This window comes from Cetorhinus maximus, chromosome 2, assembly GCF_964194155.1.
Source record: "Cetorhinus maximus chromosome 2, sCetMax3.hap1.1, whole genome shotgun sequence".
Taxonomy (NCBI): domain Eukaryota; kingdom Metazoa; phylum Chordata; class Chondrichthyes; order Lamniformes; family Cetorhinidae; genus Cetorhinus; species Cetorhinus maximus.
The window spans coordinates 126,355,884-126,427,972 of NC_135880.1; the positions used below are offsets into that span (position 1 = coordinate 126,355,884).

Sequence of the window (72,089 nt, forward strand, 5' to 3'; positions counted from 1 at the left end):
GCAAGCCTCCACCCACAAGTGCATCCAGGAGGTCGTGGATATCATCTTTGCGAAGGCACAGACCTTTGCGCATTTTGATCAGATCAGGAAAGCCAGGAAGCAAGAGTGCTGGGATTTGCACAGATCTCAGGTTTCCCATAGGTGCAGGATGCCATCGACTGCACTTAAATCTCTGTGGCAACAAGCAGTCAACTACATCAACTGCAAGGGCTTCCACTCACTGAAAGTTCAGCTGGTCTGGAACCACCGAAAATACATCCCACTGGTCTGCACATGAATCCTACATCCTTAGCAGGTCTCAGATCCCTGACATCTTCCAGAGTCCAGAGAGTCTGCAGGGTTGGCTCCTCGGGGACAGAGGACGTGGCTGATGATGCCTGTGCGGAGGCCTCAGACTGCAGCAGAGAGACAGTCCAACGAAGTTCAAGCCACAACCCGGACTTTGGTGGAGCAAACGATAGGCATACTGAAAATGAGGTTCTGGTGCCTCAACAGGTCCAATGGAGCACTGTAATACAATCCCCAGAGGGTGTTGCTTATCATTGTTGCTTGCTGTGTGCTACACAACCTGGTGCTGCAACGGTGGGAGGACCTGGCTGAGGAGGAGATGGAAGAGCTTCATGTCTCCTCCAATGAGGAGGATATCAAAGTGGATGAGGATAATGAAGTCCTCGAAGGTGAGGATGCCAGCAATGAGGCCAGCGCACTGGTCAGGTGAGGTAGGCGCGCTCGTAAGGCCCTAATAGCCTCAAGATTCATGGAGGATGACGATGAGATGCAGTGAGGACTGTTCACACATTTGACTCTTGTGTGGCTGATGGCAGCCCCGTATCCTCAGTGCTCAGGTTTATGTCATGGAGATGCAGCGGAGGCCCTAATAGTTGCAAAATTCCAGGAGGATGATGACAACATGCAGTGAGGTCACTTCATAGATCTTCACATTGTCTCTGTGAATGTCTGACTCCTGTCTGGCTGAGGGCAACTTGCTTGCGCTTTGTGATCAGGGTCATATCATGGAGACGCAGCTGTGAAACTTTAAGTGCACCTGATCCTTTGGCAGCCTTCAGCGCCTGGCTCCTTCAGGATCACACCGTCACCAGACACAGATGCTGACAAAATGGGGGGCCAGCTTCATCTTAAATGTGCTGAGCACACACAGAGAGAATGACGGAACTCTGTGACACCTGCCCACGACATTCTGGCAGCAATGACAAGCGCCATCGAGGTGCAGACATCACTGATGTGTCCAGTGAGTGTGAAGCCGGACCATCACTTTGGTCTGAAGGTTACACACTGCACAGGGAAGAGAACCTAGACTGAGACACCTGCCTTTAGCTTGTGCAGGAACTAAGGTTTCACATCTGAATGACATGATCACTGCTCATCACAACAAGGAGCCATAGGCAAGGAGACATTCTTGAAAGTTTATTTACAATAGTGAACATTATGTACAAGTCATTAACACCTGTGCCCATGCGGTGCAACTACACCTTCTTAACCTTCTTAACGCTACCGCTATGTCTTGGCGTTCCCCCTACATCCACAGTGGAGGCGGAGGAAGCCTGCAGAGCTCCATTGCAAACCTTCTTCCAGTCCAAAAGACATCCACTAACCACTACTCTGTTTCCTGTCATTCAGCCAATTTCATATCCATGTTGCTACTGTCCCTTTTATTCCATGAGCTATGACTTTGCTCACAAGTCTGATGTGCAGCCTTTTGGAAGTTCTTGTACAACACATAAACAGTATTATCCCATCAGCCCTCTCTGTTACCTCTTCAAAAAGAGGTGTATACTATGAGAAACCTGGCAATATTATATTAACCAACAATATCATGCATCAGGTTGATGGTGCAAGAGTAGCAAAACGTTGCCTTTCAACCTGATCACTTGCCCAGGTCAAGCTCTCAAACAAATTTACAACTTGTTTGTTGCATCTCATGGATGCCAACACTTCAGCAGGTTACACATCTCAGCTGCAACTTACAATGGAAACTGTGTCATGCTTAAATCTTTAAACATCAAACCATCATTGACCTTTAGTACTTTGAGAAGTGCAGCAGCATGGTAACATTGGGCACCTTCCCAAGTTGTTCAATGGGAAATAAAAGAAAACGTAGGATTGTTATATCTGTTTACTATCTTGTTGTTAGGGGAAGCCACAAACATAAAAATTAAGGGAAGTGCAGTTCAATGTTGGTATTTGCCTGCAAGTGGCAAAGTTTAGCACCAGGCTTCCAGCTGACCCACAGGAAGTTGAGGCAGTTGTTTTCAGTTGTTGACAGGTGCCAAGGTTTGCACATCTCGTCCATAGCCTGCTGATCTATGGTAACCTTCTTTCAGTTTGTACAACCTAAAACCCAAAATACTTTAACTGAGGTCCTTTAAAAACAAATTTATATTGGAAAGTAAAAATAATATCTTTCCACCCACTTGGCACAAAATAGGGCAAAGGACAATTAAAATGTAGTGGGGGATTTACTCACTTGCTTCCTACTCTCATCTGATCAACTGTGGTTTTAAATTCCAAGTGGCAAGGACACCTGCTGAAAGCTGGCAGGTTCTTGCTTCCAATGTGCAGATCAGGTCCTGGTGATGTCATCTCTAGCCTGACTGCTATTTTTTATCTGAGGTCTGAGCAGGGCAACATGCTGGGCTCCCAAACAAACACAGAAAATGCTAGAAAAACTCAGCAGGTCTGACAGCATCTGTGGAGAGAGAAACAGAGTTGATGTTTCAAGTCTGTATGACCCTTCTTCAGAGCTACAGAGAAGTAGAAATGTGATGAAATTTGAAACTGTTTAAGGGGGTTGGAGCAGGTGAAGCTGGATAGAAAGCCAGTGATAGGTGTGGGCAAAGGAGAGATTGACAAAGATATCATGGACACAAGACAAAGGGAGTGTTACTGGTAGTGGTAAGGGCTAAGAAAGGTGCTGATAGTGGCAAAGGTGAGAAAGCAGAATTTGATAATAGCAGAACAAGGGTAAGCCCTCTGGAAAGAACAACATGAACAAGTAACAGATGTCCCTTGTGGGGGTTGGGTGGGAGGAGGAGGCGATGGTGGGGAAAAAGGATCGAAAATGGGATAAAATGGGGGATAAAAAAAGGAAATAAAACAATGAATAAAAATAAAAATGAATTTTGAAAAAAGGGGTGAAGATAGAGGAGAGAGTTCATGGTCTGAAGTTGTTGAACTCAATGTTAAGTCCAGAAGGCTGTAAAGTGCTTAATAGGAAGATGAGGTGCTGTTCCTCCAGCTTGCATTGGGCTTTACTGGAACATTGCAGCAGGCCAAGGACAGATATGTGGGCATGTGAACAGGATGGTGTGTTGAAATGGCAAGTGACAGGGAGGTCTGGGCCATGCTTGCAGACAGACCGAAGATGTTCCGCAAAGCAGTCACCCAGTCTGCGTTTGGTCTCTCCAATGTAGAGGAGACTGCATTGGGAGCAACGAATGCAATGGACCAAATTGAAGGAGGTGCAAGTGACGCGCTGCTTCGCCTGAAAGGAGCGCTTGGGCCCTTGGGCGGTGAGGAGGGAGGAGGTAAAGGGGCAGCTGTTGCACCTTCTGCGGTTGCATGGGAAAGTGCTGAGGGAAGGGGATGAGGTTTTGGGGTGATGGAGGAGTGGACTAGGGTGTACCAGAGGGAACGGTCCCTATGGAATGCTAATGGGGGGTGGGGGGGGTGGGGTGTGGTGAGGGGAGGATGTGTTTGGTGGTGGCATTATGCTGGAGTTGGCAGAAATGGTGGAGGATGATCCTTTGAATGTGGAGGCTGGTGGGGTGGAAAGTGAGGACAAGGGTGACCCTATCATAGTTCTGGGAGGGAGAGGAAGGTGTGAGGCAGAGGCGTGGGAGATGAGTCAAACACAATATCTGGTTTTGCACAATATCTGAGGCCCTTAAGGGTTTTTGTCATAACTTGTGTACAAGACCTCAGCTCCACAGCAGGAGAACAGTCACACTCAGGCTAATGTCCTAGATAATGGGGTGAGCCAGTGCTTGCAACACTGCATCATTACTGGAGCTAAGAAGCACATTATCATCTCTGGATCCTCAACATCCATCTGAATCACCATTTTTCTGCACCCCACCATTAGGCTGCTCTTATATTTCAGGCAATAACATTTCAAAACTAAGCACAGTATTCTAGTAATTGCACTTGACTTCTTATTTGGCTTGTATTATCTCAAACAATGGCAAATGTGGTAGCGCATAGACGTTTGATTTTCGATATATGAAAAAATATTCTAAGTGAAACGTTTGGAGAATAAAACGTTGTGATCGCCTAAAAATGACACTTTCCTTCAATGGATGAAGAGGGGTGGTATCCTTTGACAGTACAGCCCAACTAAATTAACCTAACCAGCAATACAAAGTTAAAATATTATTGTTTATAATTGCGAAGTTCTGACTTGGTAGTACAATATTCATAGCAAAACTAGGACAGACAACTGAAATTGGACAGTCAGCTTTTCACCTAACTGCAGATGCTGTAAATTACTTAAGGGCCAGGGAAGAGATATTCTTAGCTATTGATACTGATGTGAATTAAATGAGTTACCCACACCATTCCTTTTCTGACAGACTATAAATAAGAATGGAATGCATGCCCTTGCGTTAAGGTGAACTGCCTAAAAAGAAAAGCTATGCATTAAATGTGGCACATTAAATCAGTAAATCATTTAGTTGGAAAGAACTTTGTATTGAGTGGCCTCTTGAACAGTGCTGAGCTGACAATCTACTGATAGTTTATTCTGTTGTCTTCCGTCAAATGACATTAATCAGTAATTGGGCTTTTTGAGGGCATGGAAACAAATTTTTTCTGTGTTAGTGCATCATTAAATTGTACTTCCTGAAATTGCACATTGATACAGTTTATGGTTTAATCCAAAGTAATTAATTGCAGCAAACTAAAAATTCGTTAAAGAATCCATTTGATACAAAAGCAAGTCAGTCAGCTATAATATGGTGCACTAGTGCACTGCAATGGTCTTTAGGTTACTAACAGCAGCTATGTCTGAATAATTAAGTTAAATAGCAGCAGATAAGAGAATTACATTACACATCGTTGACAAATTTGTTCTTGCTTTATTTGTCCAAGTTTTGTAGCACCAGTAGAATCCAGGAAAATTTCTTGTTAGTGGTCTTGTCCATAGCATGCTGTCAAAAGAATTAAATAGTAAGTTTTATATTAAATTATGATGCTTTATATCTCAAGGGAAACGAACACTTGCATACAACTATTCCACTTGCATTAAAAAATCAATTTATCTGTAAAATTTGACAAGCAAGAACTCATAATAGTTAAAGATACATATAAAAACCATCAACTAAAGATTTAAAGAACACCCAAGCAGCAAAGAGCTTTCTTTAAAAGGCCATAATTAAAGTAATAATCCTAGAAATATCTGACACAATAAGCTAATCTCGTATGATAAATGCGAGTTTCTTTCTTGATTAGAATTATTTACTTATTTTTTGCATATGCAGATTTGACATACAATTTCTGCCATTGTACATCATTGTCATCACCAGCATGCAAAATGTGTAGAGATAGTTTGGTTAATGTGCATGATTCATAAATATGGTACAAGGTTCGGAGATGTCCATAAGGTAATTTGTTGTCATCACAAAGGCCCCATTTGTAAAGGTTTGAAGTGAACTGTCCCAATCAGATCAAAGGCAGTTGAAAAGTGCCCAACTATGATTTGGCCAGTTAAATCCTGTTTGATGGACTGTAAGGTCAGAAATGATTTGATGATTTTCAGAGCATCTGGTGTCCAGTCTTCGTGCCAACAAGCTGATAAGGAAAAGTAAAAAGAATCAGGAAAGGTTGACCATATTGGGTGTCTCGAAAAGAACTGAACTGTTGGTGGACTGAATAAATTAGAGTGAATTGGCAATATGATTTAGTCACAAAGTCTATTCACAAATTTTTCTACCACATCTGAATTAAGATGTGGAGGAGCTGTGTTGCAGAGAGCTGCTATCCATGGGAGGGGAGTAAGGTACCCTGTGGTAGGAACTACTTCTGGGGTATGCTTAGTGTTCACAGTACGCAAGTCCCTTTCTGATAACGCAAGAGGACCAATATCATGTGGTCCACCTGCCCATCAGTTTAGGTGTGGCAGCTGTTATCTCTGCTTGCTTCACACGCAAAAAAGTGTACAAATGAATTTCTAGTCCCTTGTTCAATACAGATGATTTTCAGAAATTGAGTAGCACTGTTTGCATTTTATAAAAGAGATCTACACAAAACACATCAGGTAATTTATGAGCCCATTACATTGGCTGGTTGATGTATGTCAATAACTTGTCATAATAGTCATGATAGAGAAGAAGCCCATTGGTCATATCAGTGCAGAGCTATACTACAACCAGGCACAGTTGAAAGGGCGGGTAGATGACCTGTGTTCCAGACCATCAGCAACTACAGTTGACAGACTGGTGACAAGTCCTCCATCAACTATGGCTGTGAAGGCAGGCAGGTAGCTCACAGCCAGCCCACCACCATCTTTAGAATGAGACGTTAAACCAAGATGCTCTTTCAGGTGGACAGGAAGATACTGTGACACTATTTGAAGCAGAGCAAGAGATCACTGATGTGGTTGACAATAGATATCCATCAACTAATATCATTAAAACAGATCATTGGCCATTTATCTCATTGCCATTTGTGGGTCCTTGATATATACAAATGGTAGCTGTGTTTCTCTCCACTAGAATGGTTTCTGTACTACATTGGCTGTGAAGCACTTTGGAACATCTTGGGGTTCTGAAAGTTGCTATATAAATGTGAGGATTTTTTTTATATTAACAATGTTTTGTGATAAAAGTGCCAATTATCATGCATCTATATTTGACAGATGTCACTTAATCTATTGCACAATATCAACAACAAAGTGTATTTATGTATTTGGCATAGAAAAATATCTCAAGGCATTTTACAGAGGCATAATTAAAAAAAATGGACACTGAGGCAAAGGAGATATTGTATTAAGAAGCATGACCTAAAGCTTAGTCAAAGAGGTGCGCTTTAAGGAGTATCTTAAAGGAGGAAAGGAAGAAAGAGGTGGAGGAATTTAAGGAGGGAATCCAAAGTATAGGACAAAGGCAGGTGAAGATGCAGTCACCAATGGTGGGGCGAGGAAAGAAGGGTGCATAAGCCACTTCAGTCACAAACAGTAAAATTTTGGAAAGAGTATTGTATGCGAGAGGTTAGAGGGATGGGGAAAACAATGCTATGGAGAGAATGAAACACAAAGATGAGAATCTTAAATTTGAGGCTTTGGGGTATTGGACCCAATGCAGGTCAATGAGTACAGAAATGATTCGCAGGATTTGGTGTAGGATAGAGTATAAACATCAGAGTTTTGAATGAGCCAACATTAAAGTAGAGTGAAAGTTAGGAGATTGGCCAGGAGATTATTGGAATAGTCATTGGGAGGTGACAAAGATCTGGATCAGCATGGGTACTTTTATCCTGCACTATTAACAGATACTAAATATTCTGATTCAATAACAGTATAAGATCCTTGCAATGAGCTAGAGATCCTAACAGCGGCAACTATCAACTTTGCCATTCATTTGTGAGTGAACAGTTATGAAATATTGAGGTAGATGTTTGTCTTCACTATTTGGGCAATAATCTGGCAGAGTAGATCACCCACCCCATAATTTTGAAACCGTTAATTTCAAAAAATTTCATAAATTTTCCTCTGTAAGGCTTCCTGGCATTGCAATTGAACACAAAAATCTATGCCGAACTCTTCATTTCACAGAATCATTTCAGTTTCTTAGCTTTTTTTTTGTACCAAGTGTTGCCACCTTCTGGACAATGATCTCCTCTCAATTGTTCCCTAAAGCAGGGCTTCTTGATCTTTTTCCATAGCATTTATCTGCATTTTCCTAATCAGCTATGATGTTCTTATTCCTGTCAGTGCACTACTTTATTACAGTATTTGCTTGCTTAGATATTAAGCGATAAATATTTTAGCTCTGCAATTTAGCAGCTTAGTTTATTGTCTTAATTAAGATGCGGCAGTTTGAAATTTGTAGTTAGGCAATATGTGAAAGCAGCTACAACCACAGAATTATATGCCTTAATACTATGAGCTGGAATATTGTGCTTGTCAATTTCAATCAATGCATTTACTTTGCTTTCATAATTAAATCACACATTAGATTAGAAACATTGTAAGAAACATACCTGTCCTGAATAGAAAATGTTGCTTTTTTTCTCAGCATGGCGAGCAGTTGAAACTAAGATTCCTCTAAGGGACAGATCAATTTCACAAATCATTAGCATTCTGTAGCATTGAAGATCTTGCTTGCTACATTCCTTACAACTACTATGCGACAATCAAAACATTACTTTCCCTGACTACAGATTTCATTATTGTGTTCTTATCAATGCTCATAATATGTATAAGCATTTTTATTTTTCTCAGGCAAGATTCTATTTGTATTTGGTAAGAAGATTCTATGTACCTTGGTTAACAAAAGCAAAGTTGGCCATGATTTGATTAACTAATAGGTGGAACGATTTTAAAATTTTAATTCTTGCTTTCAAATCACTCCGTGGTTTCGGCCCTCCTAATTTCTATAATCTCTTTCAACCCCCTAATCCACTGGGATATTTGTGCTCACCTAATTCTGGACTTCTGAGCATCTATGATTTTAAACACCATTAGCCTCTCCTTCAATTTTAAGAACTTGCCAGATTTTGAGATTAATTGTCCATTACACTTGCTGCCACAAGTTAAGGCTAGAACTTAACAGGATAAAATACCTTTTTAATAATGGAATTATTCTTAATACAATGCCAATCAACCACTCTTTCACAGAAAGATAAAAAGCCAAATAGCCATTCCTGTATTTCAAAAATTGTTAGAGATTTTAAAGATGTCTCTTTTTTCCAATTCAATCTTTCTCTTTACTTTTCTTTCTATACCTAATTTGACTTATACATTCCTTCTGATTCATCTTCCTTCTCCATCATTCCTATGCTTTTTTTGTAGTGGTGGTGGTGTGTTACAGTTCACTCAGGAAGTCTGTCTTGCACTTTTACATGTATGTTGTAGTCTGGAGCTATGGATAGTGATGTTAGAGGCTCTAGCATTCTTTCCATCACATGGCTGACCAGAAATCTCTCCTTCACATATCTCCTGCCATTAACGTCTGTTGGAAGGATTTGAAGGTTGATTCTCAACCTGCTTGGCTGGGTTCAGAATGCACCTTCCTTAGTCATCAAGTTCCGGGGTGGGAATCGAACCCAGGGCTTCTGGCTCAGAGGGAGGGACGCCAGCCACTGTGCCCCACAACACCACCTACAGTTTTTGTAGTATAGAGCTCATATTACATAATCATCTACTCCTCATATATGAATGATTTTGTTATTGTAAATTAGGGATTGTTTATTGCTGTAATATTAGGGACTGTTTATTCCCTGCAGTTACTGCTTAATGGTAACCATGAGTTCTATAATTCTTCAGGTGGTACGACTAGTGCTTCAGGTCAATATATTAGGAATCCAGAAAATTCTTCGCTCATTGCTTGCATCTCCGTGTTTCTTTTTTTGGGGTTCATGTGTTCATTAAGATGCAATATAGGAGGCTGGAAAATTGTCCACTTTAGTGCAGCAAATGCTCAAAGGTCAGGAATAACACGGTGGAATTGTGCATTCCGCAAAATCACTTAAGGTTTTCATTTTGCATGCCATCTGCCATATAAAGATTCTCAAAGAGTTTGACAATTTGACAAGAGGGGATATTGTGTGGTGGTCTCATGCTTTCAATAAATTAACTGAAATTGTCCACCTTAAATCCATTTACTATAATGTTTATTTACCATGCATTGATTCCTGCATTTTTTGATATAAATGTTACTTTAAAATTAAGGCTATACTTGAAGAGGAGTCATTTAACTTGAAATGTTAACTCTGAATCTCTCTCCACAGACGTTGCCAGACCTGCTGAGTTTTTCCAGCATCTTCTGTTTTTTATTTAAGGCTATATTCTGTTTTAGGATGTAAATGTACAATTAAATTCCGTTTTTTTAACTTTCATACCCAACTACAGATATTTACCGCTGAGGCCTTTTCTTGTGCATCAATACTTGCCAGTAGATTCTGGACTCTCTCCTGAATTCTATCCCAAGCAGGGTGGCTCACTGGATCAAAATAAAACCTATTTAACAAACAAAATACTTTTTAACAGAGACATTTCTGGTCAACCTCATCATGATTTGTCTACTTCATGATCATCAACTGGGTGGAAATATCTTGAAAAATATATATTAGGTTTTTCTTTGCAAAATTTACTTAAGTTACTCACTCCCCAGACTCTCAAAATTGGTTACCACCTCCTTCACCCACCTCGTTGTAGCCTGCCAGCCAAGCCCCATTGATATCTCAGACTTACTTTCAATCCAGCCTCCACTGCCTCTTCTGTGCATGGGGTACAGGAGTCCATCCAAGCCATGAGCGCTGCTATAGTGCGGTGTGTGCATGTATGACTTACTTTAGCGAGACATTGGTGACCTGCATGGAGAACCTGATCCAGCAGACCACTCAGTGAATGCCAGAGATACATGCAGACCTGAATGGCATCGCCTTGTCAATGAGCTCTATGCAGCAGTTGCAAGGCAAGAGAGGGATGAGTTGCCTGGAATTGTTCCAGCTCCTCGTGCTTCTCAGGTCAGCAGGGTGGTACAAGAGCGCCTTCTGCATCTAGGGGCTACTCCCAAGGAGTGTCTGTTGTGGACAATGGCTTATCAGTTCCTCTGTCAGTGATACCAGCATTTCCAGTAGCGGCGATGACAAAAGAGGCTTCTGTACATTTCTAGGAGTCTCTCAGCATGCTGGGGCCTGTCAGAACTCAAGCAGTCAGAGGATAGCCGCCAAGGTCATCCCATGCCACAAAGCAGCCAATCAGAAGGCCTGCCTCTACCACAGCTGCAAGGGCAGGGGGAGCACCACATAGGAGAACACATAAGAGATTTAAGAAGAGCATCTAGTTGCATTCAGGATTGACTTGTGAGAACAGTATGTAGATGTTGAGCCTTGTCTTTGTTGTGCAGTTCAATAAAGGTTTTATACATTGTTGTTACATCTCCTTCCAATTCTTGCTGCCGTTTCGGACTTCATTTACAGCCTAGCTCTCTAAGTGGGCTAGAAGCGATGAACTAAGCTTTGTGCAGTCAAGCCGTGCCAATGCGCACCTGGGTGCTTGGCAATAGAGTGTAAAATGAAGGAGGCGATGACAGAGCTGCTTAAAGTAAGGCTTTATTGATATATTTCGAAAAGGTAGTAAGGGTTATAAGAAATCCATGTGTAACTGTGCCACAAGCCTCCCTTGTGCGTATTTCATTGCACCTTGGCTGTGGTCCATGGGGTCGATCATTATGCAATACTGGTCAGCAACCTCCATCACATCCTCATTTTAGGAGGAGGCATTGCACTCCATGATATCCTCATTGTTCAATGACTCCTTCCTCTGCAGCACTAGGTTGAGTAGTGCTCAGCAGACCACCATGATACTCTGTGCATGCTGAAAGATTCCACCGGATTGATCGAGGCATCTGAATTACATCTTCCGTAGGCCTATTGCCTGCCTGATGGTTGCTCCGGCTGACTCCTGCCAGGTTTTGTACCCTGTATCCGTGCACAGGTTTCTCATGGGTGAAAGGGGCCATGTCTTCACTGTGACCCAGTATGCATCCCTTGAAGGCACACATTGACCACCTGGGGCTTTCTAAGCATGTTTGCATCGTTGCTGCATGCCAGAACAGTGCTCACACCTAAAGGATTTGTTTGTGGTAGTCGCAGACCACTGTGCGAATGGACGCCATTGCGGTTGAAGAAATCCATTGGCTGATCTGTAGGGGCCTTGATGGCTTGATATCTTTAAGGGATATGCTTGCAATTAATCACACCCAGGATGTGGGGGAATCCAGTGATGGCCCTGAACTCAATAGGCCTCTGAGCTTCACTGTCCGGATCAGTGTGCGGTAGCGCAAATATTCACTGGCCTCTTGAACAGGGCGCTGGCCATCTCCTTGATGCAACAATGTGCCGCAGACTGTCAAGATCCCTCACATCCATCTCCGGTGGATCCCGAGGGCTGGCCCTGAAGGTGCTGATGTGCCCCCGCCAATGCCCAAACCTCCCTTTCTCTCGGCTCCTCCTCCTTCTTAATGGCAGCCCCCAAAACCTGAGTGGATGGGGCCCACAGCAGGTATCATCTCTCTTTGACCTTTCATCCAGAGGGTTGCCCTCCAACTTTCCCTCACTCTTTTTCTTTGGATCAAGTGTCACTGCCCCAATGGCACCCTGGCAGCACACTCCTGCAGAGCTGGCACATTTTCTCCCCTCCATTCTTCAGTTCTGGTGCCTGCACTGCTCCTACCTCCCTGGCAGAGTATTCTGACTCTCTTGATGGCTGCCGGAGAGAGCCAGCTCTGAGCTCCAGCTTGCTTGGGCCGCCTTTAACCAGGTAAGACTCTGAAGTCCCTTGGTTCCTGTGTACCATTAGTAAAATTGAAATTGTGCCATAAAATTGCTGTCAATTAGCCTGCTAAGTACCTTAATTGTTCACCCGCCATGTCAATGTGTGAAGTTCATCCTCCATGTCGGCTGCCATTGGTAAAATGCAGAACTGACGTGAAGACATCCAATTTCTGAATCGGTGTCTTCCGTTCTGATTTTACTCCCCGTTCCGGCCTCTGGATCTTTTCCAAACTGTCATGTAAAATTCAGCCCTTTGTGTCCTTTGCACAAGTGCATTCAAGTCTCTCTGAACATAAACATTTAGAAGTGCATTTCAAAAATATTCTGTTTTTCTATTCTTACTACCAAAGTGAATAGTCTCATGCTTCCCCACATTGTACTCCATCTGCTTCCTGGCTGCTCACTCACTTAACCTATCTCTCTTTGCAGCCTCTTTGTGGTCTCCTCACAGCTTACATTCCCACCTAGATTTGCACAGTCAGCAAAATTGGATAAATTCCTCTTGGTCTCTTTGTCTAAGTCATTAATATAGATTGTAAATAGCTGCGTCCCCAGCACTATTTTTATTCTCACTGACCTCCATTAGCTCTCTGTCCTGACCTACAATTGTTCCAGACGAATTTAAAAAGCATCGTCCTCATTTTCAAATCCATCCATATTTTCACTGCACCCTATCTCTGCAGCTTTGTCCAGCCATTTGCTCTGTCCTGCACACTATAGTCTTCAAATCTAACCTTTTGTGCATCTCCTCACCTTCTTTTGTCCCACAATTGAAGGCAGATACTTTGGCTCCCTCAGCTCAATTTGCTGGCTATCCCTCCTAAACCCATTTATCTCTCTACTTCTTTTTCCACCATTAAATCCCATGGCCCATTCCATTATTCTTATGACTTATTTTATGTTCTTTCTCCCCTCATGTAAAAGTATGTTTTCCGTGTTAACGGCATTTATAAATGCAGGTTGATGTCGTTGTGCATATAGCAAAGGCATGAAACAATTTGTGCTAGGATATTACATTTACAATTTTTAACCCAAGGAACTGGTCTTTTATCTGCAAAAAGAATTATAGAATTATTAGTGCTTTCATTACCTGTTGACCTGACATGGTGATTTTTTCCGTGAACAAACAGAAGATGAGCATGGATCGCTTGGGTTATCTCGAATAGTGGAATTCAGTGGATAACTAATAAGTTCCTCTGCTTCACTAGACAGTTCATCCCAACTGATAGGTTCTCTGGCGCTCAGACTCTTTAGGATTCAAACAAGTAAAAGTATTATTTCATTTGAAAATCAAAAATAACATCAATGCTGTCAGAAAATGTTTGCCCCCTACCATTTGGCTTGTGCAGATTAGATTGTTGCAAAATTCCTTTCCTACATTAAGATGGAAAAATTACTTTAATTTAACAAAATTGGAAAGGAGGGTTAATCTTGTCTCCATTTTTTAAATGTAGTTAAAGAGGTGAAATCTGCAAACACAGCGCATGCCCCTGATGATTTCTGTCTCTGATTGCCTTAATGCCAAGTGAGAAAACTAGGACTGAAAAATTCTAGTGTAGTGAAACCTGAAATGGATATAGGACAGAGTGCAGTTTTGCCCAGCCAACCCAAGGTGAGCATTCCATGTGATAATTTCCAAGGTCAGTCTAATTTAAATATTTGGAGCAAACTCCAGGCATTCAAAAATACCATTGACAGTCAGTTTTACCATTAGTGGAGGGGAATTAGTATGTTGCTACAGGATTTAATGTCCTCCAGCAGCTGAGAGGGACATTGAGGAGACCTGATTGGGAAAACAGTAAAAATGTTGGTTAATAATAATGTCTATGTCAATTCTAATATCCCATACACAGCAGCTCATTGTTGTGAAAAATGTAACAAAACCATAGCAAGTCAAGCAAGATAACAGGAACTAGTAACACTTTCCAGGATTGCACATCCAAAGTATGTCTGTCACATACACTGATCTTCCTGTTTTGTTTTTTGAGCTTTCTTATCCTTTTTACCCTAGATATACTTTTAGCTTGTGTCTCAGTCTACTCTTGCAAGTGAGCCCCAGCTCTTTACATCCTCAAGATTGTTCAAATTTTCTCTGATGTCCAGACACATAGATATTGTGCACATAAACTTGTAGTTCGGATTTATTACCTCTGCCACTGAATGTGGGCTAAGGTAATGTTTTCACCCCTGCTTGTTTGTCTGTAATCAATATATCTCAAAAACTAATGGACAAATTACAACCTTGGTACACAGATAGGATATGGTCTAAGCAAGAACTGATTAGTTTTTGGCAAAGATGCAGATCCGGATCTGGATCTTGGAATATTTTTTAAAAGGTCCGTTAACATTGGGAGATAGGGCAAATTGACTTTTCTTTAGAATATTGTGGGTTGTTTCATTTAGAATGCTGTTGATTGTTTTAGAATGTTGTAGATTGTCTGAGCTACTATAATGGAATTTGTCACAGCTGTCAAAGTTTTCAGCACAGGTTGTTGGGTGTGGATTGGCCTGAAGCCCCCTCAGTGAGATGGAAGCACTTAATAAAAATATTTTTTTTCAGCTTTGTAGTTACAGAACATCAACCACACAAGGAAAAGCCTCAAGGAAAAATTGCATGAATGTAATAACATTGAGTTAACACAGCCTGGTGGAGGCATGCTCTAGTTGTGGAATTCTTTACTGCAGAGGGCTGTAGAGGTTGGGTCGTTAAATATAATCAAGGTGGAGATAGACAGATTTTTAATCAGTAAGGGAGTCAAGGATTATGGGGAAAAAGCACAAAAGTGGAGTTGAGGATTATCAGATCAGCCATGGTCAGATTGAATGGTGGACCGACTCGATGGGCCAGATGGCCAACTTCTGCTCCTATGTTTTAGTTTTATGGTGTGTGCTCTTCACTTATTTTAGTTACTGTTTCTGTCTCATTCTTTCATAGAAATTTCTTTATATCTTTGGGAAGTATCAGAATGACACAACACCAAAACCATAATTTTGTTAGTTTTAATTGCCAACTGAACTTCTTGGCAGATAACCAAACAAGCAATTTCATAACGGTAATAGCATAATATAGATACTGTATAGAATAATATATAATTATGTATATTCAGTAGTCACACATTATGCTAACTCTTCACATATAAAAAAATGATTTGTAAACTCTACACCGAACTATATTTTATAATCAACTTTTACGTATATAACTGTTCTCTTATGTTGACACTAGGTAATGAAGTGACTGGTGAGCTGATATTCATCAGAGGTCCTATTCAGGCCACTTCTGCTCACAGATCCAGGAGTAGAAATCGGTGTGTCTGGTTTTGGGACACTGGGGTCATGATTTGTGTCCTATCCATGCTGCTTCTGATTAAGGTGAGAAGCATATCAAACTGGTATACCCACCACATTACCATGGTTGTAGCATGGCTCTGGGTACTTCTGTGTTGCTCTCTATAGTGCTGTCGGCAGCCCCTGTACACTGAAGGGGGCCAAATAATGCTGAGAGCAAACTACTTGCTCCAGGCAAGTTCTCTTTGTAAAGACACCGCCCTATAAAAGGGAAGCTGCAGCAATGCATTGCAGCCTATGGATAATCACTTTAGAATATAAGGAATAGGAACAGGAGTAAATAATTCGGCCCCTCGAGCCTGCTCTGCCATTCAATAGGATCATGGCTGATCTTCTTGTGTTTCGATTTCCACATTTCCATTTACCCCCGATAACCTTTGATTCCCTTGTCTAACAATAATCTATCTATCTCTGCCTTAAAAATATTCAATGACCCCCACCTCCATCACCTTCTGAGGCAGAGAGTTCCAAAGTTGCACAACCCTGTGAGGGAAAAACATTCTTCTCATCTCTGTCCTAAAAGGGTGATCCCTAATTTTAAAACAATGCCCCCTAGTTCTGGGCTCACCTGCAAGACGAAACATCCTTTTGACATCTACCTTGTCAAGGCCATTCAGGATCTTGTATACTTCAATTGAATCACCCCTCACTCTTCTAAACTCCAGTGGAAACAATCCCAGACTGTCCAACCTTTCCTCATAAGGAAACCCACTCATTCCAGGTAACAATCTAGTAAATCTCCTCTGAACCGCCTCCAAAACATTTACATCCTTCCTTAAATAAGGAGAACAAAACTGCACACAGTATTTGAGGTGCGGTCTCACCAATGCCCTGTATAACTGAAGCTTTTATGTTCAATCCCTCTCGTAATAAAGGATAGCATTCCATTAGCCTTCTTAATTACTTGCTGTACCTGCATACTAACTTTTTGTGACTCATGTACTAGAACACCTAGATCCCTCAGCACCTCAGAATTATGCAGCTGTTCTCCATTTAAGCAATACTCTGCTTTTTTGTTCTTCCTGCCAAAGTGAACTTCACATTTTCACATATTAAACGCCATTTGCCATCTGTCCATTATGGAAGCCAATCGGCAGAGCTACCAGTGCTCGTATTGAGAGGCAGAGCACCAAGCCTTCTAGGGTGAAATTGGCTAAGGAAAATCAGCCTTGAGTGACCACTGAGATTCCTAAAGGAAGCTGGAAGCATTCCTGTTTTGGAAAAGGAGTGTGTAAGGACTCAACAACTTGAAGAAGTGCAGGTTATCTCAAGCCAAAACCTGGAAGAACAGCAGAAGGAGCTCAAAGAGACCATGCTTGATGACAGAGTTCGAGATGAGGTGAGCAACCTTCGAAAGGAAAAAGAAACCTGCTGAAAGACCTTCACATACTACAAGATTCCCTCAAGTCAAAGTTTGCGCCTCTGGAAAAGTATGAAGGGAAACAGAAAGAATTCAGCACTTCTCTGAATAAGCTGAAGAATGAGTTGGCAGAGAAGACACAACAATGCTCAATTTTCCAGGAAGCAGCAAACAAGTACAAAAAAGAGACAGAAGAGCTGAAGAACCAGTTAAACGAAGCCAAAGATGCTTTGGAAGCAAAAGCCGCAGACTTTTCTAAGAAGCAGATAATGAAATTTTGAGGGACTCAACCATTGAGCTCAGTCAAGTTCAGCTTGCATCTGAGAGAGTCTGGTCAATTTTGAGTCAACTCAAAAAGGTCAAGATTAAAGTCTGTGCTAGAAAGAAGAAGGCACGTAGAAAGAAGATACAGAAATACCAATAGTATTTTAATCCTCGCAGTGTAAGAATACACTTTCGTACATTGGCCTGGCAATCAAATTGCAAACACCGATACACTTGGTCGTTTGCCTTTACAAGAAAATGATGAGCACTCCCCAGTTCCACAGGAACTTGTTTTACTGTTAAATTTCTTAGATTCCTCGTTGGTATGCACTCGACAGATCAGAGACTGGACAGGTCAGGATCCAGTCCTATCTCAAGTACAAGAATAAGTGCTTAATGGTTGGTCACAAGAGCCCATATCTGATGAAGTGAAACCATACATCAACAGAAATAACCAGCCAGGATGGCATTGTTATGGCACAACCGATGGTAAATGCTGAGTTGTACAAATCCCAAAGGGAAACTTGAAACAACTGCCACAACTTTTTTTGCAATTTCTATAAATTTTGAGATGCATGCCTTGAATTCAGTAGTAATAAGACCACCAAGTCTTATAGGATTCTACAAAACTAGATTAAACATTTATTAACAAAAAAAATGATTTTTAAGTTCACAGATATGTCTACAAATTACTACTATAATAACTTATAAATCCTCTAATTAATTTAACTCCCAGTTACACTTTCATTAAGGCAACAGTAAGACATATAGATTTTAAAAGGCCCAGGCAAGGAAACATGGGGCAGAATTTTACAGCCCCGTTTTGGCGCGGACGGGGCCGTAAAATGCAGCGAGCCGTTATAAATCCCATTGATGACAGCGGGAATGTAAAATCCCGCTATTGTAAAATTCTGCCCATGATACCCTGAACCAGTCAAAGTCAAAATAAGTTTTCTTAACTTCAGTTCTTTGAAAACAGCAGCTTGAGGCATAGATGCTGAAGGCTTTACAGACTTGTTAGATCTTAAAAATGCCTTCCCTTACACATAACCTTTGCTCCTTTATACATATTTCCCTTCTGAATGCAAATTCCCCTTGTTTTACTATGTCTTTGGACTTTATCCTTCTGATAATAAAAATCTCTTATAGTACTAAATTTTACCAGCAATCTTTGGGAAAAATAAACACACAGTTTCCAAACTTCACCTGGTTAGGTGACACATTTCACTCCCTCCTTTGAAAACAATGTAGTCTAGTTTATTTAAAAATGCAAATATCCTCTTACACCTTACATTCTAAACTTCCCCCATGTTTACATCAAAGCCTTCAGAACAGCTGCCTTTAATCCAATTAAGTCCCACCCACACAGGCACATATAGACACAGATATCATTATTTTACAAGGTGCTCCGTTTTTCTGGTAAAGCCAGCCCCGGAAGCCCTGGCAATAACAGAGACAAGGCGGGCCAATATGATCAATGTTAGATGAATGTCCACACACCATCAGACTGTTCATGAAATCTGGCTCATTACTAAATTCAATATGGCATGTTCCCTTGTTGATTTTAGAACATATTGTTGAAGAAAATTGACTATCTTTCTGACATGAGCTAGTCTGTTTGTCCCAATCTATGTGAAAGTTAAATTCCTCATTAAAATCATTCTGCCTTTACTACATGCTGCTGTATCTCTGCATTTATGCAATACATCACTTCACACCTGCAACCTGGAGGCCTATATTCTGCTCATATTATAGTCTTAAGTCCTTCTCTACTTCTTAATTCGACTCAAAGGACTGAATTTTGCGTTTGTCTGGCGGGTGGGCCCGACCGAATCGGTGGTGGGTGAGGAGTCGATCCCCGCTAGTGAAATGGGCCGCGCCACCATTTTGCATGGGCGGGCCAATTAAGGCCCGCCCAGCATGTTTCAGATTCCTGTGTTCAGCGGGAAATTCAAATCGGCGGCGGGCGTGTTCAGACCGCCGGTTCCAATGGGGAACTGGCAGTCTGTATAAAGAACGGCTAGGCAGCCTTCTTTAGGCTGTTCACCATGGCCAGCGACCGGGTACCAGAAGAGGTGAGGGCAGAGGAGGAGGAGGGGGGCAGGCTGCAGGGTAGGCCAGCAGGGGCCACTGTGCCCCTCGGTTCTCTGATGCCTGCCTTGCTGCTCTCCTCAAAGAGGTGTCATTGGGAGGATGGGAGGAAGAGGGCCCCCCACGTGACCAGGCAGGCATGGCAGGAGGTGGTGGAGGCAGTAAGCTCTCAAGATGCTGTGTGGCGCACAGGAACACAGTGTCGCAAGCGCTTCAATGATTTGTTGCGCGTTGGAAGGGTGAGTACCATGTCAGCCTTGGCCATTTGACCCACCAGGTAGCCTTAGCCTTTGAGGCCACCCCCCGGCCCCACGTCTTAGTGTCGTTACTGCATTGGGCATTTCGCGCATGCTGGGTGGGCAAACAGATAGTGACCATGCTTACATCAGCCTTAGTGGTTGAGGAGAAGATGGGTTCTCCTCACAGCATATGTTGGTGCTTGTCGCATTTGAGTAGCGTGGGGGCAACCTGCAGGGGAGGCAGCTAGACACATACTCAGAACTCCAACACATGTCTTATTGATGGTGATGAGATGGTGGAAGGGGAGCCTCAAGGTGTTGTGGCCAAGAGCCATCTGCTGGCCTCAGCGCCGCAGCTAGTTGTGCCTCCTTGCCATGGGCACTAAGACCCATGTGTTATTCAAAGTGATGGACGCCGAATGTGTCCAAGGTGGCCATTGGGGGAGGGGGTTGGGAGCAGCCGTACTATCTTCTGGGGACTGATCACCAGTAGTGTGGACAGGAGTCGCTGGAGGCCTCAGATGGGCCACTGTGGTTGGGGTGCAGCGTGCGCGTGCAGAGTACATGAGTGATCAGCCCCAATAAATGCTCTTCTCTGTTCTGCAGGCAAAAACAGAGAACAATCTGAGGGAGTGCCAGCAGACTGGTGGTGGGCACGCCGTGCTGCAGCACCTCACCACTTATGAGGAGCAGGCCATGGAGCTGGGGAGGAGGCAGGCGGCCAGGGCGGCAGCTGTTGGCGAGGCTGGGGTGCAGCGGCCAGGTATTTGAGGTCCACAGTCCCATCCACTCTGTCTCTCCACCATCCAAACAACTGATGGTTGCTGCAATCGTTATTGCAGCAACACTGCTCATTCACAGACTGATACAGTCAGACGCGTGGGTCATACACAAAGGTCCCTCGGCCCCTTGAGGAATAGCGTCTCTAGCACCTTCCAAAGTCGCCTTATCCCATTTAAGACCACTATCCCCATGGTCTAACATGCCATGGCATCGCTGCTGCACATCCAAAGACTTATATCATCTTAGGAGGGTTTGTACCTCACCACCCTTTCAGCCAGTCCCACATTACTCTGTCCAAAAGGTCCTCAGCACCTCATCTGTCTACCTCATGGCACTCAACTTAAATAAATGCCACCACGTTAGTCATCCCTGTGCCAAGGGGAAATGTTGCCTTCTGTCCACCCGTTCTATGCCCCTCATAACGGTATGAAGGTCAATAATGTGACCTGTCAATCTCCTGTGCTCCATGGCAAATGTTGCAAGTGTTTGCAATGTTTCCTCATAACTCCAACTCTCCAGGCCAGCATGCATCCTGGTCAGGAACCTCTGCACTCTCCCCACTCCAATGCCATCCCTCCAATGAAGCGCAGGTCACAACTGGGTGCAGAAGTGTAGATGTGGCCTCGACAACGTTTTCTGCACTTGCAACATGACCTCCCTTTTCCTACATTCTATTCCTCGGCTAATAAAGGCAAATTTGGCTTTAACCTTGCTAAACGCCTTATGTTCCTGTTCTGTTACCTTAACAGGTCTGCCCAGCATGGTCCCTGTAATCGTCGTGACTTCCCACGGTCCTACCATTACTCATGTATTCCCGTATCTTGCTTGTCTTGCCCAAGTGCTTAACCGAACACTTATCCACATAACATTCCATGTGGTATTCCTCAGGCCATCTGACCAGCCTGTCTGTAAGCGTGTGTAATGTTTGGGCCTCCTCTTGACTTTTTACCACCCCACCAATGTTCGTCTCCTTAGGTTCTTGAAGGGTGAGCGACTTATGAGGCTGGGGGAGAAAGGGATAAAAGGTATTACTGACTGAACACTAACTGATGCACTGTCCTTGTTGTTAATTTCAGCATCGCCACCGCATAGCCGCCACCAATTCCAGAGCCCCCCCTCCACACCTGAGGGCCAACGCTTGCAACTTGCGTCACCTCCTTTCAGCGAGCCAGGCACCAGCGCAGCGACAAACACATCGGTGGGGATTATGACGTCGGCCAGTGTCCTGGGGCACAGTGGAGAGGGACACTTCACAATCGCTGGAGGAGATGGCACGGACAGAGAGTGCCGATGGCGCCAGCAGCTGGAGGACTGCAGGGGACCAGGCACATGCTGAGTCCGGCAGTGATGATATGCCTCTAGAGATGTGAGCCATGCAGCAGCTGCAGGACAAGTGGCAGGGTGCACGGGAGCATCTGGCAGGGTTGCATGAGGGTGTGCTTCACTTGGTCTCTGTGGTGGAGGAATCCAGGCAGAGTGTCAGTGATGGCATGAACCTCAGGACAGAGCTTCAGGCTTCCTCCATTGAGAGATTGGCAACTCTCATGGAGAGGGGTTTCCAGCAGATTGAGAAACTTCTGACTGGGTTACGCTCTAACCTGCAAGCCCTTACAGCGCAATGTGGGAGATGTTCTGGGCACCAAGTGTCGCAGTTCGTTTGTGCTTTATTTTGGTGGCAATAAAGTCCAATTTTCTGACCATGGCTGAGGGTGCTTCCTTTGTGCTGCATTTGTATGTTTCACAGACATATCATGAGTGTTTGAATGGACATTGATGTTTCTGTACTAAGCCCTTAGTTGCAGCTGATGAGGTGGAAGATGTAGCCTAAGTGCCACGTGTGGAAGCGCCAGGCAATGCTGGTCCTGCAGATCCATGTGTGTGGAGCTAGCTGAAGGTTCGTTGGATTAAAGTGTGCAGGATGTCCCTGCCTACTTGGTGTGGTAGTGGGTAGGCGTGCTGCCCCTCATCATTACCCTGTGGTAACCTTCCTCATCCTCTGAGCCACTTCTGGGTTCATCGTGTGCAGCCTCATTCAATGCATCAAGGTCTTCATCGTCAACTGCATCCCCTCTTTCCAGCGCAACATAGTGCAGGGCACAGCATGCTACCACTATCAGAGATGCGATCTGGGAATGCACCCCCTGAGTGGTCCAGGCAACGGAAGCGCATCTTGAGAAGACCGATGGCTCTCTCCACCACAGCCCTAGTGGTGCCACGGCTCCTATTGTAGCGCTCCTCAGCTTCTGTTTTTGGATGGCGGAGAGACGTCATGAGCCACCTTCTGAGGGGATAGCCCTGATCACCCACCAGCCAACCATCCAGCCGAGCGGAGCACTGAAGAGCGCAGGCACCTGGGAGTGTCTGAGGATGTAGGCGTCCTGGGAGCTGCCTGGGTACCTTGCACAAACTTGCAGAATCTGCATCGTGTGATCACACACTATCTGCACATTCATGGAGTGGAAGCCCTCCCTGTTGACAAAGGCACCAGGCTCACTGCTGGTGCCTTGATGGCCACATGTGTGCAGTCTATTGTACCCTGGACACGGGGGAAGCCAGCTATGGCCGCGAAGCCTCTGGCTCGCTGTGTCTGACTTGCCTGGTCGCAGCAGAAGTGGATGAAGGTCAATGCCCGTCTGAACAGAGCGTCTGTAACCTGTTTGACACAAGTGTGGACAGCTGATTGGGAGACATCACAAAGAACACCCACCGAGCCCTGGAAGGAGACGATGCATAGAAGTGGAGGGCAACTGTGAACTTCTGAGCCGCTGGCATGGGGTGTCCACCCACACAGTTAGAGGAGATCTCAGGACCAATCATCTGACAGATATAGTTCACTGTCCCCCTTGACAGTCGGAGCTTCCTTCGGCACTGCACCTCAGTCATATTGAGGTAGCTGCTTCGCCGCCTGTAAACCCTGGCAGCAGGATAGTGGCGTCTTCTGCGGCCCCTTCCACCTTGGACAACCTCTTGGCCCTACGCCCCATGTGCCTGCGCCTGGCCTCCCTGGAGGCTGATTGTCCAGTCCTGGCCTCCTCCTTATTCTATCCCTCCCTTCCTCCTTAGAGGAGCTGCCTCCAGTGGAAATGTCAGAACCCATACCCAGGCTAAATGGAGACCTCCGGAAAGCTGCAGGCCCGATAAAGATTACTGTCTGCAGACTGCTGAGCTGAAGCTTCGAAATACAGAGAAAGCTATTGGAAATCAATCTGAACTGTTAACACTCACACTGGCAAGTTTAAAACACTTTCTGCAATAAATACTTCAGATAAACTATTGACAACCCCTCTGATCCCACATATCTCGCCCATGGATGAGGCTTGTTAAAAAATCAGTTACCCACCTGCCCGTTGGGCCCGTGCGCCGAGGCGAAGATCGAACGGGCTCCTCAAAATCAGCTTCAATTGCCAAGTTAAGGGCCTTAACAAGGCCTTTAATTAATGGCAGGCACGCGTCGCGCTTCATAGCGCGCGCGCGCCCACCTAAATATCACGATGCCGCGTGCTAATGTTGGGACGCTCGCCCGACGTCAGCGCGCGACATTTTAAGCGCTGATGCGCGGGCTCCGCCACCTGCACGTCAGCCATAAAATTCTGCCCAAAGTCTCCACTGCCTGTTTACCTCTCCTTATACTCTTTCTTATCATTGAAGTGATTTCATCCTAAATCACTAATAGTCCTCCCACTCTACGGGCAATCTCTGGCGGAGTGCGCTCTTTTGCGCATGCGCACGAAAGAGCACATATCTCCCAGGGGCTAAGAGCTGCCTCTGGGTGATCGCTTCCACTTTGAAAAAGATTAAAAATAGAAAAAAAAAATTCCCTAACATGCCCCTCTCCTGTAACAATGACACATGAGCTGGGACATGTTCATAATTTACACTATAACTTTATTAAACTTTTTAAAACCCTGCATGGAACCTCATCCCGCTGGTGGGTGAGGTTTCATGTTTTTTCTATTTGCCGCCGATCTTAAGGTTGGATGGGCAGATCCTTTAATTGTTTCAATGATCCTGTCAATGGCCTCAATTGGCCATTGACAGGTCGGTGGGCCCGCAGCTGATTTTGCTGCACCCCCGCCTTCCTGAAAATTTAAATGGGGCGGGATGACATCGGGGGTTCCGCCCGACGTCATCGCGTGTCATTTTATGCGTTGGTGAGCGGGTCCCGCCCCCTGCTCGCTGACGGCAAAATTCTGCCCTACCATTTCCATGATCTTTCCTGTAGACTTCATAACTTGGTATATTTAGATCCTAGTTCTGATCATCTTTTACCATGTCTCAGTAATGGCTACCATGTCACATCTTCCAATTTGAATTTGCACCTGCAATTCACTCAATTTGTTCCTGATACTCCATGTGTATGTATAAAGAATGCTTATTTATATCCACACCCTAATCTGTTCTTCAGCTCTAATATCTTCTTCACATGTTTCTTATTTCTCCCTCCCAGGTTAATCACTTTACATCTTTTATTTTTCCCTTTATCTATTTTGCCTCAAACACATTTTCTGACTGTTACTCTACCCTCTTCCCTTACATTTGTTTTTAAACTATTATTAATATTATCTTTTCCATCTGAGCTCTCTGCCACCAATTACTATTTTGAAGTCCTTGTGACCAACACACACTCTATTTTTTTTGTAGGCCATGGCTTGTAACCTAAAGGGACCAACTCGAGTGCAGTCTGCACATAATTATTGGGTTTCTGTGTGGCCATGCAGGCACACAATTTAGAGGGAACATTGCTTATGGCTGCCGTATTTACCCTTTTCATCAGGACCCTGGTCCCAAGCCCAGTTCTGGTGGAACATGTCCCAACCGTAGAATTCCTTCCTGGCCATGAAATTGAACCTCTCTTTCTCAAACCACTACTTCAGCTATGTGTTCACCTCCTGAATATGTTCATCGCTACACCAATTTGCACGTGGTTTGAATGATAATCCAGAGATTATAATCCTTGAGGTCCTGCTCTTTAATTTAGCTTGTGGTTCCTGCATTCTCTAAATAGGACCTCTTGCCTATCTTCCCAATGTTTTTGGTTCCAACATGGACCACAACGACGAGATACACCCCCTCATTCTCCAATCCCTTTTCTAGTCAGCTCATGAGGTCCCCTCACCCTGGCACCAGGCAGCCATCACCAGGCAAGAAACATACCATGTAGGACTCTTGAACTCACTTACAAAGGATGCTATCTGTTCTCCTAATTAGTGAATTGCTTATAACTACCACATTATACTTTGAGATGGAGACATCTACTGCAAATGTGTTCATTCAGGATAGTCTCACTGAGCACAAGCTCCTTCGTAGTGCAGTTCAGGCACACAATTTGTTTATTAGTTTGCTTTTTGAAAGGAGGGAGAGCTCTGAGGGCGAGTACATCAGGTGAGTGAACAGTATGTGATTTGTTTCTTTAACAAAAGAAACTTAATCAGAAAACATGGAAATAAGAGCATATGAAGAGATTGGTGAGTAGCTGGTGAGATTTTTTACGTCCAGGTTGGGCACAAGTCTTTAGTTTATTTATGGTAAGTTTAGCTAATTGTTTAATAGAGGCATGACAGCATAGCTCAATCCTGTCAAATGCATATCCTGTGCCGTGTGGGAGCTCCAGGACACTTTTCACATGTGCGGCAAGTATCTTTAGCTTGAGGAGCTTGAACTCCATGTTTCCAAACTTGAGTAGCAGCTGGTATCACAGCAGCACATTTGCGAGGTGAGGAGCTATGTGGATAGAATGTTTCTGGAAATGGTCGCCAGCAGTTTAAGAGTGCATAGGGAGAGGGAATGTGTTATGACACAGCAGTTGGTAAAGCTGAGTTATTTAAAGATCCCAGAGGGCAACTTTAAACAACTGTCATAGCCTATATTTTAAGTGGTATGTTTGAGATGCAGTTCTAAATTCAGGAATCAGACCACCAGTTCTCGAGAGGTTTTTATATTAAACTAAATGAAACATTTTATTAAGTTACAACACATTAAACACACACACATGGCTACAAATTACTACTATCATAACTTTTAACAAATTCCCAGACTAATCTCCACTAAGGCAACAGCAGCCCAAAGCTGGCAAAGCATTTTCACTGTACAAATTCAAAATGAGGTTCCTTTTACTTGGCTTCCTTTGGCAGACACAGTGGTAGGCTTACAGGCTTTGATGTTACATTGCCTCTGCTCTGCACACACAAAACTGCCATCCTATACCGAGCACATCTCATTGAATGTAAATTCTCATTGTATCACCAGCCCTTTGAACTCCACCTCTTCCAACAATAAAACTCATTTCATAGTACCAATTTTATTAGTAATTTAAACATATTGCTTCGACTCTGCTAACTAGGTGCCAGATCTCACTCGTCTTCTTGAATACTCTATTCAACAAAATGCAAATGCACTCTGCCTCTCTTACATCTCAAAACTAGTATACATCAAAGTACCCAGACTAGCTGGCTTTAATCCAATTAAGACATACCCACAGACCAAACCTCTATTTTAAAAGAAAAATATTTTCTAATAATATATACATTAATAGCTTCATGACAAATGGGCGACTACCAGACAGACAAGGAGGACCAGGCAGGTGCATCTTACTCCCCAGCCAGAATTCAGTTTTGAATTCTTGGGAAGGTGATTGTTCCTCTGGGGAGTACAGCCATAGTCAATTCCATGACAACATAAGTTCTTGGTGTGGAAGAGGAAAGTCAGTAAAAGGATCAGGCATTCAATAGCTAGAGGAATAGAGAGGTGTTTCTGTGGCTGATATCACTCCAGAGTAGCGTGGTGTCTCCCTGGTGTTTGGGTCAAGGATGTCACTGAGTGGCTGCAGAGCATTCTCAGGAGAGGAGGATGACCAATGACATTAGTAGAAAGGGGAACAAGGCCTAGCAGACAGATTTTAGGAAGCTAGAAAATAAATTAAAAAGTAGAGTGTTAAAAGTAGTCATCTCTAGATTACTCCCAGTGCCTTGTACTGAGTACAGAAATTGGCAGATAGAGCAAACAAAGTGTGGCTGGAGAGATAGTGCAGCAGGGAGGGGTTTAGATACCTGGAGCATTGGCTCTGCTTCCAGTGAACATAGGAGCTGTACAAGCTGGAGAGGGTGCCTCTCAAAGGGGCCAGGTTGAATATTGTAGTGGGAGGTTTGCTAGTGCTTTGGGAAGGATTTAAACTAGTTTAGCAGCAGTATGAGAACCTGAGCATAAATTCAGAAGGGAGAGAAACAAAGTTGGAAATGGAAGGCAGGAAATTAGTGAGTGGGTGTGGAAGGCAGAGAAAGCAAAGGCTAGAAAACAACAACTACAAATCACGACAAGTATTGGAGGCAAAAAGCAGCACCTCCTTCCCCTCTGTACTAAATTTCCAAATTCTGCAAACTGGTTAAAATGCATGCTATCCTGCGGCCATCGACCTAGAGCTGTTCAAGGTTGTCCTTCAAGATCACATGAAATTGCTTTCACCGGAAGTCAGCAGCCTTCTATCTGTCATGCTGCAGTGACTTGCACAGCACTGCATAGGAACACTAAATCAGACAAAGGCACAAGGAAGAAAGGCACTAAGGGAATGCACAGGGGTGATTAGTTGACTTTTATATGCAATATGGCATGTTTTAATTTAAAAATTTGGTTTGGAATGTTCATTTTGTAGTTGCTTTTAGTTTTGCCTTGTGGCCATGCGAATGTTGTGATAGTCAGTGACAGCAGAAGGTAAGGTGTGGAACTGTTAGTGAATGGAGAATTGTGGTTGCAGTTACTGTTATCACACCTGATGAGTTCATCATGGACATCCTGGCCAGAAAGATGCTTTCTAGATTGCCTCGTCCCTTCCTTTTCCTCCTCCTCATGCTCCTCCTCTTCCTCATGCTCAGATCCTCATCTGCTCACCATATAGCTGCTGGCCTGGGCTGCCCCTGAAGATGTTGAGACTGAGCAGCAGGCAGCAGGTCATTACAAATCTTGACACATTCTGCTAAATACTGCAGGGCTCCTCCAGAGTGGTGCAGGTGGAGGAGTCATTATGTCAGCATGCCAATGGTCTGCTCTATCACATTTTGTGTGGCAGCATGGCTTCATTGTATGCATGCAATGTTCATGTGTGTTAGTTGCACACCAGAGTCATCAGCCATGTTGTCAGTTGATTGCTGTCCATTAGACATCCTTTGGTGTTCCATGGTGGCTCAACTGCAGCTAGGACATTGGACTGCTGCAGAATGAAGGCAGCATGTCTATTGCCAGGATACTGGGCATTGACCTACATAGTTTGCCACCTATGGTCACACACTGTCCAAAAAGGAAGAATGTGCAGTGTTGTGGTACTGGGTTAGTTTTCATTCTGAGAGCTGGTGCAGATATGATTGGCTGAATGTCCTCCTTCTGCACTGTAGCAACTCTGTGATTCTCTGTGATTAGCTGGATGTTGAGAGAGTGGAATCCCTTTCAGTTTGGGTATAGGGTGGAGTTGACATGCAACAGCTGCAAAGCGATGTGTGTGCAGTCTATGGCACTTGCACCGTGGAGAAGCTTGCAATCCTAGTGAAGCCGCAGGCTCAATTCGCCTGCTTCACCACTGGCAAGACAGAATTAAATATAGTCAGCTCTTATTGAATAGAGTCTCAGTGACCTTCCTTACATAACATTAGATGGCAAATTGCGAGATGTTGCAAATACCAACAGCTCATGTGATTCAAGGAGTTAGATGCATGAAACTTCATTGCAATGGTCACCTTCACAGCCACTGGCAATGCAGTCCGTGCCCTGCTCGGAGCTAGCAGTTGTGGCAGCATCAGGTGGCAGATTTTAGTGAGGATGTCCTCAGCGAAGCACATTTCGCACATTGTTCCTTCATGAGAATTTCTCCCTCAAAACCCAGGGCAAACAGCCTCCTAAAGCCAGCCCTTCTTCCCTTTCTCCCTATAGCATCTTGACCTACTCTGCTTGGCCTCTGTTCATTCTCCAAGTCATGCTGTATTTGAAAGGAAATGCCTACTAATGCACCCTTCTGTGGGAGCAACTAGTTTGTGCAGAAGCCTTGAAGTCAGCAAAAATTTCTTCAGCATCTTCCACACCACTATATGTGGTCTATTGAAACTTGAAATAACTATAGAAAGCATCAAACACTTGTACAATTTTAGCAACAACCAGAAAAAACAAGTAATGTACCCCTAAGTAGTTAATGATCTCTTTAAATTGCACTGCTGGAGGAGTTCCTCCTGCTGCTGAATGCGTGTACAACCTTGTGAGGTTAAGGAAGGATGTTGGCTGGAGTGCTAAGCTCCAAAATTGGCACTGTGGGCATTGCATATTGATTGGCATCAAGATCTGCCTGTGCTGCATATTGTTGGTGTGCACTATGCCTGCATCAATATGGTGTCCAGTGTGATTTACTCCACAGGTGTGCGTGCATGCTGCAGACACCATTTCTGAGCTCATAAATGAGCATTAATAAGCTTGATTTTTCACTCCTTTTCTACATCCATCCTATGAAAACCCTTCACAATTATAAAGACCTTGAATAGGTCAGCCTCAGCCTTTTTTCTGGAGAAAAGGGCCCTACCTGTTGAGTGTCTCCGGATAACAATATCTTCTCGGTTCTGGTATCATCCTTGTGCATCTTTATCATCTCTAGTACTTCTATAACCTTTTTGTAACATGGAGACTGGAACTGTACATAATACACTGAGTACAGTCGAACCAACATTCTTTCCAGGTTTAACATCATTTCTTTGCTTTTCAATTCTATTCCTCTTCTGAACCCCTGCCTTTTGTTTACATTTTATGACTTTGTTAACTTGTATTGCTATTTTTAATGATTGTGAATGTGTACATCTAAATCCCTTTTCTCCTTTAACTCATTCAGAATCTTAATTTTCTCTTTATGCTGCCAAACACTACTGGAGACTTATCTACATTGAAATTAATTTACCATTTACATACCTATTCTTTAAGTTTATTCATCTCTTCTTGTAATTTGCTGTATTCCTCATTACGAATTACATGCCCCAATTTGGTGTTGTCTGCAAATTTTGAAATTGTACTTCCAGTTCCCAAGTCCAAATGGTTTATGTAAAAGATGAAGAACAGCCATTTCAGCACCCATTCCTGTGGTACCTTTCGCCTTTACCAGTCTAAGAAAGTACTTTTAAACCTATAGGCCAAAATTTTCCATTTGATGAGTGGGCGGAACAGGAATGGATGTGGGCGGGCGCGGACCAGATCAGCGCCCGTGATCGGGGCCGCACTGCCATTTTGTGTGGACGGGTGAATTAAGGCCCACCCAGCGCATTTCCGACTCCCGTGGATAGCGCGAGTGTGCAGGCTGCGGCGGGCGTGCACAGACCACTGAGTCCAATGGCGACCCGGCAGTCTGTTTAAAAGGCCTGGCAGCCTCCTGTAGGCTGCTCACAATGGCCACTTGGAGATCCAACCGCAGGGGGTCTGCTCAGCAGGGCACTCTGGAGGGAATGGCAGAGGAGCAGGGCAGGCTGCAGGGTCTGCCACAGGAGCAGGGCAGACTGCAGGGTAGGCCAGTGGGGGGCCAATGTGCCCCTCACTTTTCTGATGATTGCCTTTCTGCCCTCCTCGAGTAGGTGGCAGCACGGTAGGAGGTGTTGGTTCCCCAGGATGGGAGGAGGCGGCCCCCCCCCCACAGGGCTAAACGTGCATGGGAGGAGGTGGCGGAGGTGGTGAGATACCGCAATGTGGTGTGGCGCACCTGGACCCAGTGCCGTAAGCGCTTCAATGATTTGTTGTGCTCTGGAAAGGTGAGTATGCTGGTATTGGGCATTTAACCCAGCAGGTAGCCTTAGCCTTTGAGGCCCCCAAGTCTTACTATTGTGACTGCATTGAATCATGTGGGGCATTTCTCGTACGTTGGGTGGGCAAGCAGATAGTGCCCATGCTTACATCAGCCTGAGTGGTTCATGAGGAGATGAGTTCTCCCCCGCACGATGTGTTGCTTTTAGTTGCACATGACTAGCCTGGGGGCAACCTGCAGGAGATGCAGCTAGGCGCATACTCAGAACTCCAACCCATGTTCTATTCATAGTGATGAGATTGTGGAAGGGGAGCCTCAAGGTCTCGTGACCAAGAGCCATCTGCTGCCCTTGACACTGCACGTAGTTGTGCCTCCTTGCTATGGGAGCTAAGATTGTGTGTTTCCTAAAGTGATGGGTGCAGAATGTGTCCAAGGTGGCCATTGGGGGGAGGGTTGGGAACAGGCATACTATCTTTGTGTGACTGATCAACAGTAGCATGGAGAGGAGGCACTGGAGGGCTGATATGGACCTCTGTGGTTGGCGTGCGGCGTGTGCGTGCAGAGTCCATGTGCAATTAGCCGCAATGAATGGTCTTCCCTGTTTTTCAGGAGAAAAATCCTCACAATGCATGTGAGCGTTCACGGACTGGAGGCGGCCAGGCCCAGCTGATGATTTTAAGCCGCTTCGATCGGGAGGCCCTGGAGCTTGAGAGGCACTATGCGCCCAGGTCCACTGGTGTCAGTGAGGCTGGGGTGGAGCGGCCAGGTATTTGAGGTCAACAGTGACATCCACTCTGTCTTCCCACCATCCAAAGCACTGATGATTGTTTGAATTGTTATTGTAGCAACATTGCTCATTCACAGACTGATAGAGTCAGAGGTGTGGGTCATAGACAAAGGTCCCTTGGCCCTTCAAAGATGCGCGTGTCAACCACCTTCCAAAGTCGCCTTATCCCATTTCCAACCACTATTCCCATGGCCTTGTATGCCATGGCATCGCAACTGCACATAGTACTTATTATATGTTAGGAGGATTTCTGTGTCCACCACCCTTTCAGGCAGTGTGTCCCACATTACTGTGTTCAAAAGTTCTTCATCACCTCACCTGTCAACCTCATGCCCTTTACCTCAAATCAATTCCACCTGGTTACTCATCCCTCCGCCAAGGGGAAAAGTTCCTTTCTGTCAACCCTATCTATGGCCCTCATAATGTTATAAAGCTCAATAATTTCACCCCTCAATCTCCTCTACTTCAGGGGAAATATCCCCAGTCTATGCTATGTCTCCTCATAACTCAAACTCTCCAGCCCAGCCAGCATCCTGGTCAACGACCTCTGCACTCTCTCCACTCCAATCTCATCCCTCCCATGAAGCGCATTTCACAACTGCATGCAGAACTATAGCTGTGGCCTAGGCAGTGTTTTCTGCACTTGGAACGACCTCCCCGTTCCTGTATTCTATTCCTCGGCTAATAAAGGCAAGTATGGCATTTACCTTCTTAAACGCCTTATGTACCTGTCCCGCTACCTTAACAGGCCTGTTGACATGCCCAGCAAGGTCTTTCTGATCCTCCTTACTTTCCACGGTCCTATCATTCCTCGTGTATTCCTGTACCTTGTTTCTCCTGCCCAAGTGCATCACCTCACACTTATCTACATAACATTCCATTTGGCATTCCTTAGGCCTTCTGACCAGCCCGTCTGTATCCACCTGTAATGTTAGAGTCTCCTCCTGACTATTTGCCACCCCACCAATATTCGTCTCCATAGGTTCTGGAAGGTTGAGCACATAATGAGCCAGGGGGAAAGGGATGAAGTGTGTTACTATGTGCACGCTAACTGATCCACTGTCCTTGTTGCTAATTTCAACATCATCAGAGCCTGTCCACCAGGAGCAATTGCAGATGCCCCATCTCACACCTGAGGGCCCTCAACTGTCACCTGCGTCACACCATTTCTGCAAGGCAAGCACCAGCGCAGATACAAGTACGTTGGTGGGAATTGCAACATCGGCTAGTGTCCCGGGGCACAGTGGAGAGGGCACTTCACAGTCACTGGAGGAGTTGGCACAGACAGAGAGTGTCGATGGCGCCTGCAGCCGGAGGACTGCAGGGGACCAGGCACATGCTGAGTCGGGGCGCAATGATGTGTTCCTGGAGTCGTCCGCGACGCAACAGCTGCAGGAAATGCGTCCGGGTGTGCGGGAAAATCTGGTAGTTTTGCATGAGGCTGTGCTTCACTTGGTGTTCGTGGTAGAGGAGTCCACGCAGAGCATCAGTGATGCAATGAGCCTCATGTCAGAGCGTCATGCTTCCTCCATGGAGAGAGTGGCGACTCTCGTGGAGAGGGGCTTCCAGGAGAACAAGCAGCTTCTCCTGGGGTTACGCTCAGACCTGCAAGCCCTCACAGCGCCCGTGGCCACAGCTGGTCATTGCCAATGTGGGAGATGGTGTGGGCTTCAAGCTTCCCAGCTCATTGCACATCCATCGACGGTGAGCAGGGAGGTCCAGGGCGAACTCACATTGGTGGAGCAGCTGCCTGTCATCTCTGTGGGCTCCTCTCACGGCGCTCCAGATGAGGGCAACAGCTGCTCCGCCCCTCTCCCAGTGACCACTTCATCGGGTGAGGCTGCGGCGACTACGGAGATGCCAGCTGTGGAACTGGCAGCTCCCTCCCAGGCAGGGCCAGCACAGGCTCCATGGGCCAGAGGACAGCCGCCAAGGTCATCAAGGCCAACAGCACAGCAGAGGCTGTCTCAGATGCCACTCAGAGCGATGGGGCGGCACCAAGACGTAGCACCCGTAAATGTAAGCATAAGGCACCTTAGGCACACCACGGGTTTCTCACTGATGCTTTTGTGTTGGTCCTAGATTAGGGAATTATAATTTGTTTATGCTTGAAAAACATTTTGGTCTAATTTTGTGTGACCTTATGATGGTGAAAATTAAAACCAGATGTGTTACCATGGCTGAGGGTGGCTCCTTTGTTCTGCATTTGTATGTTTTACATACACATCATGAGTGTTTGAGTGGACATTGAGGTTTATGTCCAAAGCCCTTAGTTGCAGCTGATGATCTAGCAGATGTAGCACTTAAATGCCGACTATGGAAGCATCAGGAAAGGCTGGTCCTCCTGATCCATTTGTGTGGAGCTAGCTGAAAGTTCATTGGATTAAAGTCTCCCGGATGTTCCTGCCTCCTTGGTGTTGTCCCGGGTCAGCGCTTAACCCCTTATCATTCCCCTGTGCTTCCTCATCCTCAGAATCAGTGCTGGACTCATCGTGTGCAGCCGCATTCACTGCGTCAATGTCTTCATTGTCCACTGCGTTGCCCTTTTCCAGCGCAAGATTGTGGAGAGCGCAGCATGCTATCACTATCACAGAGACACGATCTGGGGGGTACTCTAAGCGGTTCAGGCATCGGAAGTGCATCTTGAGAAGACCGATGGCTCTCTCCACCACAGCCCTTGTGGAGGCGTGGCTCCTATTGTACCACTGCTCAGCTTCTGTTCTTGGGCGGCAGAGAGGCATCATGAGCCACCTCCTGAGGGGATAGCCCTTGCCACCCAGCAGCCATCCATCAAGCCGAGCCGGAGCAATGAAGAGCCCCGGCACCTGGGAGTGTCTGAGGATGTAGGCATCGTGGGAGCTGCCTGGGTACCTTGCACAGACTTATAGAATCAGCATCCTGTGATCACACACTATCTGCATGTTCATGGAGTGGAAGCCCTTCCTGTTGACGAAGGCACCAGGCTCACCTGCTGATGCCTTGATGGCCACATGTGTACAGTCTATAGCACCCTGGACGTGGGGGAAGCCAGCAATGGCCACGAAGCCTCTGGCTCGCTGTGTCTGACTTGCCTGGTCCCAGCAGAAGTGGATGAAGGTCAATGCATACCTGAACAGAGCGTCTGTGACCTGCTTGACAAGTATGCACAGCTGATTGGGAGACACCACAAAGATCACCCATCGAGCCCTGGAAGAAGCCAGAGGCATAGAAGTTGAGGGTAACTGTAACCTTCAGAGCCGCTGGCATGGGGTGTCCACCCACACAGTTAGGAGAGATCTCAGGGCCAATCATCTGACAGATGTAGTGTACTGTCTCCCTTGATAGTCAGAGCCTCAGTTGGCACTGCACTTCAGTCATATTGAGGTAGCTGCTTTGCTGCCTGTATACCCTGGCAGCAGGATAGTGGTATCTTCTGCGGCCCCTTCCACCTATGCCCAAGGGGCCCTACGCCCCTTGTGCCTGCGCCTGTACTCCCAAAAGCGCCTCTCCTGGAGGCTGATTGTGCATTCCTCTTCTCCTTATTCTATCCCTCCCTTCCTCCTCAGAGGAGCTGCCTCCAGTGGAGATGTCAGAACCCATACCCAGGCTAAAGGGAGGCCTCCGGAAAGCTGCAGGCCCGATAAAGATTACTGACTGCAGAGTGCTAACCTGAAGGTTAAAGGTACACAGAAAGCTGCTGGAATTCATTCTGAACTGCTACAGACCACACAGGCAAGTTTAAAAAACTTTCTGCAATAAAGACGCACAGACCAGATTGACGACCCCACTGAGCCCTCTTATCCCGCTTGTGAATGAGTTTTATTAAAAGTCTCTTACCTGCCTGCCCGTTGCACCCGTGCGCTGAGCCAAAGATCGCATGGGCACCTGAAAATCGGCGTCGATTTAAGGGCCTTAACTAGCCCGTTAAAAAATGATGGGTGCGCGTCAAGCTTCATCGCGCACCCGCACAGCGAAATATCGCGATGTCACGCGGTGACGTCGGGACGCTCACACGTCACGTAAAGCAGAAAATTCTGCCCATAATAAAACAAAAGCAAAATTGTGCGGATGCTGGAAATTTGAAATAAAAGCAGAAAATGCTGAAAATACATAGCATACCAAGAATTCCAGTTCTTAAGCAAGATCCTTGACCTGAAACATTAACTCTGTTTCTCTCTCCACAGATGCTACCAGACCTGCTGATTATTTCCAGCATATTCTGTTTTTAGTTAAACCTGTGCTGTCTGATTCTTGTGTAATAGTCTGCTTGCATTATATAGTCTGCTAATTCCCTCCATCCCAATTTCATATGCTCTGATCTAGTCACAAGTGTACTATGTGGTACCTTATTGAAGGTCTTTTGAAAATCCAAGTATATCACAACTACTACTTTATCCTTATCTGTTCTTTCTGTTACTTCCTTAAAGAATTCAATAAGGTTAGTCAAGCATAACCTTCTGTTTTGGAATCCTTGGTGACCTACACTGGCTGCCTGACAGGCAACATCCTAAAAAATATTCTCATCCTTGTTTTCAAATCCCTCCATTGCCTTGACCTTGTCTATATCTGTAATCTCCTCTTTTGCATTCCCAATCATGATTGCTCCACCATTGATGGCTAGACCTTAAATTGCCTAGGCCCCAAGCACTGGAATTCCTTCCCTACACCTCGCCACCTCTTTACTTCACTTTCCTCCTTCAAGATACTTCTAAAAAACTTATCTCTTTGACCAAGCTTTTGACCTAATCTGACCTAATATCTCCTTGTGTCCTGATGAGTGCAAGATGAAAAGCTTCAACATGTCTCTTTTTTCCAGCAATATCTCCTTATGTGGCTCGGAGTCATACTTGTTTTATAATGCTCCTGTGAAGTGCCTTAGGAGATTTCATTACAATAATAATACTACATAAACGTAAGTTGTTGTTGACTAATCTTTGTTAGATTTTCTGTTTCTAGATGTTTTTCTGTTATATCTTTGACTAAAGATTTGAGTGTCCTTCCTATCACCAACATTAAGCTAATTGGGCTGTAGGTTTCTGGATTTGTTGTTTGTCTCTTATTAAATATAGTGATCTCATTAGTCATCTTCCAGTCCTCTGGCATTATTGCCTTTTCTAATCAATTTATAACATATATAAAATAATACCTCTGCCATAATTCCCTTTGTTTTTATCATGTGTGGATGCAACCTATCCAGCCCTATGTTTTTACCCTTGCTTTGACTAGATAATCTACCATCTCTGCTCTTTTAATCTTAAACATCATGATATCTTTTTTATTCCCTGCTACTGTCATGTCCACAGTATTATTCACCTTGGTAAATACTGAGGCAAAGTAATTATTCAGTATTTATACCATTTTGTTATTATTATCTGTAAGTTTATCTTGGGCATCCATTAGTGGCTCAACCCTATCCTGATTTAAGACCATATGACGTAAAAGAAGAAGTATGCCATTTGGCCTATCGAGTCTGCTCTGCCATTCCATGAGATCATGGCTGATCTGATACTGTGAGATTATGCCCCTTGGTCCTAGACTCGCCCACAAGGGGAAACGATCTCTCAGCATCTACCCTGTCAAGCCCCCTAAGTATCTTATATGTTTCAATAACGTCGCCTCTAAACTCCAATAAGTACAGGCCCAACCTACTCAACCTTTCCTCAGAAGAAAATCCCTCCATACCCGGAATCAACCTGGTGAACCTCTTCTGGACTGCCTCCAATGCCAATATATCTTTCCTTAGATAAGGGGACCAAAACTGTTCACAGTATTCTAGGTGTGGTCTAACTAGTGCCTTGTATAGTTTTAGCAGGACTTCCCTATTTTTATACTCCATTCCCTTTGAAATAAAGGCCAACATTTCATTTGCCTTCCCTAATACCTGTTGAACTTGTATGTTAGCTTTTTGGGATTCATGCACAAGGACTCCCAAATCCCTCTGTGCTGCAGCCCTCTGCAGTCTTTCTCCATGTAAATAATATTCAGCTCCTCTATTCTTCCTGCCAAAGTGTATAACCTCACATATTCCCACATTATAATCCATCTGCCACTTTTTTTGCCCACTCACTTAACCTGTCTATATCCCGCTGTAGACTCCTTGTGTCCCAATTTCCCTTTTTATTCTTATCTCCCTTTTGTTGTTTATATATTGTAATATACTATTTTATTTCTTTTATCTTCCTGGATAATTTAATTATGTAGCTCCTTGTTACCTTCCTAATATTTTTTTCCACTTAGAACCATAGAAAAGTTATGGTGCAGGAAGAGGCCATTCAGCCCATTGTATCTCATTGTTTTCCAAAAAGGAAAAATAAACTAGCTGCTCCCACTAGCTAATCCTACTTTCCAGCACTTGATCTGTAGCCTTGCAGGTTACAGCACTTCAGATACACCTCCTAACTTTGAATTCTTCATTGTCACCCTGTCCTTTATCGTCTATGTACTCAGACCATGTTTTTTTCTTTAGCTTTAATTCTTTAGTCACTTAAGGTGTTTCATTATTGGCCAGTTTGTCATTATTTTTTGGTAGAATGGATTTCTTTCAAACTTTATTGGATCACCAATTTAAATATTTCCCACTTCTGTTCTTTCTCTTTGTGAGTATTTTTCCACTCTATCATCCCTATTTCCATCCTTATCCCCCAAAAATTAGCTTCCTTTCCCCCAAATCTATTACTTTGATCTTTGTCTTAATTAGATATTTTTCAATCATGACCTTAAACTTTTATTATGTTGTGATTGCTTTTGCCAAAATGTTCTCCAATACTTCATTCTCTTATCTGCTCAGGTTAATTTAAAGTAATACATAGCAATAACAAAAACGTATTTATATATCATGCCTTTAATATAATCACATGCCCCAAAGTTACTTCACAAACGTTTTATGAAACAAAATTTGACACCAAGCCACAAATGGAGATGTTAGGGAAGATAACCAAAAGCTTGATCAAAGTCTAGGTTCTATGGAATGTTTTAAAGGAATAAAGAAATGTAGTGAGGCAGAGAGGTTTAGGGAGAGAATTTCAGAGTTTTGGGCCTTGATAGTTGAAGACACAGCTGTAAATGGTGAAATGATTAATATCAGGGATGCTCAAGAGGCCAGTATAAGAGGAATGCATATGGCTTGGAGGGTTGTGGGGCTCGAGGAGTTTACAGAGCTCAGGAAGGGTGAAGCCATGGATGGGTTTGAAAATAATGATTTAGAATTTTAAAATCGAGGCAATGCTTAAATGGAAGCCATTGCAGATCAGCAAGCACAGGGGTGATGAGCAAACAGAACTTGGTGCAAGTAAGCACACAGGTAATACAGTTATGGGTGACCTCAAGTTTATGGAGGATAGAATGTGGGAGGCCAGCCAGAAGAGCATTGGAATAGCCAAATCTTGAGGCATGGATGACAGGCTTCTTCGCAGATGAGCTGAGGGAGGGGGAGGGGGGGGGGTGGTGGAGGTAGGTGATATTATGGAGGTGGAAATAGGCAATCTTAGTGATGGTGGATATATGGTTGGAAACTCATTTCGATGTCAAATATAAGCTTACAACAACAATAACAACAACTTATATTTATATAGTCTATTCAACATAATAAAACATTCCAAGATCCTTCACAGGAACATTATAAAACAAAATATGACACTGAGTCACATAAGGAGATTTTAGATCAGATGACCAAAAGCTTGTCAAAGAGCTAGGTTTTAAGGAGTGTCCTAAAGTAGGATAGCGAGGTAGAGAGTGTAGGATGGGAGGGTATTCCAGATCTTAGGGTCTAGGCAACTGAAGGCACGGCCACCCATGCTGGAGTGATTAAAATTGCAGCTGCTCAAGAGGCCAGAATTAGATAAGCACAGATATCTCCGAAGGTTGTGAGGCTGGAGCGCATTACAGAGATATGGAGGGACAAAGCCATGGAGGGTTTAGAAAACAAGGATGAGAATTTTAAAATCAAGACATTGCTTGACTAGGAGCAAATATAGGTCAGCAAACAGAGGGGTGATAGGTGAGTGGGACTTAGTGCAAGTTAGGACACAGGCAACCAAGTTTTGAATGACCTCAAGTTTACGGAGGGCGGAATGTGGGAGACCAGTCAGGAATACATAGCAATAGCCAAGTCTATAGGTAACTAAGGCATGAATGAGGGTTTCAGCAGCAGGTGAGCTGAGACAAGGATGAAGTCAGGCGATGTTAATAAATGTATCTAAATATTTTTGAGCATACACACTGGCAATTATAACATAAATTTAAGTTCTACCCACCTTGTCTGCATTATATCGTGATCTGCAACTATCTAAATAAGGAAACAAAAAAATCAGAAGCACAAGAAAGCATATATAAAGTCCTTTATCAATCACTGCCTTGTGATTTTGATAAAATGCTGTGTTTTGGTTTTTGATCCTGACTGTACCTATTAAGCTTTTTTTCACTTATATGCCTTTAAATTGGTAACAGAAATCTTTTTATCACTCCTCAGACATCTTTGTAGTCAATAAAGAGTTTAACATATTTCCTACAGCTTCTTTATATAATCAGACAGTTTAATTCCTACGCAATTGCTTTATAACATTTCCAACTTTCATTAATGTGAAATACATAACTATTTTTTTCACATTATACAGCAACTGGAAATTTGAACAAATGAATATGGTTATAACATAATTTTGATCACACAGTTACAAGTAGATATTTTAGCATTTGATATTAGCACTCAGCTGTCCATCTTCTTTTTCTGTCCACGATTTTTTTTTCCCTTCTGCATTTACAAGTTCAGACTTTATTAGCTGACTTTTAAATGTTACTCCAATTAAGGAGGCTTACCTGTTATCGTTATCTCTTGCATGTGTGCATGCACGCAAAAGAGCGCACAGATCTCCCTGAGGCAAAGTGCTGTCTCAGGGAGATTGGCTGAAGGTTCAAAATTTCATCTAAGGCAGAAAAAAATATTCCTCATGTGTCCCCTCATGTGACACTGTCACATATGAGCTGGGACATGTCAATTTATTTTATTTAGACATTTTATACAAATTTTAATACCCTCATGAAACTTCATCCCGCGGATGAGGCTTCATGTTTTTTGAACGGAAAATCTAAATGACGTGGGGTGACTTCGGGACGCATGCCTGACGTCACCCCGCGTCATTTTACGTGTCGGTGAGCGGGCCACGTCTCCTGCTCGGCGACCGGAAGATGCAGCCCACAGTATTCTTTGGCCTTGAAATTCCACCCAATTTTCAGGGGCCTCAAATTAGGGCAACCCACTTGATCCACAAGCATATTGACAAATAAGTCATCATGCCAGCTTTCATTACAAAAACAAAACACCTGAAATTCTAAATGTGATTTTGCCTTTCTGCAATCCAGCTGCTGATTTGCCATGCATTGAATTACCAAATATTGAAATAAGGACCAACAGTGCTTCAGCTGTGAATTCCTGCATTTATGTTCCTAAGATATAATTGGTAAGTTAGAATGAAAATATAAGGCACAGCTATTAGTATCCTTCAGATTGGTGAAATTTTGAGAAGGAATCATTGCAACCAGGAACAATGTTTTGCAGCATTTTTTTTTAACAGCTTGAGCTGCAAAAGTTGAGTTTGCAGACACTCTTTATCAACAAACATAAAGGTATATAATTTCTACCATGAATCAAATATTTGAGTGGAAAGCAAGTTTTTGGCTTCCCCAGCATCTACAGATGATGAATATATCAAAAGGACAAAAAGGACAGCTACTCAAAGGTTAAATTTACTATTTAATAGTAAATGACTCCTGTCTCTAACCATCTTGATTCACAATGAATCTGCCACTGTCGGTTAACTGGCATTAACAAGATCTAAATAAACTTTATCTTAATTTTTACCAAAAAATGCTAATGCTTCAGGTACCTTTTTAAAAATTGTAACAGAACTTTGAACAGTGCAAAGCAAAACTCCATTCATTTGTGTTTTACTGAAATCTAAATTCTTGAATATTATTTTGTTTTGACCACAAGAAAATATATCTCTGGAAATGCTCAAAGTGCATCACTTGCATTATTCCTTCACTGAGCTCTGATACTGGGCATCACCCATGTCTTTCCATGAAGTCATTCTGGCATACTCCAGTTCACTAAGTTTCAGTTTATTCCAGATCATTGGCATGGCTAGAAACTAGGTATAGACCGAGATATGCCAGGTATCATTTCTTCAACTCCACTGGATCAAAATCCAGGGACTCCCTACCTAATAGCACTATGGGACCACTTTCACCACAGGAACTGCAGCAATTCAAAGGGTCACCCTCATCTTCTCAGGAGTAACTAGGGCTGGGCAATAATACTGGTCCTGCTAGCAATGTCTATATCCCACAAATTAATATCAAAAAAATCCAAAAAACTTATGCATTTAATTCAACTTCTTTTAATCATCTGCATCATTAGTTAATTATTCATTCAAACTAGTCTTTGATACCTCCACACAATTCATTTCTCCATTAATTATAATCATAATGGGCACAGGTAATATCTTACCATGACAGTAACTCGATGGAGCAGTTCTTGGCCTGGCCTTTGGACTTTTTTCAAACGATGGGCATGATAGCGATGATGTATACTTTTTCTCAGATTGACTTCTATCACACTAAAAAAGCAAAATATACTTTGAAATTATAATGCTGACATTTTTATATTATTTACACAAATATTGACAAACAAAATATCTATGATGCAATCAGGTGAATCACTATTTCAAATTTCATGCCTCAAAATAAGGAACGCTACTACTTAATGGACTATCTTGTGGGTGATGTATGAAATAAGATTGTGGTCTGATGAAATGACTGGTAATACAATAAGGGTTAAATTTTTGAAAGAGGACAATACCCTATCCTATAGATCCAATCTCATTTGTACGATACAAGCACATCTTCCAGCATCACAATATTTTGTTTTATTGTATTGTCTTTCAAAACAACCGGAGCATCAAAATGGTGTCAGAAAATGTGTTGCTCTGGCCAGTACATTTTTCCCATGCACTTTCATCCTATTTTTTCTCCCTAGGCGGATGCTTAGAGCCAGGAAATCTCCTGGCTTGCCCCTCCCACCTTGGGATAAAGTTCCCTGAATGGCAGGATCTTCGTTCTGGGGGTGGGGGGAGGTAGGGGGAGGTGGGGTGGTGGGGGGTGGGGGTGTTGTGGGATAGAGTAGGGTCTACTAGCCCTGGAAGCAAATTGAAGGCAGCCACAGGGGCTGCCAGGTGCCGAGGTGGGTGTTTAAAAGCCCTGCTTTGGTTCTCTGGGGCTTCATCCCAGTTGTTTTCTTAAACATTAGACCTTCTAGCCCCCAACCTTCATCCTCCCACCCACTCCCTATGCCCATGTATGCCAACACATGCCCCCCAACCTGTGGCCCTGTATAGCCCCTATGCCAACTTAGTGCCAGTGCATGACCCCTCAATTATCCCATGGCCCCTTTATAGCCCATATGTAAACGTAGTGCCAACTCATGCATGTCTATGATGGTCCCACCCATCCCCATGGCCCCTGATAACTCCTATGCAAACTTAGTGCCAAGTCATGACACCCATCCAAATCCATGGGCCCTTATTGCCCCTATGGCAACTTAGTGCCAACTCATGATCCCTATCCATTCTATTGGCTCTTATAAGTCCCTTTGCCAACATAGTGTCAATGCATAACAACTCATGCCCCACAACCACCTTCCTTTGCCTTTACATCCTCGATGCCAACTCATCCAGTATTCATCATGGGCAGACCTCAAGAGCCATGCTGAGATGAAATAAAGTTCTAAATATCTATTACAGACTTGACTGTATAAAAAAACACTCTCATTCATGAAAGCCCATTCAATACATTTAAATCCCTTCAAGTACGTAATCCCTTATTAAAAACAACAATTTGTATTCATAACCCCACATCAAAGACAGCTAATACTTTAATAACTTCTTTGAGCTGTCAAACTGTGAACTTACAGTCCCCCACTGTGATGATGATAGGTTAGAGAAAGCAGTCAAGCATGAATAATACTATAATGTTAGCACTTAGGTTGTGTCAACAAACAGCTATTAAAATTGCAAGAGCAGATGTTTTTTCCACTCACAGACACAGGAACGCAGCATTTTTAAATTTATGTAAGGGCATTTAAGGGCAATTTAATTTTAAAGGATTGGCTATTTAAATAAATTGACAGTTTGACAGTTCGACATACATTGGTTGGTATTTTTCGTGGTAATGCGGCGGGTCAGCCAAAACTCCAATAACTTTCCGCAGGGCCAGAAAATCCCAGCAGCGGGCTAGGCCAGAAAATCCTGGTCGTTATCCACCCTTCAAGAGCATTTATATCGACTCTAAAAATTAATAACTCACCCACTGCGGGATAAGGCCCTTGCTCCAGTGAAAATGGGGTCAGGACTGAGTTCAAATGGCCCTCCTAAGTTTGTGTTTTTCCCGTGGGGAGAAACACACCCAACCCCATCTTAGCTTGCTTCTTTTGGATATGGGGGCGGGACTTTCAGATCTGGAGTCTGTCTGCCAATTTGGATATACAGTGAAGTCTCCACAACTCCATGAAAATCCTTCCGTTTCTTTTCCAGGAGATAGATAAAGTAAACATTTCTTCTGGTAAATATTTTTCTGTTATTTTCACAACATCTTCTGGACTCCACACTTTAGGAAAGATTTCAAGGCCTTGCAGAAGATGCAGAGAAGGTTTACTAAAATCATACCAGGGATGGGAATTTCAGTTATGTGCAGACACTAGAGAAAATGGGATCGTTTTCTTTACAGCAGAGAAGATTGAAGGGAGATTTAATAGAGATGTTCAAAGTCATGAAGGGTTTTGCAGAATAAGTAAGAAAGAAGGGCAGAAGGGTCAGTATCTAAAAGTCACAGATTTAAACTAATTGGCAAAAGAGCCAAAGGTGACGCAGCAAGTTATTATATAGAATGTACTGCCTGAAAGATCAGTGGAGCCAGATTCAAAATTAACTTTCAAAGTAAAATTGATAAATACCTGAAGGGAAGAAAATTGCAGGGCTCTGGCAAAAGAGCAGGGTAATGGGACTAATTGGATAGCACTGTGAAAGAGCTGACACATGATGGAGGACTGAATTGCCTCTTTCTGTGCTGCAAGACGTTTTGGGTAGAATTTTCCAGTGGGCTTCGGCACCCTGATATTGGGACTAAATGGGGGTCCCAAGTCCCCACTGGCTGTGATCCAGGCTGGCAGAGATATTCTCTCCAGAGATGGCCTCCTATGGGCTGTCTCCGCGCTGGTGTTCCACCAAGCTCCCAGTGCTTCCAGCCCAATCAGAGAGCTAGCAGATCTCGAGGTGCCTTCAGAGACACAAAAATAATGAACCATTTTAGACCAGGGAAAGTCCCTTGGAATGGATGGGAAACCCCTCCGAAACCATTCTTGCAGCCGCGGGTTGGCCTTTCCTTCCTGCAGCCATATCAATGAGATGTTAAGCCTCAGGCTCAAATGGGCCCCCCCAAGCCTGGCACAGGGAGGCTGCCCTCAATGGAGCTGGCAGCCTACACACGAGGTGATGGGCTGCTCTGGCGCCAACAAATTGCCAACAAGCTGGTAAAATTGCCCCAATTAGGGCCTCACAATTTAAATTGGCTGCCCACCTCTGCTTCGAGGACAGATGATCCGCATCCTGGCCCACCTCTGGAAAACATAACTGGTGGCGGGAATGTGTCAGCGAGCCATCCTGACACGAGGACCATTATTTGCCTGCCACCTCCCACCTCCAACTCCGTCTCCATGTGGCCAGGAAAATACGATTGCCTGAAGACTGATTAACTCTAAATCCCAATGCAAAATAATCTATTACTATGAGCAGCAATCTTGTGTACTTGTACTGAGTGTGGTCCAGATGTCTAGACATTTGGTCTAGATTTTGGAAAACCAGGACAACATTACTTACTTTAAGGTTGTGAAATGTTGAACCTACAACTGAATTAATTGGAGGTGTAAGTATTGCTGCTGAGTGAAGGCTGAAGCTCACAGCTCTAAGTAATATTTCAATAGGATTTTCCTATTATAAAGCTATGTTTTACATAGTTGTGCCTTGAGCTGTGCATGTCTACCACTAGATGTTTATAAACTCTAAGCGACAGGGTTTTCCCTTCGAGATTGGGAAACTGACATTGGGACTGTTTCTGGGTCTTGACACTGACCTGGCAGGCAAATAGTCACAGCCTGCGATAGAGGTGGGCTGCTAATTGGCTAGAGGGTGAGTTTGGTGGCCAATTGGTGACCACAGGTGCAGATGGAGCTGGGACTGTGTAAGTGGGTTCCATTTAAAGACATCGTGACAGCCATTACTGTGGCCATTGTCTAAGGGAAATAATGCAGGTATTCAGGAAGAGAGGCAGAGGCCTGGCACACGGGGCGGCAGCCTCTTGATATTCCAATGCTGACTTCAAGGCCCTCTTGGAGGTTGTGAAGGTGGGGGGAAGGAGGTCCTCTTTCCAGAGGGTGGAAGGAGAAGTCCACCCTGCCAAACAGAGATCTAGGCTGAAGGAATGGTTGGAGGTGGCTCACTCCATTAGTCGCAGAAGTGTGGCCCAGAGGAACTGGATCTAGTGCCACAAAAGATTCAATGACCTTCTTTGCTCTGACAAAGTGAATGCAACACCTAGCCCTGATGATAGGCTTTCAATCTCTAGCAGTCAACCCAGCTGAGGAGCCTGAGGGCACATGATGCTCCTGAGGATGGGAGTAATGTTTGCCCAGGGTACTTACTAACCCATCAGCAAGTCTGTTGAGGACCTGCCAGCACTGATACATGCAGCTTTTTATGTATATGAGCTGCTGGTATTGGTTGGAGAGGGCGACAGTGCCTTATCTCTTTCTTGTTTGTCCTTGCAGGAGCAAAAGGCCCACAATGCCAGGGAGGGGAAACTGACAGGAGGAGGAGTGCCCCATCTCCACATCATCACTGCTATGAAGACATGGAAATCACCAGGGTGGCCCTATAGAAGCAAGTCAAGAAAGGAGAATGGACATAGCTGGAGGTGAAGGTGAAAAGATATGGAAATCTGTAAATGAAGGGGTGGAGTGCATTCCTCCACATTTAACAGCAATGCCAAAGAGTCAGATACATTGGGAAGCCTCAGCTCTGCAGTGGTTTCTGTTCTCAAAGGCTAACTTTCATGATCTCTTCTTGATTCTCCCATAGTTCCTGGTGAGGAGAGGCAATGCCTGAGTCCTGTGGTGACACCTGGTTACTTGCAAGAAATTGAGATGTCAGAGCCAGCATCATCACATCTTAAAAGTGCACCCTCCACCAGAACAGTAACATTCACATTGATGGGTCCACTTGTGCACCTAGATAGGGTGGCACTGGGTAATGAGCATGTCAAGAATGAGGAGGACAAGGTGAGAAAGGCAGAGGCAGCTGTAGCTGGAGGATGGAGGACAGCCACAGCAATGCTCAGGCTGAGCATGGATTCAGGGCCTTGGGAGTCACAGGAAAGGAGGGTCTACTTAGATCAGTAGCAACAGACATGCTCCCACATGTCAGAGTTCCCTGAGGTAGTGCAGGGCCATGGGCTGAGAATGGAGGAGTTCAATCAGCTCATGTGCTCAGGGTTTTGAATGCATGAGCTCCTCCATTGAGAAAGTGGCCAACCTCATGGAGAGCCATATGCTGTAGCACTTGAAGTAGATGCAGGAACAGCACCCTCACATGCACAAAATTCATGCCACCCTCAGTAACACTGATTGTCAGTGCTGCCCATGGTGTAGAGACATTTAGAGTGAATGCCCGTTACGCCCCAACTGATGCTCCCTTCCAGCCATCGGAGCACCAGTCAAGAGTTGACGCAGTCACAAAGGAAGATGAAGGTGCCACCCCCATGAAGCACGATCAACATCACCGGCCTTCTTGGCCGCTCTGACTGAGGGACCATCTATGCAGAAAAGCGCAGTGACAGAGGCTGCCCCTGGATTGACACAGGTGCAGCAGCCTCACTGGCACCTCCACAATGAGGGTGACTGCCACATGCATCTCAGCCGCAAGTAGAGATAAGCAAGCAGGCTACCCCCACCTCATCCGAGCACCACGTAGAAGTGGCTAAAAGCAGAGCTTCGGACAGATCACTGAGTGGTTCACTGGAGTTTGATTCACTTGTAAATGTGCACTTTAACTTTTGGAAGACATTCTAAATACAGGCACATGACTCCAAACTGAAATTTTCCATTCTTTAATAATGAGACTGGAAAAGAGGGAAGAGATGGCGAACAAAAACAAAAGTCTTTGAAGGGGACAGTGAGACCTCTGGTTAGGTGTGCAACATTCATTGTCAGTCATAGTCGATCCATTCAAGACTGCATCTTCAATGTAAGCGTTCTCACAGGCTGCTCAGTGTGAGTTCCTGATCATGCCATCCTCCTGGGTTAGAAGAACATAGCTGAATAATGCCTAGATCATATGATTCCCAATATTGACGGCACCCTGATGAGACCTTTGAGTCCTGCATCAGTCCCTGTGCAACCAGGACACCTCTCTGTTCTGCAGCATTCCTCTCCTATGTTTTGCTTATCCTCTTCCTCTGATGAGCTGTGTCGTTCCAGGGCCTCACTCTCTTCAAGGTCCACATCTCTCTCAAAGGTCATGTTCCGGAGACCATAGCGGACTACCACAATGCATGAGGCCCTTGAAGGATCAGCTGAGCATTGAGGGAGTGGATGCCCTTCCTGTTAATGAATCTCACCGCATAGTCACACAATGCCTTGATGGCCACCTGAGTGTAATCAATGGTGCCCTGCTCCAGGGGCTATCCTGTATTGGAGACAAAATGCACTGGTGTTTGTGCCTGTGAGGCCAAGTCCATCTGGAATTGCATGCACTGTTCAGTTCTCACAAACAGGGCATCAGCGACCTATGAGATACAATGGTGTGTTGCCACTTGCGAGATACCAAGGTCTGCAGCTGATCATTTGAATGAGCCAGAGGCATAGAAGTTCTTTGACTTTGAAGGCCGTTGGCAGGGCATGGCAAGCAGCACTGTAAGGTATGAGGTCTTCTGCGACAAGGGCACAAAGCTCAGTGGCCATCTGTATAGATAGGTCAGTTTCCTGCAGCACTGGTTCTCCGACATTGCCAGGTGGCTCCGCCTTTTGGCAGTAGTCCTATGCTGACTGAGGGTGTGGTCTCCATTGCCTTCCTGCCCATCGCCCAGGTCTACCTCTGTTGCTGAGGGTGTTGGCCCTCATTCCCAGTGGAACCATTATCTGAGAATTGTACTCCCATCACTAGCTACTGCCTTACTTGTGCTCAGCTGGACTCCCAATAATGTCAGGAATCCTAACCTCGTCTTATGTTCCCACAATGCCAGGAGGGTCATGACCTCTTGCACTGCCCGGGTGAGTAAAGGCCACTCTCCCCCAACCTTTACATTTTAAGGGTGCTAAATGTGCAAGATGTTGTTGTTCTGCAATTAGGCACATAATCTATACAAACAGCCCAGTGTGGAGCTAAAGGAGTGGAGCATTGCCAAACAGCCATCCTTTGAAAGAAATGTTAAGCAGAAGCTTTGACTGCCTGTTTTAGAATAATATTAAAGATCCTGTGGCAAAATTCAAAGAAATGGCCTGACAATTTTCCTCCTCCGAATAATACCGTATAAAAACAAAGAGCTGGATTTTAGCCTGGAGGTGATTGTTTGGGAGGGGTTCCCAATTGCAGGTGGTGGACAGCAGTTAAATTTAAAGAGGGGAGGGCAGATGATGGCCTGGAGAGGATCAGACATATTGCCTACATGAGATGAACTGCAGCAGTTCAAGAAGGTGGCTCACCTCCGCTTTTCAAGGACAAATAGGGATGGGCAACAAATGCTGGCCTTGCCAGTGACACACACCCCATGAAAGAATATTTTTAAAAATTGCCTATACAACAAAAGTTATTAAATTTCAAATAATTTGATGCATGCAAAGTTTGAAAGTTTTTAAAGATAAGTGATGACACCTGCGTATAAGTGTAAATCATTTTTCAGTGCTAACTTAAAAGCAAGCTTCTTCTGAGGGATCATCTTTTTGTATGTTGGTTATTTTTTTCTTTAGCTTTTAATCATAGTAACGCATTTCATTTCCAAGTTTGTGAGCAATATTAAAAGCATCGGTGAAATTATGCTGTGGATACTAATGCATGGATACTTAACATGTATATTAAAATTTATATTCCTGCTATTTTTAAGGAAGGCATTAATCAGTTTTTAAAATATGAGTTAGTGCCTCTCAAGAGAGTATTCCACAGTGTAATTTCAGGGAACATGGTTTCTTTGTTAAGACAAAGCTACAAAAGTATGAGATAAATGTGAGGTTGTTACAGTGAGAAGAAATTCATCTTTTATTAAATTCTGTAAACATATTTCTATAGAGCACTTAAATCAATTCAAAAATACTTACAGAGAGATTCACAAAAGAAGTCCTGCTAATAGGATCTGACATGCGTGGGGACGAATGTTGCAAATCGTCTAAACAAAGCTCGAGTAAACACCTTCTACAATAGGGAGAAAGCGGTCTTGATCTGGTCGCTATTAATGGCTTCTTGTATTCCTTTTCAGATTTCTTTTCAGTGTATGATTTTCCTAACAGGTTAAATGATTTTGCACACCTTGGTCTTCTAAATTGGTTCTCCTTTCTTCCACTTTCTGACTGTGTTGAACAAATAAAGTTAGACAAAACAAAAGCTGTGGCTTTATAAAACAAACTTTTTATATTGCTTTTCTTCTTGGGCCCTGAATACTTCTGGACTTTCTGCCTTTGCAATGCCATAACTTTAGTCAAAGGTGTGGCAGAAACCTGTTTACCTGCATATGCAGGGTTTTACCCCAAACATCTGACAAAGTAACAGTGGCACAGTGGCAACTAATCCAATTAAATTATGCTGCATTACATGGATAGTTTTGTTACAGATTTTCTGCATTATAAAACAAAAGTACTACAGCTACAGGTAATGATAAAGAACATGTATATAGCAATTTTTTTCAGTTCAAATTTTAAAAAATTCATGAATGGTTTTAAAGCTTTGATGATAAGCACAGTTTGTACAACATAGGATCTCCTAAAATTGGAACATTTGTATTAAAGACTCACCAGGCATAAACTAGAGGAAATTTTCTTTGCAGATCTAGGACAACACTCCGTAATTGTTGTTGTTGTGGAAAATTCCAATTTAGGCGAAATCAACTGAAATGATGAATATAGTATTGAATTATCAGTTTAATGTACTGAACTACTTTTCTTATTGCAAAATGAAAGTACATTGTACAATCTAATGTTGGAAAAATATTTGTGCTACAGTGTGAAGCCTCAATTGCAGGTGTGCACAACAGAAAATGCATAGTGCTCATAATTTTCTCACCAAAATGGTAGGAAATTTTCTGATAAGGTGCTGCTGGTGGATAAGGCTCCCTGCTGGTAGGGTGCACTCATCAAATTAATTATTATATATTTACAACATATTTTTCTCTAATTGCTATATGTAAAACATATGTTGCAGCAAATGCTGGGGCTGATACCAACTGTTTTACAGAATATGCGGCATTTAGCACATTATGGGGGCAGGTTATTTGAATCCATACTTGGAAGGCCCAGTTGAAACAGCTAGTGTGAGGCCTGGGCCATTTTCAGGGCTGAGTCTCATTTATGTGCTGCCAGGGTGAAATGTGTTTCCTATGGGCAATATGGGGTAGGAAGTCCACTTGGCCGGTGGATTTTGAAGAGTCTGCAGTGGAACCTTGAAGGAAAGGGATGAATGTCTCCTGAGTGAAAGATGCACTAGCTTTCAGGAGCCAGCAAAATTTTTGCAGCAGCCAGAGCAGCAAGGGCAATAAATATGGGAGCTTTTAAGCTTTTAAGTCCACAGTGACTGGCATAAAAAGCATGCCAACAAGCCGCATCCATCTTTCCCTGACTGCAGCTGAGAATCCCTTTAATGGGTACACAAAATAGCCACATCGCAAATTCTTACACCCATACTTGGTGGGTTGGGAGCAGGAACTGGTAGATCTGGAAGGATGAGGTGCATGTAGTATTAGTGAGTGTACTATATCATCAGATGCTGCTATTACCACACTCATAAGGTCCAGGTTTGGGAAACATGCAAACCAAGCTGGAAGTTGGCCTATCAACCAGTTTCAATATTTTGGTCCCACTACTGTCCCCTCTATTTTACATAACCAGTTGTAGTAACTGAGGGTATAGTTCCTCCTATCAAGGGTCACGTGATGTTCTGGGAGGCTCTGACCACTGAGCCCTAACAACGGGCAATCCGGGGGGTGGGGCTGCCTGACGAGAGTCCTGATCGAGCATGTAGCATGTGAAAAGCTCTCTGTAATAAAGTTTATCAGGTTCTTGTTGAAACCTGTTTGCTCCGTCGAGTCATTACATTTGGTGCTGAGGATGGGATAGCTCCGACTCTGCACCTTGCCTTGTTACCGTGAGTACAGCGAATCTTAAAAAAAGAAAACAAAGACTACTCACCAGACTTACCACTCTTCGGCAGAATCGATCCTTATGATGCGACTATGGAAGGCTGGAGCCAGTATGTAGAGCGTGTCAGATTTTATTTCATAGTGAACGAGATTACAGCAGAGGAAAATCAGAAAGCCATTCTTTTGAGTGTATGTGGTAGTAAGGCATACAATCTTATTTGCAACCTGATGGCCCTGAACACGACCAATTACAAGTCCTATAATGAATTAGTGGACCTCATGAAAACACACTTCCAGCCGAAGCCATCCGTAATAATGCAGCGCTTTAAATTTAATTCCAAAGTTAGGGTCCCAGGAGAGTCCATCGCAATCTATGTAGCGAACCTGAAGCAGTTGACAGAACACTGTGATTTCGGGGACACATTAAATGAGATGCTGCGGGACCGATTAGTTTGTGGAGTTAAGGATGACGCCATACAGCACCATTTACTCGTCAAGGTCAACATCGACTTTAAGCGCGTCCCAGAAATCCCCTCGTCATGGAAAGTGCTGCCAGAGACTCGCAGGCTTTGCAACACTCCAACATGGCGCCATAATGCTTGTGCGGCAGGAACCTACCGCCAAGCGTGGCACAAAAACCAGACCCACAGCATCGAAGTGAGATGCAATGTCCGCTGTTAGAAACATGAAAAGGCCTAGTAGAAGCACTTCAGTAGGGACTTCAAGATTAAGTTATTATAGATATGGAGGTGGCCATGGACTGGACACCTGTAAATTCAAGGAGGCAGAATGTCATTACTGTCATAAGAAAGGTCATGTAGTGAGGCAATGCAGGGCAAAGTCGAAGAAGCCCATAAAGCAGCAAACCAACATGATTAAATTAAATAATAGAGCAGAACCTGAAGCTGCCGACACTGACGTTTATTCCCTGTATAACGTAATCCCTGTGAAAACCTAACCTATCACTGGCACAATCCAAATTAATGAGAAGTCACTAATAATGGAGGTGGATACAGTTGTTTAAACTACAGTGGTGGGAGAGCATACCTTCAAATACCTTACTGAAGGTAAACAAAACAAAAATACCTGGAAAAACTCAGCAGGTCTGACAGCATCTGCGGAGAGGAACACAGTTAATGTTTCGAGTCTGTATGACTCTTCAACAGAGTTAGTTCTGTTGAAGAGCCATAGGGACTCGAAACGTTAACTGTGTTCCTCTCCGCAGATGTTGTCAGACCTGCTGAGTTTTTCCAGGTATTTTTGTTTTTGTTTTGGATTTCCAGCATCTGCAGTTTTTTGCTTTTACCTTACTGAAGGTACTCAGCAATAAACCTGGAGCGGACAACCGCTAAATTGAGGACATACACAGGAGAATCTATTTAGGTAAAGGGCATTGCCACAGTACCAGTACCTTACAGGCAATAGACAGCCCAGCTGCCTGTGATAATAGTGAAAGCAGAAGGACCCAGTCTTTTAGGCCAAGACTGGTTAAAGAAGATCATGCTTGACTGGTCTGAGATATTTCACCTGAAATCAGGAGGAGTTTCTGAACTGCTAAGAAAATACAACATGGTTTTTTGGGGTGAATTAGGGAAGTTAAAAGGCATGCAAGCCAAGATATATGTGGATCCTCAAGTGACACACATTTCTTTAAAGCCAGACCTGTGCTTTATATGTTAAAGGAGAAGGTGGATGCAGGATTGTGCCGGTTAGAAAAGCTGTGCATCATCCAACCTATCCAATTCTCAGAGTGGGCAGCATTCATAGTTCCAATGGTTAAGCCTGACCAAACCATACAGGTCTATGGGGACTATAAATTGACCGTAAATAAGGCAGCAAAACTAGACAAGTACCCAATTCCAAGCCGACTGGAGGCAAGTCCTATACAAAATTGGATACGACCACACCTATCAACAATTAGAACTGGATAGCCCATTGAGAGAATACATGACTATTAACGCACACAAGGGTTTTTATCAGTACACTTGCCTACCCTTAGGAGTCTTGTCTGCATGTGCTATCTTCCATAGAACAATAGAGAGTCTTTTGCAAGGACTTCTCCAAGTGGTAGTATACCTAGATGATGTTCTAATTACGGGGTCAACTGAGACCGAACACTTGGCCAACCTGGAGCAGGTGCTAAGAAGGTTCATGGGAGCTGGTGTACAGTTAAAGGAGGAAAAACGAACATTTCAAGTTGCAGAAGTTACTTACCTGGGTCACAGGGTGGATGCCATGGATTTGCATCTGGTTGAAGAGAAAGTTCGGGCAATAAAAGATGCACCCTCACCATCCAATGTGACCAAACTCAAGTCCTTCCTGGGTATGATCAACTACTATAGCCGCTTCTTGCCTAACTTATCAACTGTGTTGGCACCATTACACTTGTGGTTAAAAAAGAATTACTGTTGGTCATGGAATTCACAACAGGAAGAAGCCTTTGTGAAAGTAAAGAAGCTGTTGCATTCTTCGTGTTCATTGGTACATTACGACCGATCGAAAGAGTTTGTATCAACATGTGATGCCTCTCCTTATGGTGTAGGAGCCGTATCATCACATAGGAAGGAAAATGGATCAGAAAGGCCCATTGGCAATGACTCAAGAACCCTCTCCGCAGCTGAGAAGGGTTATTCCCAGCTCGAAAAGGAAGGTTTATCGGTGGTATTCAGGGTGAAAAAATTTCACCAAAACCTATATGGGTGACATTTCATCATCGTGTCGGACCATAATCCATTAATGGGTTTGTTCGGTGAGGTTAAGGTCATTCCGCCAATAGCATCAACAAGGATACAACGTTGGGCTCTGACATTATCTGCATATGATCGACTTCAATGTACCAGTCGTCTCCCTTTACCAGATAGATTTGTACAAATAGCACAAGAAGTACTGCTATTACTGAATTTCTTGGATTCTTCACCGTATGTGCGAAGCAAATTAGAAATTGGATGAACAGAGATCCAATATTGCTGAAAGCCAGAGATTTTGTTTTGCAAGGATGGTCAAATTCACCTGTATCTGAAAATTTGAGACCATTCCATGCCAGAAACACAGCTAAGCTGTCAAGATGGAATTTTGTTGTGGGTATCAAGAGCTGTCGTCCCATCATAGGTAGAGAACCACTCTTGACAGAGCTGCACAGTGCACCTCCAGGCATATCAAAGAAGAAAATGCTTGCATGAAGCTAAGTCTGGTGGTCAGGCATTGACACTGACATTGAAAACATGGTCAAGTACTGTCTCCATTGTCAGCGACAACAGAAGTTGCCTGTTTCAGGTCCCCTGCATCCGTGGGAGTGGCCTGGTCAACCCTGGGTTAGATTACATATCAATTATGTAGGGCCATTCTTAGGCACCAAGTTTTTGTTGGTTGTAGATGCACATTCTAAATGGAAGGGCATATACAAAGTCAAATCACCATCATCGAGCACAACTATCAAGAAGCTGCGTCACTGTTTTGGCATACATGGCCTACCTGAAATTGTCATTTCTGATAACGGTACAGCCTTTACCAGCACAGAGTTTCAGAAGTTGGAATGGAATCAGACATATTATAACAGCCCCTTATCATCCCTCATTGAATGGTTTAGCCCAGTTGTACAAACTTTCAAGTCTGGTATGAAAAACTTATCAGAAGGTACTCTAGAACCTTGACTTTCTTGTTTGTTTTATTTTCAGTTATCGTACAACACCACATTTGACTACGGGTTCAACGCTGTCTGAATTATTGATGAAATGCCGCCTATGTACACGGATAAGCCTGGTGTTTCCAAATTTAGAGGGGAAGGTAGAGCGGAATCAGAATAATCAAAAATTGAACCATGACGTACAAAACAAAGCTCGCACATTCAGTGAAGGTGACACGGTATTCTTGTGAAATTTCGGAAGTGGACCTGGTTAGGTTCTTGGAACCATTGTCTCAGAGACTGATCCATTATCTTTTCAAGTACAAGTGGAAGGTAGAATGGTCCGCAAACACGTAGGTCATATTTATGCTAGAAAGATATTCCAACAACTGACTATTCCACCTGTGATTAACGTCGAACCGTCAATTCCTGAGGTGACCGATCGACCTAGAAGAGACATGCCCGATGTCTCTGTAGAGTTGCCAAGCCCTGAACTGCCACTTTCTGATGATGTGTCTCATGCTGCAGTTCCAAATCCTGTTGGCCTGCTGAGGAACCTCAAGTGGTAGAGCTACGCTGCTCTAGCAGTATAAGGAGAACACATCAGAGACTTGATCTTTAATCACCTGAAGTTGTACATATGTATATGTTGTTGGATATTCATTTGTTTCCCTGTAAACAGAAATTGTAAAAAACTAAAAGGGGGCAGGGAATGTAGTAATTGAGGGTACAGCCCCTCCTGCTGTCTATCAAAGGTCACGTGATGTTCTAGGAGGCTCTAACCAATGAGCCCTAAGTGCGGGCAATCTGGGGGGTGGAGCTTCCTGATGAGAGTCCTGATCAAGCATGTAGCACCTGAAATGCTCTCTGTAATAAAGTTTATCTGTTTCTTGTTGAAAACTGTCCACTCCATTGAGTTATTACACCAGTACAGTCAATAAAGTAAATGGCCTCCTTCTCTGTGAAAGGTTCCAGGGGACATAGAGCAGAAGTACCAAATTGTTTTAATTTTAATGCAACCTCCCATTTAAGTACCCACTCCAAATAGCTGCTACACATCTGGGATGCTGCTCACACTCTGCAAGCTGCCTAATTAATTTAGGCTTCATGTGCCTAATGAATCTGGTGAAGGGTTTTTTCAAAGGCTCCCATGCCCTCTCGAAACTGTGACACTCATGTAGGACTGGTTTCGGTACTGCTGTAGTTTCCTGGCTTTAGTCTTGCCATGCTGCTTAGTTTCTGTAATTCGGGTATTATTAAATTGATGCACGGTTATGGTTGAAATTCAAGGTTTAAGGCTAGATCGTAGCTGTACAAATGCAAATTCTTATGTATGAAATTACTTAACTTTATTTAGCACAAGGTAAAATAAAAACAACCACAAACTAATCACTAAATTCTGATTACTATCAAATGAAAATGGTGTCTTACAAAAAATGGTGAACATCTTTTCATCAGCACTTCTCTATCCACTCCAGGGTATGAGGGAGTCAGCTTTGGCTCAGGGAACAAGAAATTTCTAGTATTGTCTTCATAGTTTGCTAAGGTTTCATCCACTACAACCAAAAGATGAAAACATCATCAGTCTTTTGACAGCAAGTCACAAAATTTACTTTAAGGTCCTCTGCCATCAACTGTTCAAATGCATCACAAAATAAAATTTACCAATAACATTTACCAGAAAAGTATTGAGCCATAGTGACATAAAAGCTTAACTAATGCAATGTAAATGTTTTTCAGAAATTAAAGATAGTGGTAGGGTAATGTAATTTGGAATTGTGCTCTCTTCCGAAAGTTCTGTCTTGTGTGGTCCATCTCATTGCTGTTTGCTATCATGTTTGTCAACTGTTTCACTCCAATTTGAAAAGTGTAAGATGGGGAAACTCTAGCAGGGCTACAAAGAATACATCAATTTTCTGGAAGCATGCAGCACCGCAGGCTGACACCTGTGTGGACTGTGTGGCATTCATTATTGATATTATTGAAGAAACCGATGCAAGTTAGCAGCCGTGGTGCTCTCTGCCCTTAGTCTGTGTAGTACCACTAGAAAGCAGCACCACTTGAATAAATTTCTCCCCCTAAATTTGTAAATTAAAACTCCGGGTTAATATTCTAAAGTTGGGCAATTTTATTTTCTTAGCCATTTACAGGATTCAGTGTCCATGGCAAGGCAAACATTAATTGTCCGCCCTAATTGTGAAGGTGGTGGTGAGCCATATTCTTGAACCACTGCAATCCATGTGGTGTAGGTACACCCAGAGGGCATGGGAGTTCCAGGGCTTTAACCCAGCGAGTGGAGGAACAGCAGTATAGTTCCAAGTCAGGATGGTGTGTGACTAGGGGTGGAACCTGCAGATGATGATGTTCCCATGAATCTGCTGCCCTTGTCCTTCCAGGTGGTAGATGTATGCTATGCCAATTCACACTATGTGACTGGGCATTAAGGTATAGTTAGTGGTATAAATGCTGGTTCACGTATTCTAATCCAAGCTTAACATTGCTATAAACGGTTTAAGCCAACTGAAGCTTTCAAGTTAACCAATTCTGAGAATCAGATGCAATTAATTGTCTATATGAACATACAAATAACAAATAAATGAAACTGGCAAAAACATTGTAGAAAAGTAACCAGAACCAAAAACTTATAACTGATAAAGTATACACCAATATGATTACAGCCACTTCTTCTGTAGTCTAATGTATAAATAAGATGTGAGACTTTGCCCACAACCAGCATAAATCAGAATCACATTTCCATTCACTGATGTCGATGGGTGGAAAATCATGGACTTTGCACCTGATATTTTCTGATGTGCAGTCCCGCCAGCTATGAGTTTTTCAGTTTGAAAAATTTATTAATTCAGTAATTCTGCTAATCTAGTCAAAATTTTCCCAGTCCAATGAAGGCAATTTTGGAGGCAGGGGTGGAGAAATTCTGAAAGAAATGCTTCAGGCTGGCTTGCATCTCCTTGAGCTTTTGCTGGAGGGGAACAATGGTTAACCACCTGGCCCTAGCAGCAATGGGTAGCCAATTAAGGCATTTGCAAGTTCAATTCACCCTATTTTGGTATTTCAATTATATTATCTGAACAGCTCACGGCCCCCGACTGTATCTGCAGGGGTGGTCAGTGCACCATGGCAGACGTTTGCTTCGGTTACTTTGAAGGAGCTATATTGTACTTTGCAGCAGATCCACTGAGAAATACCTTCCGTTGGAAGCGTTTTTCCTGCAAATGGATCAACTGGATCGTACTAGGTAGCAGGATGTGACTACCAGTTCCAGCATCTGTATCCCTCCATCTTGTGCCCCCCTCTCCCCTACTTGAGCAGCACACAACATTCTCAGTGGTGTTGCTGGTTGTTGTTTCCTTCAGCTGCTCTAACTGACCCTCCCTAGTCCGTACCCACCCACTGTTCCTAACTGGACAGCAAATGCAGAGGCAGCCTGTTAAAAGATTGCGCTGGATGACGATGACGGACTGCTGACATGAGCAGGGGCAGGACACTGAAATGGTCTCAACATGCAAAAATATATTAAGTGGAGAAAATTTCTGGCCTATATGAGCACAACATCCAACAGTAGAATAGTGATTAAAGAAAATAAATGTTTTAATTTATGATGGCTGATTTTTGTCTTCAGCTGTACAACATTTCTAATTTAGGTCAGCTTGCTTCAATACCTGCCAAAATCTCATGTGCATCATTCTGCTTTTCAAGTATTCCCAATACAGCAGCCAGGTCCATGTGAAAGGAAGTAGCACAGATAATCAAGCTGGAATTTTCTGGTCCCTCTTCTGGTCCCGCCAAAGTCAACAGATATTTAAATGGCTCGCCACATTGTCTGATCCCACCAAGGCAGGGCCAGAAAATTCCGCCCCCTGCTCTTTAACTTCCATGATAATTGTCGAATGTACAATGAAATTCAATGACCTAATAAGGGCAGCAAAGTTAAGCGTTTTGGCTGCAAGTTGCGGTTAATATGTTTTATGTGCATTTCAGACAGCAGGCGTTTATTTGACCTAAAAGTGCATTCACAAATCTCAGGTTCCAATTTGGCAGCCAAAGTACTTCTGAAATAAATTGAGCTTGAGAAATCAGAGCCTGAAGTTAGTCCACCATTGTAAATTTTTAACAGAAAAAATGGGTGCAACAAGGACCAATTTCTCCTGCAGCAACCCCCAGAAGCCTCACTAGCACTATTAGAATTCATAAGGGAAGTAATGAAAATTATCAAAGGTTTGTCAAATGAACCAGATGGCAACTAACAATAGCAAGCATTCTTTTATCATGCATAAAAAAAATGTTGTGTTTTTAAAGCCAAATGTGATCACAAAGGTTTAACAAAAGCAAAAGGTGAGAAGAAAGATGTTTAAAAATGTATTTGGGCTAGACTTTGAGAGGTATGATACTCTAGTTGTTATGGTGCTGGGTTAACAATCTAATTTTGGGAGACTGAAGCCATCATCTTCAGTCTCTGCAACAAACTCCTTTTCCTAGCCACCAACTCCATCCCTCTCACTGGCCACTCTCTGTGGCTGAACCAGACCATCCTTAACCATCCTTGCAACTACATGTCCGTTCCATCACTAAGACTGCCTACTTCCACCTCTGTAACATCGCCTATCTCCACCCGTACCTTAGCTCATCTGTTACTGAAATCCACACCATGCCTTAGTTATCTAGGCTTGATAATTCCAATACTCTCCTGGCTGGCCTCCCATCTTCCACCCTCCATAAACTTGGACTCAACCAAAACTCTATTGCCTGTATTCTAACTTGTACCAAGTCTCGTACATCCATCGCTGACTTACATTGTTATCAGATTCAGGAATGATTCAATTTCAAAATTCTCATCCTTATTTTTAAATCCTTCATGGCTTCATCCCTCCCTATCTCTGCAAACTCCTCCAAGCCTATAATCCTCCAAGATCTCTGCATTACTTCAATTCTGGCCTCTTGCACAGTCCCAATTTTAATTGCTCCATGCCTTTAGTTGCCTAGGCCCTAAGCTCTGGAATTCTCTCCCTAAACCCCTATGCATCTATACCTCTCTCTCCTTTTTTAAGATGCTCCTTAAAATCTATCTCGTTGACCAAGCTTTGGGTTCTAATATCTTATGTGACTCAAGTTCAAATTTTGTTTGATGATGCTCCTGTGAAGGGCCTTGGGATGTTTTACTACATTAAAGATGCTGTATAAGTACAAGCTGTTGTTTTTATTGAAGTCATGGTTCAAGTTCTATCAGTAACTTGGTAGAAAGAATCAACAATAGTGCCATGAAGTTACACCTACTTATAAATTACTTGGTCAGTTTGAGCTTTGCCAGAACCACTTGGCTTCTGACTTCATCAAAGCCCAAGTCCAGACATGGATGAAAAACCAGAATGCTGATAGATAGATTGGAGTAGCTGCCCAGGACAGCACTGGAGTGAGCATGACACCAATGAGCCTTAACACAACTCAGTCAATGGGTCAGAAAGGACAGATCTTCTAGGAATTGGACTCATATTGACAGAGGCAGATGGAAATGATTGCCAGGGACCAATCTTGCAGTTCTAAAACATCACTGCATGAAACACTTCAATCTTCATCGCGGCCACCATCAAAAATATTCCCTTTATCATAAGGCCAAGAGTGAGAATTTTCACAGATAATTCTTTTTTTAAATACATTCATGGGATAAGGGCTTCACTGGCTTGGCCAGCATTTATCGCCCATCTCTAGTTACCCTTGAGAGGGTGGTGGTGAGCTGCCTTCTTGAACCGCTGCAGTCCATGGGGTGTAAGTACACCCACAGTGCTGTTAGGAAGGGAGTTCCAGGATTTTGACCCAGCAACAGTGAAGGAACAGCAATATATTTCCAAGTCAGGATGGTGAGTGACTTGGAGGGGAACTTCCAGGTGGCGGTGTTCCCATCTATCTGCTGCCCTTGTCCTTCTAGGTGGTAGTGGTTGCGGGTTTGGAAGGTGCTGTCTAAGGAGCCTTGGTGAATTCCTGCAGTGCATTTTGTAGGTAGTAGAGGGAGTGAATGTTTGTGGATGTGGTGCCAATCAAGCAGGCAGCTTTGTCTTGGATGGTGTCCAGCTTCTTCAGTGTTGTAGGAGCTGCACTCATTCAGGTAAGTGGAGAGTATTCCATCACATTCCTGACTTGTGCCTTGTAGATGGTGGACAGGCTTTGCGGAGTCAGGAGGTGAGATTCTCGTCGCATGATTCCTAGCCTTTGACCTGCTCTTGTAGCCACAGTATTGATTTGGCTGGTCCAATTCACTTTCTGGTCAATGGTAATCCCCAGGATGTTGATAGTGGGGGATTCAATGGTGATAATGTCATTGAGCATCAAGGAGCAATGGTTGGATTCTCTCTTGTTGGAGATGGTCATTGCCTGCCACTTGTGTGGCGTGAATGTTACTTGCCACTTGTCAGCACAAGTCTGGATATTGTCCAGGTCTTGCTGCATTTGGACATGGACTGCTTCAGTATCTCGGCAGTCGCGAACGGTGCTGAACATTGTGCAATCATTAGCGAACATCCCCACTTCTGACCTTATGATGGAAGGAAGGTTATTGATGAAGCAGCTGAAGATGGTTGGGCCCAGGACACTACCCTGAGGAACTCCTGCAGTGATGCCCTGGAGCTGAGATGGCTGACATCCAACAACCACAACCATCTTCCTTTGTGCTAGCGGAGAGTTTTCCCCCTGATTCCCATTGACCCCAGTTTTGCTAGGGCTCCTTGATGCCACACTCGGTCAAATGCTGCCTTGATGTCAAGGACAGTCACTCTCACCTCACCTCGGGTGTTCAGCTCTTTTGTCCATGTTTGAACCAAGGCTGTAATGAGGTCAGGAGCTGAGTGGCCCTGGCAGAACCCAAACTGGGCATCAGTGAGCAAGTTCTTGCTAAGCAAGTGCAGCTTGATAGCACTGTTGATGACCCTTTCCATTACTTAACTGATGATCGAGAGTAAATTGATGGGGCGGTAATTGACCGGGTTAGATTTGTCCTGCTGTTTTTTCACAGGGCATACCTGGCAATTTTCCACATAGCCGGGTAGATGCCAGTGTTGTAGCTGTACTGGGACAGCTTGGCTAGGAGCGTGGCAAGTTCTGCAGCACAAGTCTTCAGTACTATTGCCAGAATATTTTGCTGGAATTCTGCAGTGTTTAATTTTATTCATAGCTCCTCTGTTATGCTATAAAGCAGTCCATGCCAGTATTCAGCAAGACCTGGTAAACATCAAGACTATGGTTGATAAGTAAAAGGTAAAATTTGTGTTGCCTAAGTGTCAGGTGATGATCACTTCAAACAAGAGAAAGGCCAGCCATCTTTCCCCCATCTTCAGTGACACACCAAAACTGAATATCCCACCAACAACTTGGGAATTGCCATTGACCAGAGCTAACAAGCACATAGCCATGTTAATACCATGACTACAAGAGCAGTACAAAAGCTGGGTATTCTGTGATGTGTGGCACACTTCCTGATTCCTCAAAGCCTCTCTACCCATGTACAAGGTCAAGTCAGGGATCTGATGGAATGCTCACCACTCACTTGCGTAGGCACATCTTCAAGGGCATTCAAAAAGCTGGATATCATCTTGAACAGATACTTTATTGGTGTCCTTGTGACTAGCCATAATATCTACCCAGTTCATCACTGATGCATTATGGCTATGGTGAGTGTGATTGACATGATGCATTGCAGCAGCTTACCAAAATTACTACAACAAATTTCCTTCCCTGTGACCTCTATCACTGAAAAGGACAGGAGCAACATAATCATGAAAATAGCATTATCACCAAATTCCTCTCCAACTCACACCACATCCTGAATAGACATCAATCACCATTTCTTCAGTGATGCTGGGTTAATATCCTCGAATCCCTATCGACATTAATTATGGAAGCACCATCACCACAGGGACTGCAACAATTCAATAGGTAGGCCCACTAGTACCTCTCAGAGAAATTAGAATAGGCAGTAAATGGAGCTTGCCAGCATTGCCCATATTCTGAGAATAAATATATACAAAGAAGTTATAAACAATCTAAGCTTGCCTCAATAATACTTAAACTTCTCACACATATTGTATCAAGAGGTCCCTGGTCACAGGCACACAGCAGAGCTTATCCGGCATTGACCCGCCCCAAAAGTTGTGAACACGGAAATGAACACCAAGACAGAAACACACGCTCTCAGTCAGGTTTTCAAAGTAAAACCTGTGAAGGCAAATTTTCACTTGACTTGTAAGGTTGCAAAGCAAGATGACTCAGTATTTGTGGAGGCTTCCTCAATTTTCCAATCCCCCATGGGTATGGAGGTGGTGCCAGAGGACTTGAAGATTTCAAATGTTACACACCTTTTTAAACAAGGGAAGAGGGATAAACTCAGCAACTACATGTCAGTCAGTGCAACATGGATGGTGGTGAAACCTTTAGAGACAATAATCTGGGGCAAAATTAATTGGCATTTAGCAAAGTATGGGCTAATACATGAAAGTCAGCATGGTTTTGTGAAAAGGAAATAGTGTTTGACTAACTTGATTTGAGTTCTTTGATAAACTATTGGTGAACATTGATGAGGTTATGCAGTTGATGTACATATAGACTTTCAAAAGGCATAGCACAAACCATCAGACAATAGACTTTTAGCAAAGTTAAAGCCTATGGAATTAAAGAGTCAGTGGCTGCATCTTAGTGTCTTAAAAGAAGTAGCTGCTGAGATAGTAGGTGCATTGGTTTTAATTTTCTAAAATTTCCGAAATTCTTGAAAGGTCCGATCAGATTGGAAAATAGCAAATGCAACTCCTTCATTTAAGATAGGAAGGAGACAGAAAGCATGAAACTACAGGCCAGTTAGCTTAACATCTGTCATAGGGAAAATGATGGAGTCTATTATTAAGGAGGGTATAGTGGGGCACTTAGCAAATCTCAATGCAATCAGGCAGAGTCAACATGGATTTGTGAAAGGGAAATAGTGTTTGGCTAATTTATTAGAGTTCTTTGAGGAAGTAACAAGCAATGTGAATAAAGGGGAACCTGTGGATGTGGTGTACTTAGATTTCCAGAAGGCATTGACAAGGTGCCACATCAAAGGTTATTACACAAAATAAGTGCTCATGGTGTAGGGGGTAACATATTTTCACAGATAGAGGATTGGTTAACTAAGTAAAAACAGAGAGAGTAGGCATAAATGGGTAATTTTCAGGTTAGCAAGATATAATGAGTGGAGTGCCACAGGGATCAGTGCTGGAGCTTCAACTATTTACAATCTATATTAATGACTTGGATAATGGGATCAAATGTATGACTGCTAAATTTGCTGACGACACAGAGATAGACAGGAATGTAAGTTGTGAAGACGGCATAAGGAGTCTGCAAAGGGATATAGATAAGGTGGGCAAAAATTTGGCAGATGGAGTACAATGTGGGAAAATGTGAATTTGTCCACTATGCAGGAAAAATAAAAAAGCAGCATATTATTTAAATTGAGAAAGATTACAAAACCCTGAGGCCTGAGGTACAGAGGGATCTGAGTGTCCTGGTACATGAATCACAAAAAGTTAGTATGCAGGTGCAGCAAATGATTAGGAAAACAAGTGGAATGTTGTAGTTTTTTGCAAGGGGATGGGAGATAAAAGATGTTTTGCTACAGTTGTGTAGGTTTTGGTGAGACTGCATCTAGTGTACAGTGTACAGTTTTGGCCTCCTTATTTCAGAAAGGACATAAGGACATAATTGCATTAGAAGCAGTTCAGAGAAGGTTCACTCAACTGATTCCTGGAAAGTGGGGGTTATCCTATGGTGAAAGATTGGGCAGGGTTGGGCTTATATCCATTGGAGTTTAGAAGAATGAGAGATGATCTTATTGAAACATATAAGATCCTGCGGAGACTTGCCAGGGTGGACGCTGAAAGAATGTTTCCCTTAGTGGGAGAGACTAGAACTAGGGGACACAGTTTAAAAGTAAGGGGTGCTCCATTTAAGACAGAGATGAGGACAACTTTTTTTCTCTCAGAGTGAGCCTGTTGAATTCTCTTCCACAGAGAGTGATGGAGGCAGGATCATTGAATATTTTTAAGACTACATGACAGGGGAGTCAAAGGGAATAGGGGGGAGGAAGGAAAGTGGATTGAGGCCACCACCAGATCAGGCATGGTCTTATTGAAATGCAGAGCAGACTCGAGGGGCCAAATGGCCTACTCCTGCTCCTAATTCATATGTTTGCATGTTCATACTACATAGAGACAAAATTGGCTAATAGACTGAAAGTAGAGAGTAGTGGGTGAATAATTGTTTTTCAGACTGTAGGAAGGTATACAACTGTGTTTCCCCAGGGAGTGGTTTTAGGACCGCAGCTCTTTTTGATATGTATTAATGACATGGACTTAAGTATACAGGGCATAATTTCAAAGTCTGCAGATTATACTCAGAAACATGGTAAACGATGAGGCAAATAGTAACAGACTTAGGAGGATGTCGTCAGACTGGTGAAATGCACACACGTGGCATATGAAATTTCATGCAGAGGAGTATGAAGTGATATGCTTTGGTAAGAAGAAAAACGAGAGGAAATATGAACTAAGGGGATTCAAAAGGACCTGAGGGTGCACGTAAACAAATCTTTGAAGGTGGCAGGGCAAATTGAAGAAGCTGTTAAGAAAGCATATGGAATCCTTGCCTTTATATTTAGAGGAATAGAGTACAAATGCAAGCAGGTTATGTTAAATCTTTATAAATCACTAGTTAGGCCCTCAGCTGGGGTGTAGAAATAAAAAATAGGAGCAGGGGTAGGCCATTCGGCTCCTTGAGCCTGCTCCACCATTCAATATGATCCTGGCGGATCCTCTATCTCAATGCCACACTCCCGCTCCCCTCCCCCCACCCCTACAGTTTGCCGCCTTTAATGTTTCAAAAGCTATCTATTTCCTTCTTAAATATATTCAGTGACATGGCCTCCATAGCCCTCTGCGGTAGAGAATTCCACAGGTTCACCACCCTATGACTGAAGAAATTTCTCCTCATCTCAGTCCTAAATGGTCTAGCCCATATCCTGAGACTGTGACCACTTGTTCTAGACACCCCAGCCAGAGGAAACATCATCCCTGCATCCAGTCTGTCCAGCCCTGTCAGAATTTTATATATATTAATGAGATCCCCTCTCATTCTTTTAAACTCCAGTGAATACAGGCCGAGTTGACCCAATCTCTCCTCATGCAACAATCCTTCCATCCCAGGAATCAGTCTGGTGAACTTTTGCTGCACTCCCTCAATCTCAAGTATACCTTTCTTAGGTAAGGAGGCCAAAACCACACACAATACTCCAGGTGTGGTCTCACCAAGGCCCTGTACAGCTACAGTAAGACATCCTTGCTCCTGTACTCAAATCCTCTTGCAATTTGCCTTCCTAACTGCTTGCTGCACCTGCATGCTTGCTTTCAGTGACTGGTGTACAAGGGTACCCAGGTCCCTTTGTACAACATAATTTCCCAATCTATCACCATTTAAATAATACTCTGCCATTTTGTTTTTCCTATCGAAGTGGATAACTTCACACTTATCTACATTATACTGCATCTGCCATGTATTTGCCCACTCACTCATCTTGTCTAAATCATCTTGAAGCCTGTTTACATCCGCCTTACCACTCACATTTCCACCTAGTTTTGTGTCATCAGCAAACTTGGAAATATTACATTTGGTTCCCTCATCCAAATCATTGACATATATGGTAAATAGCCGGGGCGCAAGCATTGATCCCTGCGATGCTCTACTAGTCACTGCCTGCCCTTCCAAAAAAGACCCATTTATTCCTACTCTCTGTTTCTTGTCTGCTAACCAATTCTCAATCCATGTCAATATATTACCCCCAATCTCATGTGCTTTAATTTTGCACACTAACCCCTTACGTGGGACTTTACCAAAAGCTTTCTGAAATTTCAAATACACCACATCCACTGGTTCTCCCTTATCTATTCTACTAGTTACATCCTCCAAAAACTCCAGTAGGTTTGTCAAACCTGATTTCCCTTTCATAAATCCATGTTGACTTTGTCTAATCCTGTTGACATTTTCTCAGTGTCCTGTTATTACATGCTTTATAATAGATTCTCGCATTTTCCGTACTACTGATGTTAGGTTAACTGGTCTGTAATTCCCTGTTTTCTCCCTCCCTCCTTTTTAAATAGTGGGGCTGCATTTGCCACCCTCCAATCTGCTGGGACTGTTCCAGAATCTACAGAATTTTGGAAGATGACAACCACGCATCCACTATTTCCATGGCCACCTTCTTTAGTACCCTGAGATGAAGATTATCAGGCCGTGGGAATTTATTGACTTTCTCCAGCACTATTTTTTACTAATACTAATTTCTTCAATTCCTCCATCTCACTAGACCCTTGGTTCCCTTGTATTTCTGGGAAGTTATTTGTATCTTCTTCTGTGAAGACAGAACTAAAGTAGGTGTTTAATTGCTCTACCATTTCCTTGTTCTCTATTATAAATTCTCCCACTGTGGACTGTAAAGTGCTTACATTTGTCCTCACTAATCTTCTTTTTACATACTTATAGAAGCTTTTACAGTCCGCTTTTATATTCCTTGCAAGTTTACTCTCATACTCTCTTTTTTCACACTTGATCAACCTCTTGGTCTCCCTTTGCTGAATTCTTAATTGCTCCCAATTCTCGGGCTTGCTATTTTTTCCTAGCAACTTTATATGACTCCTCTTTGGATCTGATACTATCCTTAATTTCTTTTGTTAGCCATGGTTGGGCGGCTTTTCCTGTTGTGCTTTGCATCAGAAAGGAATGTATAACTGTTGCAATGCCTGCATTTGTTCCTTAAATATTAGCCATCGCCTATCCACCGTCATGCCCTTTAATGAAGTTCCCCAATCTATCATAGCCAACTCACCCCTCATACCTTTGTAGTTTCCTTTGTTTATATTTAGGACCCTAGTTTCGGATTGGACTACTTCACTTTCCATCCTAATGTAGAAGCCTATCATGTTATGGTCACTGTTCCCTAAAGGACCCCTCACAACAAGATTATTAATTAACCCCTTCACAATTCCAAATCTAGGATAGCCTGCTCCCCAGTTGGTTCTTCGACATACTGGTCTAAAAAAACATCTTTTACACACTCCAGGAATTCATCCGCCACAGTATTATTGCTAATTTGTTTTGCCTAGTCTATGTGTAGATTAAAGTTACCCATGATTACTGTAACACCCTTGTTACATGCATATCTAATTTCTTATTTAATGCCATCCCCCACCTTACCACTACTGTCTGGAGGCCTGTTGACAACTCCCACTAATGTGTTCTGCCCCTTGTTGCTTCTCAGCTCCACCCAGGCTGATTCCATATCTTGATTTTCTGAGCCAATACTCTTTCTCAATATTGCACTGATGTTATCCTTTACCAAATACGCCACCCCATCTCCTTTTCTTTATTGCCTGTCCTTCCTAAATAACGAACACTCTTGGATATTAAATTCCCAGTCTTGTTCACCCTGCAGCTATGTCTCTGTAATCGCAATCATATCGTATGTGCTTAAATCTATTTGCGCTGTTAATTCATCTATCTCCGCAGATGCTCCATGTATTCAGATACAGTGCCTTTAGACTTGTCTTCTTAACATTTTTACATATCTTTTTGGACTATGACCCTATTTGCTGCTGGACCTTATTTCCTCTGCCTTCCACTTTTGCTTTTTACTTTTCTATCTTTCATTTCTATCTTTGTTTTCCTCTCATGTCTCCCCGCTCAGGTTCCCATCCCCCTGCCACTTTAGTTTAAACCCTCCCCCATAGTACTAATGAATACCCCTGCGAGGACATTGGCCCTGGTCCAGCTAGATGTCCAATTATGATGTCCAATTCTGGGCACCACATTTAGGGAGGATGTTAAGGCCTTGGAGAGGGTGCAGAAGAGTTATACTAGAATGGTTCTGGTAATGAGCGACTTCAGTTACATGGAGAGATTGTTCTCCTTATAGCAGATAAGATTAAGAAGAAATTTGATTGATGTGTGTAAAATCATGAAATGTCTTGATAGAGTGTGTACAAGAAGAAACTGTTTCCAGTGACAGAATAGTTGATAACCAGAGGACATAGATTTAAGTTGACTGGCAAAAGAACTAGTGGCAATATAAGGAAAGGAAATTGCACAGATAATTGTTGTGATCTGGAGTGGACTACCTGAAAGGGTGGTGGAAGATTCAATGGTAAAATTCAAAAGACAAGTAGGCAAATACTTGAAGAAAAAGATTACAGAGTTCTGGGAAAGAGCATGAGAGTGGGATTAATTGGGTAGGTCTACTGCATGCATACAGCAGCATTCGATGATTTAATGATTTGTGGAAAGGTGATGTGTTCATTCTTTTGAATTATTACATAAAGGTGAATTGAACTGGATTTAACTAAGAGAGGCCAATCATTAATAGTGCACTATGCTTATTTGTTGTGATGTAGGATAGTTTAATGATTTGCATCTCAAGCTCATCCTACTGATATATTGTTGGTCTGCCCTCAGAACTTTTGGCGAGGTACTCAGATACAAAAATCTACTTTAGGTCAAAAAGTTGTTCTACCTATATACCCCATGGATTATGCTATCGAATATGATATTGGGCAACATTGGCAAACACCCAAATGTAAGACATTCATTGTGCTTACCAGCACAGCTGTATTCAAGAGAACATCTAAGGCAGGACCCAAAATTATAATACTCACCATCATACTCTTCAGACCAGAAAAGAAGCAAATATATGATAATAGTACAAGTGTCATTTCAGATCATTATTTAAATTTCAACTACAATCATAACACAAGGGGACTTAGATACAATCTAGCAAAAGGCAAGTTCAGGAGTGACGACAGGCAGCACTTCAAGCAAGGTGTGATCATTACCTGGAATTGTCATACAGGAGTAGTTATTTTTTGTGATCTTTGTATGCGCCTATGCTGTTGAAATTGACAATGCCACTTGTGCAAAAGAAAATAATTTTAAAAATTACAGGGCATAACTACGGAATAACATCTTTTACAGTTTATGCTAGAACAAGTAACAAATACAGTCATTAATGTACAGCACAATGAAGTGATCTGCCCCACTTCTGCGAGCATATAAACAGGGACTAAAACAAATTGAAATGTGAATCAATTGCAAGTGCTTTGTAAAAAAGCTAAAAATGCAGAAGTATTTATAAAGAATGATGGCGCTACCTGAAGGACAGTATTGCATCAGTTCAAACCTAGTGCTGTCACCTGAAAGAAAAGAATAAAACCCCATCAAAGCTTTAGTATACAAATAAATAAACATTCTTAGTTCAAAACAGCGAGATAATTGTCTTTTTGTCTTCAAAAATGCAATACTAACAAAAGTAACTGTCCTATTTGTGCTGTATCTTGCATTGATACAGCACATGACTGGCATTGTTCATTGTATTATTGCTATACCAAAACTCATAATTTCATCACACATTCATGAAAGTATGATGAAAATGATGTAGATTTTCCTTTGAACCCGAACAAAACATGTTTTCATTGATGGCATTGCCCTCCCCATTCCTTGCTGCAAACCACTTACTGAAGTGTCATCTCTATTTTAAGACAGTTAAAAAGTTGTTTTAAAATTAACAGCTGCAAAATTCAGTTGCACAGCACCCATATTTTTAGTGTTATGGGTGCCATTTTGCAAATAAAATAGCACCGTATGGCATTCACTCACTTCTGTTGTGGGCCATGCTGGATGCCATTTTGGAAAAAGTCTTAGTGTCATCACTGGGAGCATGCGCTGGAACTATGCAGAATTGGCAGCTTAAGACTTCAGTCAGTATGTAACACTAATTTTATGCCAGCAGCGGAATTTTTGACATGAACACTCTAGTTACTACCCTCTCTTAACCTTCTACA

At 43.3% G+C, this 72,089-nt stretch overlaps 1 long non-coding RNA gene across 1 annotated transcript; it reads right to left on the reverse strand.

Annotated features, from left to right (window-relative positions):
- Window positions 1-13,631: 13,631 nt before the first annotated feature.
- Window positions 13,632-42,678, reverse strand: LOC144690558 (uncharacterized). Its single transcript, XR_013578905.1, has 3 exons — window positions 42,613-42,678; window positions 40,364-40,395; window positions 13,632-13,761 (listed from the first exon to the last, which is right to left on the reverse strand). It is a non-coding gene; the product is annotated as an uncharacterized LOC144690558 (long non-coding RNA).
- Between the last annotated feature and the right edge of the window lie 29,411 nt (window positions 42,679-72,089).